This window comes from Melozone crissalis, unplaced genomic scaffold (assembly GCF_028551555.1).
Source record: "Melozone crissalis strain CALT ecotype California unplaced genomic scaffold, PUWL_Pcris_2 ptg000106l_1, whole genome shotgun sequence".
Classification (NCBI taxonomy): domain Eukaryota; kingdom Metazoa; phylum Chordata; class Aves; order Passeriformes; family Passerellidae; genus Melozone; species Melozone crissalis.
The window spans coordinates 1,513,006-1,583,977 of NW_026535883.1; the positions used below are offsets into that span (position 1 = coordinate 1,513,006).

General features: G+C 48.2%; 1 protein-coding gene across 1 annotated transcript; it reads left to right on the top strand.

The window, feature by feature from the left end:
* The first annotated feature begins 31,947 nt into the window (after positions 1-31,947).
* Positions 31,948-57,843, top strand: BLK (BLK proto-oncogene, Src family tyrosine kinase). Its single transcript, XM_054291720.1, has 12 exons — positions 31,948-32,049; positions 34,336-34,384; positions 40,504-40,597; positions 41,564-41,662; positions 42,690-42,793; positions 47,831-47,980; positions 48,593-48,745; positions 49,676-49,855; positions 50,392-50,468; positions 53,647-53,797; positions 56,517-56,648; positions 57,635-57,843. The coding sequence occupies exons 1-12, from the start codon at positions 31,948-31,950 to the stop codon at positions 57,841-57,843; spliced, it is 1,500 nt and encodes a 499-aa protein (XP_054147695.1).
* Positions 57,844-70,972: the final 13,129 nt, after the last annotated feature.

Genomic DNA, 70,972 nt, shown 5'->3' on the forward strand with positions numbered 1-70,972 from the left:
TTTGGAGGAGATTTGGTTTTTCTGCCCTAAAAGCAGCATTGATTCAGCCCATCCTTCTCTTTCTCCCTGGTGTAACATGAAAAGTCTCATTCCCTCTGCAGGGACATCCCCTAAATTGGCAGCATTCTCCAGCCTGTCCAAACTCCAAAGTGGCAGAAGGGAGCCACCTCTAATTTCCTATCAATATCTTGGACTTGGATCAAAGACCTGCAGTGGAGAGAGAGATCTGAAAGTTGTAAGTGTGAGAAAAATGCCCTTGTGCTGTAACACTAACCCTGTGAGCTCCCAAACTCCCAGGAACAAACCTGCCCCTGGCTCAAATCCACATCCTCCCAGTCTCCCTGCCCAAGGCTTGGCTCCCCCTGGGCTGGCCTGTGAAAGGGGATTTAAGTGATTAATCCTTGATTTGTCTCATTATCACACCTGCCACAGGGAGTTCGTGCCACTCCTAATTAGGGGTAACGAGTTCAGCCCCAAAACAGGGGGAGGGCTTCCTCACACCTCACTCAGATGAATCCCCCCTTCCCTTAGATGAATCCTGAAAGCACAGAACGCAACAGGTCACTGAGACAACAAAAACCCCCTTTAATTTCTTTCTGGTGTTAGATTTCCACTGGAGAAGTCAACTGACCTACCCCAAGGGATCAGCAGAAGCACCAGCCTGGGATGGAGAAATAACAGGGATGTTAAACTGGGAATTCAACAATTAGCCAAGGAGGAGCTGTGGGGAGCAAATTATTCTTCTTCCTTCACTGTTCCTGGTGGACTGTGGATTCTTGTAACACCATTTCTTATTGCAGAGGAGCAGCAGTGGCTGCAGGAGTGTGTGTTAGAGGAATTCTGCTCCTCTGGAGGCAGGGAAGGCCAAAAATCCTCGATAGGAGAGAAAAGCTCAGCTGACAGAAGCTCTTTTGCCACACACACACACCATGGATGACACTTCTGGCATGGAGCAAACAGGGCAGAGGCAATGCTTCAGCCTGTGGATGACCTTCAAAAAGCACCTCAGCCCCTCTGTGCCTCAGTTTCCCTCTCCCTGAGAAGTCAGTCTGTGCAGCTGGCCTGCAGGGAAAAAGCTCTGAGGTTTTCAGAGATATTCAGAATTCACTTTTGGTGTCTCCAGGTCTCATCTGGGTGTTCATGCTCCCACTCCAGTGGGTGCAGGGACACTCCCTGTGATCCATGGAGTATGGGATGTGCTTCCCTTGATCATTTGCTCTGGAGGTTTGCACAGGGATCACACAGACACCCGCTGGTCCTGCAGAGGAAACCCCTGGAGTAAATCCAAGCTGCCAGCATCCCCATCCAGCTCTGCAGCTCCCAGCAGCAGAGGAGGACCCTGAGCCCGGACAGGTGGGATGAAGGAACACCGAGGTGGAGTGAGAGGTGGGGGACAGTGCCTGGTGTGCAGGGAGAGCTGTGTTTGCCTCCCTCCATGCACAGTGTTGAAGACTGCAGTGCAAGTTGTTTTCCATTACCATTGTATGGCAGATTACCTTTGTCAAGTGGGCAGTTTGCTTTATCTCTCTCTTTGAGTGACCACAATCACTCCTCCCTCTGGAGAGACATCTGCTGATAACAGCTATTGAATGTCACTGCATGGCTGATAAGAACTACAGCATCCCATTGTGAGATGCTCCACCCAGAGGGAGGAGCCAAGCATTCCTACCCAGATATAATCCAGAGGTTTTTGAGACACCAGCACAGCTTTCTCCACTGGATTCCCCAGAGGAACAGCAGCTGCCTCTTCTTCCACTGGATCTTCAGAGGAAGAATACATCCTTCTCTCCTTCTCTACAGGATCCCCCTCACTCCAGAAGAACCACCCCTGACACTTCAGGAGGGCTGCAGCCACATTTCCAATTGGACTGCCACCAGCACCCTGACCCACAGAGTGTCAGGTTGGGTTCTGACTCTGTCAGTGTTGTTCTAGTGTACTGCATTGTTTATTTTATCCTTTTTTTTTTTTTCTTTTCCCTATTAAAGAACTGTTATTTCCTGCTCCCATATTTTTGCCTGAGAGCCCCTTAATTTAAAATTTATAGTAATTCGGAGGGGTGGGGAGGGTTTGCATTCTCCATTTCAGGGGAGGCTCCTGCCTTCATTAGCAAACACCTGTCTTTCCAAACCAAGACACACAGCAATGACACAGGGATGGGGTGGGGGTAACTGACCCCCCCTGGGTGTCTGCTGCAGGTTGGGAGAGGGGCAGAGAGGAGAAGGAGATGCCTGTGAGAAGGGGTTGCCATAGCAATGGAGTAAGGCTGAGGTTGGATGGATGTTCCAGAGCATCCTCAGGGCAGCAGAGACTCAGAGGCCTCAGGAATGGGCTGAGGGAAGGAGAGACCCATCAGGATCAACACTGCAGCTCCCTGGAGCTGGTGGATCCCTTTCAGGGTGGTTGCACATCACTCATTCCCTTCTCCATGCCAGAATGAGCTCTGTCAGGAGAGGAGCTGCTATGTTGTGTGGATTTCGTGAGCTGGGGGTTCCTCACCCTGCCAGAGTCCCCCCCATCCTGCTGGCAGAGGTGGAGAACAAATCTCCAGGCATCCCACTGACCCTGAGGAGAGCTGTTTTCCCTGGATTTTATTATTCAGTGTTTACCCACCCAATCCTTTCTGTAGCAGCTGAAATCCTCCCCTGCAGAAAAGCAGCCTGGTCCCTGGTGACCTTCAGCTTCCTTCCCTTCAAAAGGACAAAATCCCAGCACCAGGAAGAGCTGTCTGATCCCGAGGAGCCAGGACATGCTCCAAGGGCTGGAATTGGTGCTGTGAGGATCAGATGCTCTCTGCCTGCTCAGGATGGTTGGGACAGGATGGAAAGGGCTCTGCCCATGCTGGAAGAGCCATGGCAGAGCCCTCAGTGGCACTGAGCACATGGAGACCTGCTGGCCACACTCCTGTCTGTGAGCTTGTTCCCTTCTCCATGGAAAAATGACAGCACTGATGGGACCAAAATGGACATTACAAGCATAATGTGGACATGGAATTCACAGAAAAACAAGGAGAAGGGGAGAAGAGGGGCTTTCCATTAACATATGACCTGGAGCAAGATGAGGGTTTGCTCCAGCACATCCTCCTTCCCCCAAATGGCCTCCAGAAAGAGCCCTGAACATTGCAAGGGAGGAGGGGAGGGCAGTGGGGGCTGCAGAAAATCCATCAGAGGAGTGCAGGGATGCAGAGATGGCTGCCCCAGCCCTGGCAGTGCCCAAGGCCAGGCTGGACAGGGCTTGGATCAGCCTGGGACAGTGGAAGGTGTCCCTGTCCATGGCAGGGGGTGGATGAGCTTTATGGAAGGACCTCCCTTCCAGCCCAAACCATTTTGTGAGATTAGAGGGGACCAGTTTGCACTCCCTGACCCGAGGCACTTCTCCCTGGCTGATTTCCAGCATCACAGGCAGAGTCAGAACCTGTTTCAATAAACACATCTGCACCTTCCTGCCCGACTACACCTCATCCCTCCTGCGTCCCCCACACAGGCTCCTGGTGAGGCAGCAGGGCTGGGGCTGCTGCCTGCTTCGCAGGGACCCTTGCAACTCCATTTTCAGACCAGTCAGGCTCCCCTGGATCAGCAGATTTCCAGGCTTTGTGTGGAAATCCTTGGCATTCCAGCAAACCAGTCTTCCAGTCAGCTGGAAGTGGCTGCAAACTGGGGAGCTGAATGGGGTCAGTGCTTACAACCCACCAGCCCAAACCAGGTGAGATTCCTGTCAGGAGGAAAAGGAATAAGGAGCGGGAGCAAAGGCAAGTTTTCAGACTCTTGGTGAAGTCACCATGTCCACCTTGGTGTGTTCTGAGCTGTGTGGAGCCATGGATCATGGGCAAGGGTTTCTTCTCCGTGCACTGCCTGATGCTCCCAGCAGGTTTTGGAGCTAAATTTGGAGGTGGCACATCCAAGCTGTTCCCAGAGATGCCCCCGAAGCACCTGTGGCTTGGCACAGCTGGTTGTTCCCCCTTTTTCCCCACTGCCACCCCAGGCACGGCCACGTTTCATTATCCTGCCCATGTGCCCAGGGTAATGGAAAGGACTGGGATTCCTTGGGAACGAGCCAGGGCAGGCTGAGAAATGCTCCCTTCCCAGGAGACTAGCACGGGGAGCTATTTTTTCCCCCAGATGCAGCATGCAAGGGTGTGTTTACAGAAAGAAAAAATAAACCACAACCCAACCTTTTTGTTTTGTTTTGTTTTGCTTTGTTTTGTTGAGCTCCAATCTGCCCAGCACCCAGCTCAGCCCCTGCAGGGACAATGCCAGGGGCACTGGAGACCCCCAGGCTCCAAGTTAACACGATCAGGGGAGTGGGGTCAGCCCCTTGGTGACCCCCTAATCCCCTTTACATGCCCCCTGTCCCATCCAATTATCCAAGCCATGATCACCCAACCCCTGTCCCCAGACCTGTCTTCTCCCAGTGCTGAGCTGCACTGTGGCGTTTAAAACCATTTCAGATCAGCTGGTTGCAAACAGACCCTCCTCTCCCCTCTCCCTCCCCCCAGAAGGGCTACACTGCTCTGAGGCTGATTATTTTTATTTTTTTTTATTTTTCCCTGCAGTGTCTCTGCTACATTTTGCAAACACCTAATGGCTGCGGGGCTGTTGCAAGCCGGATTCCTCCCGTTCTGGTGGATTTTTGTGGTGTACAGACCCCCCCATGAAGGATGGGGAGGGGAATTTAATGGGAATTTGAAAGCAGAGAAGAGCTGGGATGCAAAAAACCAGCAGCAGCTCCCGTGTGCTGAAATGATGGCTGGCACAGAGCAAAAGCACGGCAGCCAAAACAGGCTCGTTCCCGCTGGAAAAGTGGGGAATTCCTGGGATGCAGGGGACGAGCAGACAAAGCCAGAGGAATCAGCTCCTCGCTGGAAGCCAGGAACTTGCTTTTCATCCATTCCCACCTCCCCCCTGCTTCCTCTGTTGAGGTCTCCGATGTAGGAAAGCTCCGGATTGTGGAATAACAGGGGGAGCGTCGCAGGGATGCAGGGAGGGATGTCCTTAAATAGGTGCCAGCCCTGTGGCTGTGGGATGGGGATGCTGCACACCCCGGGCTGCTCGGGCACAAACACTCGTGCTGCAAGCTGGCGCTATTATTTTAACAATTAGCCCCAAGCTGTTATAAAGGGATCTGAAGAAGTTCTGTTATTTTATATTTTTTTTTCCCCTTCTCGGTGTAAACGTGAGCTGCGAGGGCCAGACCCGAGCAGGTGGAAACCTGTTCTGCCCAGCACAGAGGTTTTTTTTTTTTCATTCAAAAACCAGAGGTAGCAGGTTTATTTTTTTTTGATCCAAAACCCAGAGGTAGCTACGCCCTGCGAGGCTCATCCCACCATGTCTGCACTGCACAACCCCACCAACCTTTCCAGGTTCGGGAAAGGTTTCCGGGGCTCCAGCACATCCCAGGCTGGGGGCAGAGGGAGCAACAGGTGATGGTCCCGAAACCCGGGCATCCTCTCCCCTGTCACACCTCACCCAGAGAGGAAAAAACCAGAAAAATCCTCCTGGAGAGGGTGAGGAGCCCCACGCTGCTCCCAAAACCCACAAACATCACGGGAAAGGAGATTCGGACATTCCCAGTCAATGGGGAGCCATCTCCAGGGAATGTCGCTTGCAGGGGGGGACACTTTGCAAACCCCATCACAGCAGAACCGGCTCACCAGCCCTCGGTGCGGTGCCCACCACCCTTTGATCCCCCACAGCTCCGCGCTAGGTGTCCCCAGGGTGGCTCTGTCCCCCCAAGCCACCACCAGCACCCAAACTTACCGGGGCTGGAGTCAGATCGGGGATTATGGCAGGGACATCTCGGCTCCCTCCTTGCACCTCGGCTCCCCAAGTTGGTGTTCGCAGAGCGGTGTCACCAGTGCCTCCTCCCGGAGCCTGTCTCATCCTCCTCTGTGTCTCGCTCCAGCAATCTGTGCGTGTGGTGGTTGGTTTGTTGTTTTTTCCTTTTTTTTTTTTTTTTTCATTTACGGGACTTTTTTTTTTTTTTTTTTTTTTTCTTTCCCCAGCGGTTGCGTCAGGGCTGTTGCCTGGAGACAGGCGAGCTATTCCAGTTTGAGCTTTTCAGCGCCGATTTCCTCTCTCTCTCTCTCTCTCTCTCTCTCTCTCTCTTTCATTCATACCACCGAGCCCTGAACCTACCTCCCACCAAGCAATAACCCTGGAGAGACCTGGAAGGGAGGAGGAGCTGCTCAGCCCGGGTCCTAAACACATCCTCCGGCACCCAGGAGAGGGAGGGAGGAACATCCGCGACGCTTTCGAGCAGGGATGCAGCGGTCCAGAGGAGGGCAGGTACCCTCGAGGCTTGCAGGAGATGCCCGAAGGAATCTGTGGCTCTTCCCGACACCAACCTGACGCTGATCGTGTTTCTTTCCATGGATATCAGCCCCACAAAGAGTTTGGGGTCTTCTGGCATTCGGGAGAGCTTTGGGATGACGTTTTCTGGGTGCCGAGGGGGATTTTGCAAGGATGCATCAGCATCTCTAGGAAGCCCCAGGGTGGTGCTTCCCTGGCTGGTACCATCCATCCCCGGGCAGGAACAAGCTTAGGAACCAGCCTGTGCCTGAATTTTGTGCTGGGAAAGCTCCTGTTGCTTCCACAGCTGCCCCAGAGAGGCTGGAAACCATTTTAGCTGCTTCTGCGGAGGGATGGAGAGAGGCAATGCCCCAGCTGAGTGGGGTCCAGAATCAAAAGCGGGGGACAGAGGGGGTTTCTTTCCTTCCTTCCTTCCTTCCTTCCTTCCTTCCTTCCTTCCTTCCTTCCTTCCTTCCTTCCTTCCTTCCTTCCTTCCTTCCGCCACTTCCTTCCTTCCGCCACTTCCTTCCTTCCGCCACTTCCTTCCTTCCGCCACTTCCTTCCTTCCTTCCGCCACTTCCTTCCACCACTTCCTTCCTTCCTTCCTTCCTTCCTTCCTTCCTTCCTTCCTTCCTTCCTTCCTTCCTTCCTTCCTTCCTTCCTTCCGCCACTTCCTTCCTTCCTTCCGCCACTTCCTTCTGCCACTTCCTTCCACCACTTCCTTCCTTCCTTCCTTCCTTCCTTCCTTCCTTCCTTCCTTCCTTCCTTCCGCCACTTCCTTCCGCCACTTCCTTCCGCCACTTCCTTCCGCCACTTCCTTCCGCCTCTTCCTTCCTTCCTTCCTTCCTTCCTTCCTTCCTTCCTTCCTTCCTTCCTTCCTTCCGCCACTTCCTTCCTTCCTTCCTTCCTTCCTTCCTTCCTTCCGCCACTTCCTTCCTTCCGCCACTTCCTTCCTTCCTTCCGCCACTTCTGCCACTTCCGCCACTTCCTTCCACCACTTCCTTCCTTCCTTCCTTCCTTCCTTCCTTCCTTCCTTCCTTCCGCCACTTCCTTCCGCCACTTCCTTCCTTCCGCCACTTCCTTCCTTCCGCCACTTCCTTCCTTCCGCCACTTCCTTCCGCCACTTCCTTCCGCCACTTCCTTCCGCCACTTCCTTCCTTCCTTCCTTCCTTCCGCCACTTCCTTCCGCCACTTCCTTCCGCCACTTCCGCCACTTCCGCCACTTCCGCCACTTCCTTCCTTCCTTCCGCCACTTCCGCCACTTCCGCCACTTCTGCCACTTCCGCCACTTCCTTCCTCCCTCCCTCCCTCCCTCCCTCCCTCCCTCCCTCGTTTTCTCCCTCATTTCCTCCCTCGTTTCCTCCCTCGTTTCCTTGTTTCCTTGTTTCCTTCCTTCCACGACCTCCGCCACTTCCTTCTGCCACTTCCTCCCTCCCTTGCCATTGACCCCCAACCATGCAGGCCCCTTCCCACATTCAGCTTTTGTGAGAGAAACCCCTTCCCAGCCTTTTTATTCCCTTTTTTTCACCCTTCCCCCTCCTGCCTGAACGACCCTCGAGGGCACCAGGGAGATTTACAGCCCCTTCCTGAGCTCCAGCATGGGAGTGCTGGGATTTCCCTCCTCCTTTCCAATGCCAGGGGTACCCCAGACCCCCACAGGAATTTAGAGGCTCTGCCTGCTCAGGGTTTGGAAATCTGGAGTGCAGAGAATGGGGGTGTCCTGGATGCAGCAATGCAGATTCAGAATGAACAGCAGCACTTCCACATTTCTGATGAAAATGCAACTTTTTTTTCAATTTTTTTTTTTTTTTTTTTGCTTTGCCAGCATCCTTTTTTTTTTGTCAGATTTCAGATCTGCATATGCAAACTCAGCCTGGTGATCAGCTCTCACTATGCTGCAGGGAGGCACCTGAAGGCTGCTGATGATGGAGAGGCACCAAGGGAGATGGAAGAGCTCTTGGCTGCGTGTTAAAACTGTCTGATAAAGACTTGCAGGAGCTTTTAGCAGCAAAAGGAATCCCAGAATCCCAAGAGGGGTTGGAAGGGATCACAGTGGGTCAGCTGGTCCAGCTTCCCCATCCCAGGGCACAGGGTTGTGTCCAGATCATTCTGGAATATCCCCATTGAGGAGACTCCACTCCATCTCTGGGCAATCTGTTCAGTCCTCAGCCACTGCACAGGAAAGTTCTTCCTCATGTCCAGGTGGAACTTCCTGGGCATCAATTCCTGCCCACTCCTGTTTTCCTTTTTCTGGGTCCCACAGAGCAGAGCCTGATCCATCAAGCTCGTGGAGGTTCAACATTTTCAGCATCATCTCATCCAAATCAAAACTGAGTCTGTGCCCGTGAACCGAGCAGCACCAGGGATCAGACAGGCACAGGCTGAAACAGCCCCTGGCCTGGTTTTGGTGTGGGATGAGCAATCCCAGGACATAGCTTGGGAATGACCACGACTGGGGCCCCTTCCTGACAAACAAATTGGATTCAGCCACCCAGATTTGATGGCCAGGAACTTTGAATCTCAGGGATGTGGCCAGACAGGGTCAGATGGCCTCAGGGCCAGAGCCCAGGTCTAGCAGGGTGAGTTTACAGCAGAGGTGTTGCTCTCAGGGCTGGATGTCTGTCTGTCTGTCTGTCTCCTCACAGGAACAGACCACACACTGTCACCCGCTCCCTCTTCTGTAAATGTTTATTTTTAATTCGGTTGCGTAATGGATTTCAAATGAGCTGCCATGAGATAGCAGTGAAAGGCTGCAGCCACATCCCTCTGAAGCCAGTCCATGGGTTTGAATGTTTTTTGGCCTGGATTTATCTTGGATAAATTGTGTTCATCCAAAAAACACTGGTGGAGAGCTGCTGAAGGAGAGTGGTGCTCCCACTGGTGATGCTCTAACACCAACCACCTGCAATAGACCCCTGAAATTAGGTGTGATCAGTCAAAATAAAACTGTGCAACACCATCACTGTCCACACCTGTGGCTCAGTATTTTTTCCTTTTCCTCAGACACAAAGAATCCTTTCTGCTGCCCACAGACCTCCAGAGACTGCCAGTTCCCACATCATCCCTGGGCACAGAAGCTTTTCCAGAGGACTGCTGAATCCTTGGGAACACACAGATCCAAGCCTGAGTTTTTGCTGGGATGAGGTTTTTCAAAGCCCAGGCTGGAGATTCCTTGCTGTAGTGGTAATTTGTAGAATCCTGGAAGGGTTTGGGTTGGAAGGGACCTTAAAGATCCTCTTATTCCACCCCCTGCCATGGACAGGGACACCTTCCATTGTCCCAGGTTGTTCCAAGCCCTGTCCAGCCTGGCCTGGGACACTTCCAGGGATGGAGCATCCAGACTTCTCTGCTGATTTGAACACCACAAACTCTGTAAGGTGCCTTGGAGCCCCCTAAATCTTACCTGGACTTTCTGAGCTGCCTCTTACCACCCAAAATGAGCAGAAATGGCCATTCCTTTATCACAACAGCAGCAGCTCAGCTCAGTTTGGATTTGAACCTTCTGCTTCTTTCTGCTGGATTTGGGTGGTTTGTCCCTTCAGGTATCCTGCTAACAGAGCATGGAGGAGCTGGATCTCCTGGCAGGGTTATGTGGCCGTTCTGTGGGACCAGTGCTGGAATCTTGGAGAAGCATCAATGGCTTCTCCTCAGATGGTCCTCAAATAAATGCTTTTCCCCTCAAGCAAAGTCCTTGTAGAGAAAAGTTCCTGAAGTACCCAAAGGGAACAAATAGGGAAACTGGGACAAGAACATGGAGTGACAGGATAAAAAGGAAAGGGCTCAAACTGGAGGAGAGTGTCTTTAGATAAGATATTGGGAAGATATTGAGATATTGAGGGTGGTGAGGCCCTGGCACAGGGTGCCCAGAGAAGCTGTGGCTGCCCCTGGATCCCTGGAAGCGTCCAAGGCCAGGCTGCACAGCGCTTGTAGCAATCTGGGATAGTGGAAGGTGTCCCTGCCTATGGCAGGAGGTGGAACAGGATGGTCTTTAAGGTCCTTTCCAACCCAAACTATTCTGTGATCCTACAGTTCCCTGGAGCTCAGCCTTCCAAGCATGGGAAGAGGACGCTGCCGGGCTCCCAACCATCATCATCCCATCCTGGGCAGGAGCAGCCTCCACGTTCTCCACAGGGACTGGCACCAGGAAAGTCCTCTGGCATGGCTGGAGGATCACCTGGGAGCAAATCAACCTGGGAACATGGCAGAGGCACCTCCAGAGGGCAGCAGGGCCCCAGGTGATGCTGACACCCCGATGGTGTCCCCAGGGGCTGCAGGGGTCAGCTGTGGCCACCTGGCTGCTCATCTCCATGGATCTCTGAGGAACCTGGCACTGGCCTGGGTCAGTCTTCACTGAATCATTGAATGGTTTGGGTTGGAAGGACCTTAAAAATCACCTAGTCCCCTTGTCATGTGCAGGGACAGCTTCCACTAGATCAGGGTCCTTCCTTGGGGTATCTACTTTATTTTCTCTATGGGTTTCTCCCAGGTGAGTAAAACATCAAAGAACTAACAAAGGACAATTGTGCCTGAAATCCTATCAAAATCATGGTGGGAATTTTCAGCCCATTTTTTTTTTCAAAGGTAAAAGTAAAACCATGTGGCGATTCCACAACTAACTTTGTACGTGTGTGTATTGAGTTAGTGAATTATTCTTCCCTCAACTCAAAAACTTCCCTAAGATCTGAAGAGCTAGAAATAATTTCCAAATAAAATCAAGACTCTTTCCAAAGATTTTTGACTGATTTGTAGTGGCTTTCCACTGATAAACCGACTAACACAATTAATTACATCAATCCATAAAAATAAAAATAATTTTTAAAATATCAAGACTAATATATGTTTTTCCCACCTCTCTTCTTTGCTGGAAAAAAGAGATTTCAGTTCTACTTTCACTCAAAATATTTCTTGTAAATTAACTCCAGAAGTGCTAATGAATAAAAATTCCTCTTTCAGTCTCTGTCAACCTCTGTCAACCCAATAAGGCTTCATCACCAGAACCCACAGGACTGGAGGGACCTTTAAAAATGCTGTGATTGCCCTGAACTTGTATCCTAGGCTTTGGGAGGAAGGAAAGGTAAGAAAAGTGCATCTCAGGCTCTTGCTTTAAGTTGGGGTGAATGAAGGGTGGAGTCCAAGCTGCAGCTTCCCTCCCTTGTCACCCCAGGATCACTTTCTGCAGCAAGAGCTGGGTGGAATTCCCTGGATTTGGAACTGATGGTCAGGGGACACAGTTCTACTTCAGCAACTGGTGGCTTGACAAACAGAATCTGGACAATCTCCTCAACCCAGGACAAATTAAATGAAAGACCAATAATTGGATGTTTATGGGGTTTTTTTTCCTCTCACTCCAACTGTTGGGGGATTTTTTCTGTTTCTAAATCAAACTGAGTATTTTGGAACCTCAAAATGAGAACAGCCCTTGAAATGTGTTTGCTTGTTAGATTCCTCTGCTTTGCTGTTTGTTCAGACTGATGAATGAGCCATAAAATCAAATGTTTGCAACACTCCCAATGTCCAATATTTCAGAGAGATCCATACTTTGGAATTTGCCTCCAGACAACCTCCCGTGCAGAAATCCATCAGAAGAAGGGTGTTATCTCAGCCAGTGGTGATCCTTGAAACTGCAGGACCAAGCGTGAAGATCCAACCTCTTAAATAATATTTTCATCCCTCATCTCAAAAAAACAAGCTGATAAACTTTGCTCAGACAATCTCAGACAGGATCCCTGTTGTCCTGTTTCACGAGGCTCTGGTTGGTTTTCCTTTCTCCTTGTCTCAACAGGCAGGGGTGTCACAGACACATTTTATGAAAAATCCTTTCCTTAGGATTTTTTTCTCCTCAGAAGCTGAGAGGCCTCAGGAACAAAATGTAAACATTGATTATCTGCTGCTGTGGAATGCAACAGGTGCATCTGTGATTGGTCTCATGTGGTTGTTTCTAATTAATGGCCAATCACAATCCAGCTGTTTGGACTGTCTTGTCAGTCACAAGCCTTTGTTATCATTCTTTTTCTATTCTTAGCCAGCCTTCTGATGAAATCCTTTCTTCTACTCTTTTAGTATACTTTTAATATAATGTATATATTATAAAATAATAAATGAAGCCTTCTGAAACATGGAGTCAGATCCTCATCTCTTCCCTCATCCTGGGACCCCTGTGAACACAGTCACACAGGGGCTTTATCCAGAATCCAGCAGGATCAGGAGGTGACACTCAACATCTTTCTGGCTTTCAGATGAGTTGGTGGGTCTGGGGATGAGGGTGGAAATGGGGATGATGGAGCTTCACAGCATTGCATGGTAAAAACAGGAATGACCTGGAGCTTCTGGAGCGATTCCAGAGGAGGCCACAGAGATACTCCAAGGGCTGGAGCCCCTCTGCTCTGGAGCCAGGCTGGGAGAGCTGGGAGTGCTCACCTGGAGGAGAGAAGCATCCAGGGAGAGCTCAGAGCCCCTTCCAGAGCCTAAAGGGGCTCCAGGAGAGCTGGAGAGGGACTGGGGACAAGGCATGGAGGGACAGGACACAGGGAATGGCTTCCCACTGTCAGAAAGCAGGGTTAGATGGGATATTGGAAAGGAATTCTTGGCTGTGAGGATGGTGAGGGGCTGGCACAGAGTGCCCAGAGAAGCTGTGGCTGCCCCTGGATCCCTGGAGGTGCCCAAGGCCAGGTTGGACAGGACTTGGAGCACCCTGGGGTAGTGGAAGGTGTCCCTGCCCATGGCATGGTGGAACATGATGATCTTTATTTTCCCTTCCCACCCAAACCATTCTGTGATTCTCTGTGGTGCTCTGCTTGGGAATGGAAGGCAGTGAAATGTCCCAGAGCAGTGAGGTTTGAGCTGAGCCTCACCCATGGCAGCTCCAGATGTGCTCTGGGCACTCAGCACAGGCAGAGCTTTGTGCAGTACCACAAAGAGTCATTGGCACAAAAGAGGGGGAAGGCAGATGTCACCAAATCTCTCACACAAGCAAAAGAGAGATACCAGGATGTGCTGTCAGCTGTCTCCTGTGCTCTTCCCCCTGTGCCCTAAATGGCATCAGCTGTCTTGTACTCGTTGAAGAAAGGAGGAAGAACATGGCCTGTCTCTTTAGGTGAGACCTGAAGCAGAAACAGAACCTCAAATGGAAAGTGAGTGAGGTTACAGCCCTGTAACCCAGCTGATTACAAAAAAAGAAACTTCTCAGACTCGAACCTGACTGGTGATAAGCTCTCTGAAAGTCAAGTGCAATAAATAACCCCACCCCTTCCATTGGCTCAGGCTGCTCTGAGCTGTGAATGGGCCAATTTACACAACCCCAGGCCCATATTTCTCCTCCCATTTTCACACCAGCTTTATACCCTGAGGCTCCAGGGCTTGACTTTCACATCACCCCAGCCTGAATGAGGGCAGCTCAGGGCCCTGTTTGCAGCAGGACTGCTCGTCTTTCAGCCTGAGGAGCCTTTGTGGGTTCCTCTAAGGTAGACCCCGTTCTAATATTAGTAGGGTGTGAGAAGTGTGGTCACACTGCCAGCCCTCCAGTGCTCTAAGTGTAGCAAACCAGCTCCATTTGTCATTCAGCTGTTGGCAACAGGAAACCACCAACAGCGACTCAACACACGACAACAAGAAGAATTAGGGTTTTCTCTTTCTGCGTGCTCCAAGGATTGGAATTCATCAGGAGGAGCTGATGGTCCCAAGCTGATGATCTGGAAGAGGGTTTTTCAACTCTGGTGGACAGCTAAGATTGAGTGGGATATGATTTAATCTGAACACAGGACTTTCAAGGTAAGTGCAAATGATTTTTCCCAGCAGTTTTCCTTCCCTCCTGCTGCCTGTTTGCTGCCTGGTACTCCACTGGGCATATTCCTCCAACATATTTAAAGATTTGGCCCAGTGATTATTAAAACCTTTAGGGTGGGATGTCCAATGAGCCAAACTGCTGCTGTGGACCAGGATAGGGGGTGTGTCTGTCTTGCCTTCTGACAGCTTCCCAGCTGGAATTGGGAATGCTCTGAGGTGGGACTAATGCTCCAAGTCAGACGTTCACCCAGTGGGTTCTCTCTCAGGCACAGGTCAACCTTCTTCCTCTTAAAAATAGTGAAAGTAGATGATAGCCAGGAGTCAGTGAGTTTCATCCAACTGAATTTCTTGGAAATGAGAGTGGCAGGAGAAGGTGAAATCAGGGACCCAGTTGTGAAGTTGAGGGGAGGTAGAAATTTGGGTACTCAACTTCCAACACAGCAACTTTGGGTGCTGCAGACAGTGTGAGGAAGCGTTGAATCTTTAATTCCCCATTTGTGGAGATGCACATTTGGGATTTTTGAGAGTTTTTGCTTTCTTCCGCCCCACAAATGGTTTAGATGGTCTCACTGGATGCAATATTTTGTTTTTACTAGCTCCTCCACTGAAGCTGGTAAAACCATTGCAAAGTTAACACTGGTTGTAGACAAATCTTCTGGCAAAGCTGGAAATCTCCAGCAGAGCTGTAAGAAGAGTGGACTTGCTGCTTTTACCCTGGTCACTTCCCAGAACCTGCACTAAGGCTATAACTTTCATTCCTGATTAAAATTTAGGTCAGGCTCAAAATTGCAGAGCTCTAAGTTGGAGCACGGATATTTCAGGATATCTGTGCTTGCTGTGGCACTTTTGGGAGGGAACAGCACTTGCTGTGCTGTGGGGTATTTGCATCTCAGACCTCCTCAGGTGCTTCCTCAGGGCTTTGTGGCCAATGATGCCCCACTGAACGCTCTTCAAAGTGTTTTAATTACCCCATTCATAATCTAGGGCTATTTCTTGCCTCTCGTGACGGGCTGCTCTGATATTTAATTGATTATGAATCTTTAAGAGTGCAAAACCAGGGCACTGCCAGCAGTGAGGGTTTTCCTGCTGCATGCAGAGCACACGCACATGGTCCCGGCTCGGGGACGTGCTGGAGATGGAGAAGGCAGATGGAAATGAGGAATAAGAAAAGGAAAGCTGCAGGGCAGCCCAGGCACCCTCATTAATATGCTCAGTCAGTCATTCTGTCAAGGTTTAAGTCATTTTTATCTGAAGATTTGGGGGCTGCAGAGCTTCTGGTTTCTCGTTCGTATTCTGCTTTCTTCTCCCAGACCTCCTGCAGCCTTTTCATTGTATTGGTACCCAAAAGTCAGTGAAAAAACCCTTCTGGCCCATTCTTGTTTTGTTCTGCCAATACAGGGCTATTGTGAGGATTGCAAAGTCAAACCCTGAATTTTCTGGTGGAGGAGGAAACACCCAAGGCATATTTAAATGAAAATTTTGCAAAAGTGCAGCTGATTATTCTTCATCTTCTCTTTCAATGAATTCCCATGTTCAATTTAATCAGTATGGAGTGTTCTGGGATGCTGTTTTCAGATTAGATGGTGTGCTTCCAGCTCCTCATAACTAAACCCACAGTATCCCAGGATGGATATCCCATTCCCTCATAATTTGGGCTGTGTGTCCCTTTCAAACACAGCTATCAGCTCCTTTATTTCTGCTTTGTGGCTTTCTTCCTGACCCATATTTCAACCTTTAATTCTCTGTGGCACCTTGATGGGCATATCAGCATCCAAAAATGACCTTGAGGATATTTTCAGAAACAGCCCAGGCTTTTTGTCATCTAAGGCAGTTGTAGAAAGGGGGGATTCACATGGATGGATTTCACAGGGATCACAGGGATGTGCTGAGCAGAGTTAGGACCTCCTGGGCACGCTGTTACTTCATCATTATTTGCCATCCTTCCTTCCTTCCCCTCATTCTTTCCATTCCATCTGTGTTAAAAAAGGAGTTTCCTCACTGCTCCTCCACGGTTCACGAGCCTCTGGAGGCACCCAAGCGTTGCCTCCATGTGGGTGAGGTCTCTTGTAGCCAATCATTTCCTGCAGGGGTTCTATCACAGGCAGAAAAATCTTTCAGGGCACCTGGGGCTAAATCCTGGTGGAATCGTCGCCAGCCCCAAAATTTCCATCCATGTCTTAATTCCATGGGGTGCAAGTCAGATTTTTTCATTAGGCTGACTCCACATTGCAAGATTAGAAGTAGCTGTGGGGGTAAAAAAGGATGAAATTCCCCCTTGCAGAGGTCTTGGCAACAAATTACAGCCCCAGGGTCCTGATGCTGCTTATGGAAGGAGCAGTTGCACCAATGGACATCACAAAACAGGCTGTGCAGGGTTATGGTTCCAGCTTAAACATAAATAGGAATGTAAACCAGAATTCCAATATTTCATGCTGGACAAGACATTTGCTTCTCACAGGTCAGCCTGTTTTCCATACCAGGTTTGAATCCATCACAATATCCAACCAAAAATATCTCCCCCACCACCAAAAACCCAGCTCAAACCACAGCAGTTCCTTGTGTTGAAGTAAAAAAATGGGTTTCAATTATAATTTTTTCCAAGAAAAAGCTGCAGCTGAGCAGGAGAACAATGTTTCTGTGGTTTTACAGAGCAATTTTGTCTTTGTTAATGCTGGTCAATTTTAATTTCAAAAATGTTGTGGCCTTGCCTATTCAAACGTCCAAACCCAGTGATAAATGCCTGAAGGAGAGGGACACGGCTGAGCAAAGGTGTGGAAAGTGTGAACTGTGTGGAATTACTGCTAGAAATGATGCTGCTTCATTTGCTGGAGACACAGCAAAGAGGGAGGGAATAAACTTGCAGCCCACCATGGAATCATGGAATGGTTTGTGTTGGAAAGGAACCTTGAGGGTCAGCTCATTCCAACTCCCTGCCACGGGCAGGGACACCTTCCACCATCCCAGGTTTTTCCAAGCCATGTCCTACCTGGCCTTGGACACTTGTGACATCCACCATGGGCAGGACAGGCAGTGGTGAGTCTTTCAGTGAAGGAAATTAGTGGCAGTTGTTAGGAAGTCATTTTAAAGCTTTGGGAATTGGAGGGCTGGGACAGACTGATAGGAAGCAGTGGGAATTTCCATCACTGAAAACTTTGAAGTACAAGTTAGGGGGTCTCTGAAATTAATGGCCTTCATGGTGCCACTCCTACATTTCTGCCACCCTGTGGAACACACGTGGCTTCTGAACTGAAATGTGCTTTTCAAAATCATCCCCCTGCATTTCCCCCTCTTTATTTATTTATTTATTTACTTATAAAATAATTTTCCAAATTGGACCCAACCTCACTGATGATTTCTGCTCCTCTGGAAATCATGGAATGTGTTGCTGATCGAAAAGCAGCGAGCAGCTCCCCTGGGGTCCCGTGTGTCAGGCACGTAGGAGACACAGCAGAAATAATAAACACATGGCTCACAAATGAATTCTTTGCTACTTAATGAGCAGAGAAGAATGAAAAATTACTCAGTGTCCTCCAGGATGTCTGGTCTGCCTCGGTGATGGCAGAATCAGGAATGGTTTTGGTGGATGAAGTTTGGGTGAAAAACTCTTTGTCTCTTGATAAAGGGACCTTACAGCCAAGAGGCAAGAGAGGTGCTTGGCCCCACACCCAGGTCCCCATGGTCCCAATTTACTACAAGATGGTGTTTCCTCATTTATGGAAAGTCTCTCTTCTCCACGAAACCTGGGGTAGGAAAGGAAAACCATAACAAAATTCCTGGTGCAGAGGATCTGCTGGACTTCTTTCAGCCCATACAGGTCCTTGCCCAACACCTGAGCCTTGGTGGCATCCAGGGTTATGTGAACAACTTGGGACCATGAAATCTGGGGCAGAACCTCTCAAAATGTGTCTGTGGGAGGATGATGATTGAGAAGTGGGCTTTGAATAGAGGTTAAATTCAACCTGTGGAAAAATCAAGGCGTCACCTGTAATGCATGATGGAAAGAGGAGAAGTGATGCCAATCTAAGCAGGCAGAGAAATTGAGAGAAAAGCTTTAAACTGACTTTTATCTTGACTTTTTTTCCTGGCTGTCTCTTGCATATTTGGCCTTGACCATTTTAGAAGCAGAGGAAGAAGAGCACAGCTGCTTGAGACATTAATGCAGCAGACTTGCACAATTAATATTCTTTTTTTCCAGTGAAAGGTGCCAATATTCGTGGGGTTTGTGTGACAGAACCTTTTGAGAGGTGGTGATTTCCCATGGAATGCTTTTTTCCCCCTGAAAATTGTGGTGAAAAAGTTGGAAAAAGCATTCTAAAAGTCACTGAGTGGTCTGCCAAGGAATAATAACTGTGAGTGGAAGGGAATTGTGAATGTGGGACTCTGTACAAGCCTGGTCCTAACCAGGTGAGAAGAAATCCTGGTTCTTTTAGTGTAGAGCTGCTGGTGCCAGGCAAAGGATGGGCACTGGCAAAGCAAGAAACTTTAGAAAATAAGTTTTCTTTCATCTCTGAGGCAATAAATTCAGGCCAGATAAAATGTGAGGTAACCTGAGAGTGGATCAACCCCATCAATTCAGTGCCATAAATAATGACTTTCTGTAACAAATCTGGTTGGGAGGTTTGGCTTTGTTCTGTCACATTTCTGTCTCCTTTGAGCACCATAAGGATGTTTCGATATTATTTTAATTCTGAAAATCAAGTTAATCTTCTAATTTTGGGTAAAGGATTAAAAAGTAATGGGTTTCTTCTTTCTTTACGAGCATGAGAAAGGAAATAATATTGAGACAAGGTCTTGGCTGCTGCAAGTAGTCAAGAATAGTCATGTTGTGGGTGTAGGACAAGCTTGGCAGGGAGGACTGGCCTGGGCAGGAGTCACTTTCTCTGTCCAAAAAGGCTTTTCCTCACGGGATCCAGACCAAATCTCTTTGTGGCAATTACTAGCAGAATATCTCCCAATTGCCACCAAGCAAAACCTGCATTTTCATCCCAGTCCCTGGAGATATCCCTGCAAAATCAATGGGATTTAATAATAAATAATTGTAGTGAAGCAAGAGGGAGCCATCTTCACCCTGCACTTGGCGTGGTGAAGAGTTCCTGGTGCCTGTGTCTGAGTGTTATCCCAAACACAAGGCTGGGATCAGGGAAAATCCTCTGTTTTTCTTCAAATCAGTGAAAAAGAGATAGCCTGTCTCTTGCAAAGAAAAGATCCAACAGGAGGGCCAGTGAAATCAGGATAGATTTTAAATAAACATACATGGATAAATACAATCCAGGAGCCACCACAGCTCCTGTAGAATAGGGATCACCAGGGGTTTGGATGCAGCCACCAAATTTTTAAGAGGGGGAGGAACCCCAATATTGCCAGTTTTAGTAGTTGAGATGCTGCCTTAGAGTTCAAAAAGCCCTCGGAGAGCTCCGAAAATGAACTCTCAAAATGGAGTCTGGTGGGTTGGTTGTAACACCAGCATCTTCCAAGAGCAGCAGGACACTGTAAATAAGCTTTTCATCTGCTAGAGGAGTGGGAACAGGGAGGTTCTGATGGTAAAGGAGACTACTCATTCCTAAAAGGGAAGAGAAAAACGTGGCCAGCCCATGAAAACAAAGTCTAGAGGAAATGAGCTGCCCATGTGCAGCAGCAGCATGGGGAAGCAGTTCTGGGAACCAGCTGGGAAAGCAGAGGTACCTTCATCCTCTCAGTGGACCCAGTTCAAAGCTGGAGGTGTTTCTGCAGCAGAAATCCCAACAGGAATGCCTTTGGTTCAGTGTGAAATGGATAAAATGCCAGGGGATGGGCATTGCTGCACAAGGAGAATGTGCAGGGGCCACCATTGCATAAGTCTGGCTGTGGGGTCATCCTGATGGGCTGTGGGGTCATCCAGGTGGGCTGTGGGGTCATCTGCAGGGAGGCTTTCCCAGGGATGGCTTCAAACTGACAGAGAGCAAGTTTAGACTGAATATTACGGGGAAATTCTTCCCTGTCAGGGTGGTGAGGCCCTGGCACAGGGTGCCCAGAGAAGCTGTGGCTGCCCCTGGATCCCTGGAAGTGTTCAAGACCAGGTTGGACAGGGCTTGGAGTAACCTGGGATAGTGGAAGGTGTCCCTGCCCATGGCAGGGGATGGCACTGGATGATCTTTAAGGTCCCTTCCAACCCAAACCATTCTGTGGTTCTACAATTCCATGAATTCACACTCGTGTCAGGGCCTGCAAAGACACTGGAGAACATCTGGGGGCTGACGTATGAGAACAGGGTGGAAGCCACCACCAGAAGGACCCTGCTTGGCTGGGTGAGATCCCAGCCTGTGCTTTCAGGTCGGGGGAACAGGGACAGATGGAGCCCATCTGGAGTGACTGGGAGCTGCAAATGAGAGACTTTTTCCCTTTTTAGTGCCCTTTTTCACAAGCTTTCTCAGGGTTCCCCCTCCAGCTGCTTTCAGAGGACATTCCTGGTCTGAGAATGCAAATTTTCTGGGCTTCGGTACTCCAGAAGCTCCATCTTGTGTCTATGGAAGACTGGAAGAAACAGAGGAGGCCCAAGGATGAAGGGATAGGCTCCAGGTGACACACAGGACACCTTAGATACCAGAAAATACCTTAGATACCAGAACCAGAGAAAAGGTTTGTGAAAAAGGTTGCCCTTTTTCACAAACCCTTTCTCAGGGCTCTCCTTCCAGCTGCTTTCAGAGGACATCCCTGGGCTGAGGAAGCAAATTTTCTGGGCTTATGGACTCCAGAAATACCATCTCATGGCTATGAGATCCCAGACTGGAGGAAACAGAGGAGGCCCAATGATGAAGGGATGTACTCCAGGTGACACACAGGACACCTTAGATACCAGAAAAACCTCCCTGGGATGCAGCAAACCACACCACATCCAATCCTTTTTATTTTGAATTCCTGCTTTAGAGCTGCGGCCATCCCTGGGAGAGCCTGTGCAGCAGGCGGCTGCAGCTGCTGGGTTTCCCTGCTGTCAGCAGTGGGAATGTGTGTCAGAGCAGAGGCAGGTTTCTGTCTGGAGCTGCCACGCTGTCCCCCTGCTCCCAGGATAACTTGACAGACACTGCAGCAGTGCTCAGCCCTTGCTGCACCTCATGGTAGCTCCTCCTTCCCACCTCAGCGGTGGACGACAGCAGCTTTCTAAAAGAGCAACTTCCCTTTTCACAGGGATAGGAAGTAAAGCTCATTTAGCAAAGAGATGTTGCCCACCAAATGCTGAGGCCCTGTCCTAAAGCTCAGAGCACTCTCCCTAACCTGACACTGCTTTTTTCTTCCCCAGCCCCAAACCTGAGGAGCTCCACCTCCATCCCCTGCCCTTAGAGCTGGAGGAGAATTGGGAAGGGAAAATGGGAATTGGCGAGGGGGAAGTTTGGCAAATCTGCAAGGGCTTCCTCATTTCTGTGTCTCTAAGAGCAGGCACACCTGGCTGAGGCCTGCTGGGCTGGGTGTCTGTCCTTGTTGTCTTCAGTGCCACCCAGGCTTGGAGCCTGTCAGAGGATGGTGCCAGGCTCTTTTGAGTGGTGCCCAGCCAGAGGATGAGCAGAAATGGACATAAAATAAACCACAAGAAGCTCCACCTCAACCATGATGAAGCAATTCTTTATGTGGAGGGTGTTAGAGCACTGAAACAGCTGCCTAGTGAGGGCATGGAATTTCTTCTTTGGACAAATTCCAAACCCACCTGGTCGTGTTCCTGTGTCACCTGTTACAGGTGATCCTGCCTTGGCAAGAGGGTTGGACTGGATAATCTCCAGAGGCCTCTTCCAACCCCAAACTATTCTGTGATTCTGTGACTCTGGGATTCTGAGATTCTGGGATTCTGGGATTCCAGGAATCCGGGATTTAGAGATTCTGAGATTCTGTGCTGACCCTCCAGGGTGATGGTCTCAGTGTAACCCCCCACAAGGACCTGCAGGCCCCTGTGTATGGCCCAGACAGCCTTGCAGCCCTCCATGGGGTTGTCTTCCTTTGTCAGGAGCACAGCTGCAGAGCCAAGGCTGATTCCCATCCCATATTTCCAGAGGGGTCAGCAGCCACGTGCACCCTGGAGCAGTTCCCCCCCCTCACACATCATCGTGTCCTCAGCCACCCTCTTGTTTTCCTTGTGTCCTGTGGCTGGTAAAGGTCCTCTGCCATGACCTCAGCTCAGATCTGCCCTGTGGAGCTTTTCCTTCTGTAAACACCATCACCAGCGTGGGGTGACCTTTAGCTTGTGCCTCACTCCCGGCAGATGTTGGCTCGTGTTTGTCCTGCTCAGTGGGGGCAGCTGAAGTGTAAACGATGTGAGGTCATCCCAGCCTCGAGCTGGCTGCGACCAAGTGTAATTTCCCCCCCTGCTGCCTCTTACAACACAAAGATGACACCATGCAATTACCCACAGAGGTGTACATGGTGGTTTTTGGGGGCTTTGTGTTTGTAACAGCTTAAAAAAATACACCGAAAACACCGCAGAGGAGCCAACATTACACATCCACCATGGGAAGTCTCTGTAGAAACAAATCCTGCTTCTTATACAACATTTATCTCCCAGGACAGAGTTTCAGCCTCTCAATTGAACCTGCTGAGGCAAAGTGAGAAAGTCACTTCCTCAGAGCCACCCACAAGTCCCTGACCGTGTTCTTAATTCGTTAGACCACGCTGCTATGGTCGAGTAGGTTCATAGAGGGATGGAGCTGGCTGGAACAAGATGTGCTTCACCAGTAAAAGGTCCTATTTTAGTGACAGAAAGGAAAGATCCTTGCAAAGCCAGTTTGTTGGGTTGTTTCCTGGTGGTTTGCATAGTGGAAGTACAATCCATTCACAGTCATTTTCACTGCTTTTAACGACAGCTGTTAATAGCCTGTGGCATTTGCTGGGGTTTGTGTCTGAATTTGCTTTGTGTTTCTCGCCTTCCTCATTGTTATTTTCATTGGCCAGGTTGCGTGGGAAGTGCAACTCCCATCCCCTCCCAGGTGATCATTTTTATAAGCAAAATAGAGCAAAGAATCCTTAGGGGGGGAGAAAAGAGTCAGTTCTGACACAAAGACCTGATTAAAAAAAGAAATCCCATTAAAAGCATTTGCAAAAACCAGGCTGCTCCTGCAGTCCGGGGGGTGTAAAGCTGTTGGTCTCATGGATGGTGTGGATGTGGTGGAAGCCAGAGGCCTCTGAAAGAAAGATTTGGGAAGGGCCCTCAGCCCCATGGAGCATCTGTCATGGGTCCGGCCGGCGGCTCGCGCGTCCTCGGAGCGCGTCCCCAGGAGCAGCAGCGTGGGAAGCAGGCAAGTCAGGAGCATCCCACCTCCATCCACCTTCCCCTGAGGGTTTTTCTCTGTCTTCATCCACCCTCCCATCCCTCCTTGTCCTGTTTTCTCTCCCCACAATCTGTGGGTTAAAGAGATGATGGAGGCACTTCCCAGCTCCTGCTGGATCCGGCACTGAGGGATGGTTTGCAGGGATGTTGTTCCCTCTGTTTGCTGCAAAAGAGAGGAAGACAAAGAAGTGCCAGGTGTGCATATCCTGGCACTCCCATCCCCCCCATTCTCCCAGGGCCTGGAGGGGAAGAGAGGATTTATGTGTGGGGATGGCTGACAGGAGCTGGATATGGCTGTGATGAGTAGGGAAGTGCTCTGGCATCCCATTGGTATTCCTGACACTCAGCTGGAGGTGTTCAGGTGGGGAATTGGAGATGCTCATCTCATGATGGAGATGTACATCCTTCCCTATAGCCCTTTGCCTCAGCTGACTGTGGTGGGAGGGAGCATCATTCCCTCTGAGACCTGATCCAAGGGGTTTAATTCCTGAGCACCAGACTGCTACCACATTCATTTCTTCTCCTGGTCCTATAAAATGTTTTCCTCTTCCTAGGAAAAGTCATCCTCTGGGATGTAGGGCCTCCAGGAAGGGCCTTTCCCTGGGCAGAGGTTTGGGTGTCCACACACAGAGGTGTGGAGCCCATCCATCTCCTCATGTTCTCTGGGCTGGGAGGGCCAGGACCTCCCCACATCCCTACAGATCCCTGTGATTGTCCTCTAAGTGCTGTGGAATGGAGCATCAGGGATTCTGGCCAAGGGACCATGGCCTGTGCCCACTTCCATAGGGTTTGGATGTCAGACAGGGGTGGCCTGCAGAGGGGATTTCTCCCTGCTGCATCCCTGCTCACCCAGGACCCATCCACAATTTGGCCCACACCAACACTGGGCAGAGAGAGGTTTGAGTTGAAATTTGGGTTGAAATTCCAGGCTCTGCAGGAAGTGCTGTTGGGCAGTGCAGTTTTGTCATCAAACCTGTCCCACCTGAAGAGCCCCAGAGTGGCTGCAGGTACCCAGAGGGATGTGCCTCGTCCTCCAGGACCCATCCTCCTTTTTGCCCACTCCCACTGACCCTGAGTCCTGCAGAGACATCCCCAGCAGCCATCCCACCTTGCTGCCTGGGCTGAGCTCATGAGAGAAGCACGAAGGGAGGTGGGGTAAGCAGTCTGCCCTCCTGCTTTTCCCCTCTCCAAGACCCTGATCCCTGGCTCTGTTTCCTGGCCCGCAGCCTCCTGCAGCACAGCCGAGCATCCGTCGGCTTCCAGCAGGATGCAAAGCTCAATGTAAGCAGCCATTTTTTCTCCAGACAGATGTTTTGATTAGGGAATGACCACTCTGGCAACAGGAGGCTGTTTTTTTCTTCTTCTGGAATGAGCAAGAAGCTTTTATTATCTTCTTCTCTTTATTTTTTTAAATTCCCTGTCAAAAGACTTTCTGTGTCTGCTTAAGCTCAAAGTTCTGGAAATCTGTGCTCTCCCACAGCCCCCCAGCCTCACACAGTCTTCTCCCAGAGACTGTCCCAGCTCTTCAGAAAGGCCTGGAACAGATGGATTTTCTGCTTGTTTCGCTTGCCTGGTCCAGGTTCACCTGCAAATCATGGCCTAAGAAAAATGGTAGATTTTGTGCAGATATAAATTGTAATAGAAATGGAAAGCTGGCTCGGATTGTAGACCCTAAAATAAGCCAGTGGGCTCCAGTCTCTTTCCTGAAATGTGTACCCCTCACTTAGGGATAAATCACAGGGCCACAGAGCTCCTGGATTTGTTCATCTGCTCTGGGTTGCCAGGGAACACATATTTCCAAGGCAATTTGGCCACACTGGCTGTGCTCAAGTCTGAGGCCTGGACAGAATTCAGGCCAGGGAGATGGGATGCACTGGAGTGGGGAAGGAGGAGGGTGGGGCCAAGAGAAGGAGGCAGCTGCAGCTGCTTTGGGGTTCTTTGGGTGTGTGAGATTTTATGATGGATCAGCACCAACATCAGCACCTCACCTCAGCGGGAGAGCCCGGCTGCTCCTGGGGGTTCCTTACCTTACCTCCAAGGACCTTTGAGATGGACCAGAGTGTTTGACAGAGTCCTCATTGCACAAATAAAACCTGGTATCCACCAAAGATCAGGACTGGAATGGGGTCTGAGCACTGTAAATAGGACATTCCCAGTTCTCCAGTGAGAATGCAACATGGAAACCCCACATCTGCTCCTCTCCCCAGCAAGAACCACGATGCTCTGGGCTCTCCAGCTCTTCACGGGGGCTTCCTGCCATGCTGGAATCATGGAATCACAGGATGGTTTTGTTTGAATTGGGAAGGACCATAAAGCCAGGGGAAGGGACACCTTCCACTACCCCAGGCTGCTCCAAGACCCATCCACCCTGGTCTTGAACACTTCCAGGGATGGGGCAGGCAGATTTTGGCCATCACATCACAGAGGATGGCTGCACCCTCCACCTTCTGCCTCTGAGAAACACCTTGCTCATGGTTTCAGTGCTCATCATAGCACAGCACGTTGGTTCAGAGCTGCCTTCTTACCTCCTCTTAGCAACGAAGCTGCAAATTGTTTCAAAATATGAGCTAAAAAGGACTTGACCGAAACCCAGCAGAAGTAGAAAATGATCATGGCAAAAACTGCTTCAGTAGCAAATCTTCCTTCTTATTTAAGGAGCTGATCCATCAAGATCTTCAGTAATTCTTCAATTTTGTGTCTTGCAAAGCAATCCAAGGGTGCCAGGTCAGGAAATGTTCTGAAGAGCTATTTCATTGAAGGGAAAGAGAACTGAATGCATCTGTTATGCTCTGAGAACTGGAGGAAATTTTTTTTACTGAACTTTTTCACTCCTTGCTGATGCAAAAATGCAAATCTGGAATACTTAAATTATTGCATCTGAAGTGAATTGATTTCAGCAATTCTTTCAGGAGAGGGGAGGATTTGCAGAGAAATCCAGCATTTAAAACCCTTCATAATAGGCTAGATCTGCAATTTCAAAGTAATTTTTTTAGGGTTTTTGAACCCATTTCCTTTTTAAAATGCGTTCTTTAAAAAATAGACTTCGTAAGTTTTAAAATGAATTAAAATATCTGATCTTGCTGAACTGTTAAAACACTTTGTTGCACCCACCACAGAATCTGGATGGAAAGGGGGCTCATTTTGTGATTTCAGTAGGCTTAGGGGGTTTTTTGGAGCTGCCCTCAGAGTGAAACTCTATTGGCTTACTTGGGTATTAACCTCTTTTTCCATGGCAGTTTCATGGGGTTGAGGCAAATGGTGAGCCAAGACTTCTGCTTTTCTGCTCAATTTGGTCTTGTTTCCTTTCCTATACCCGCCCATGCAATCCCAAGGCTACCTGTCAGTGTCCTCCACATCCCTCTTGCAGAAGGTGTTGGATTCTCATCAGAAATTGCTTTAGATCTTTTCTGCCCTGGTAGAGGAAAGCAGCAAATGGCAGTAGGTGGTGCAGGGCGGCTCACTGTAAAAATGAGATGGGCAAAGATTTGAAGTGACAGAACCCGAGGCAATGGTGTGAAGGTGAGTCCAGGGAGGTTTAGGTTGGATATGAAGGAAAGTTCTTCCCCCAGAGGGTGGTCAGGCACTGGAACAGCTCCCCAGGGAATGTTCATAGCCCTAAGGCTGCAGAGCTCCAGGAGTGTTTGGAAAATGCTCTCAGGGATGCACAGGGTGGGATTGTTGGGATGTCTTGGGTAGGGCCAGGAGCTGGGTCGATGATCCTTGTGGGTTCCTTCCAACCTTATGTAATTCTATGATCTTCAAAGAGCTCCCTTTAACTCATTCCTGCAGAAACACCTGAACCTGCACCCACCTCATTCTGTAGCCAAAATGCCACCTCAGCTACCCCTGTGAAAGCTACTAGAATTGGATTCTATCATTCCCCAACGTGGGCACCCAGCTTGAACCGAAGTTTTAAAGATTCTTCTCATTCACCCAGTGTTCCTGTGACCTGCTCGTCTGTCCCACAAATTCAGGGCTGGCTGCACCACAGAGCCCATTGTCCTGGTGTCTCTTGGCTTTTTCAGCTTGGCTCTTAAAGGAGCATCTAATATTCTTTACTCATGACCTAGCAGCAGCAAAGCTGGACCCATAAAACTGTAGAATATCTTGAGTTGTAAGGGGCCCATAAAGATCATTGAGTCCAGCTCCTGGACCTGCACAGGCCCACCCCAAGAATTCCATAGTTCTTTTTCTGAAGCTGTTTTCTGCTAAATGATTTTTATGCATATAGAATAATAAAATCCTGGAATGGTTTGGGTGGGAAGGGACCTTAAAGACCATCCCATTCCACTCTCTGCCATGGGCAGGGACACCTTCCACTATCCCAGGCTGCTCCAAACCCCATCCAGCCTGGCCTTGGACACTTCCAGGGATCCAGGGGCAGCCACAGCTTCTCTGGGCAACCTGTGCCAGGGGCTCACCACTCTCACAGGGAACAATTTCTTCCATATATCAGACCTAAATTTCCCCTCTTTCAGTTTAAACCTGTTACTCCTTGTCTTATCACTTCATTCCCTGATGAAGAGCGATATGGAAAAAGCTTTGTGTTGCCTTAAAACTTTTTTTGTTCCACTTGTTCTGCTTTGATTTTTGGACTTTAATAAGAACTTAATAAGACAGTTTGTTTTGGAGGCCTGAAGAAAAAAAATCCCCCCGCTTAGTTATTAAATAAAACCAACATTTTTAGATGAGAAATACTATAAATTCACAAAAGGAAATTTCTATGATTTTCTGAGTTATTGTGCTCTCCCCAGCACTCCTTTCCACTGGAAAAAAAAGCAAAAACAGGGTGGGAGAACTACTCCAAGTGGCTTTTCTCATTTGTTTTTCCTTGTGAAGACAATTTCTAAAAGCATTAATCAGAAGCGAAACGCGTTGTCATGATGCTCACTCAACTCAGCCGCCTTTATTTTTGAAAATAAAATTACTTTTCACCAATCCAAGGTTCCACCAGCTGTGAAATGCGAACCAGTAGCTTGCTGTACCCAGCAATATTTGCCTGCTATTTTGGGTTTTGTAAAACACATTTTGGGACTATTTCGGGTTTTGTAAAACACATTTTGGGACTGTTTCGAGTTTTGTAAAACACTGCTGGCCCAAAAGCGTTGGCTGCCTAAGGTGTTGCTGGCAACTGGGAGAGTGGGACTGGTGGATTTTGTAGGGACTGTGAATCCCCAGAGCTGTTCAAACCCCTTCTGTGCGTGGGTGGGAGCGAAGGACCTTTGTGGGAGGCTTGACTCGAGGTGGGCTGTGTTGTTCCCCTCTCTGAGCTGCTTTTGCACTTTGGCTGTGTCTCCGACACGTGCGTGGGGACAGAGCTGAGCCTGTGCAAGGCGGCAGAGAGGTGTTTCCAGTCTCAGCAGGGTGCAGAAAGGGCTGCAATATCCCCATGGGGGTGCACAGGTGGTCCCCACTCCTCTCAAACCCTGCCAGAGGAGCTGGGATGGCCCCAAGCCCCCGGTTGGACTTGCTGAGGTTGATGTTCCTCCAGGCCTTTCCCATTCTGCCCCACCAGTGACACCACTGGGTACCAGAGTAGTTAAGATTCTTGGCCCAGTGGGTGAAGTAGGACACAGTGATGGTGTGGATCATTATGATTAGATTTATAGATAATACAATAAATATTGCCAATGAATATCTAAATAATAGCTCCATCACCTATTGCAGTGGTTATAGTGTCACTAGGTCATAGTTTTTCCTTTGAGCCATGAGACCTCCTCACTTTCTAAACTGCTCAAAGAAATCTAACTGTGGCTCACTTCACTTAGTCTCAGATTTGGCCAACGGTCTATGACTAAAACATTACAATCTAAGCAAGTTCAGCTGTAAATGTACAGATTTTCAGTTTTGACCCTGAAGAATTCACAACTGCAAAGCACATATGGAGCTACTTTAGGATTTATCTCTGTATTTGACCAGAACTGAGAGTTTTTACTCACCCACCCAAAAGTTCCCCATCTTTGGGCTGGATGTGCTGCAGGTGTCCCTTGCAGGGTGAGGACCCAACCAGAAGCTGCCTTCCCTCTTGAAAGATCAGTTGGTCCAGAGGGTCCAACCTCCAACAGTATTTTAAATCCTTTTGCAGGCCCCCAAACCACCACAAACTAATAATAATAATAATAATAATAATAATAATAATAATAATAATAATAATAATAATAATAAATTTTGTGAGCACTTGGTGTTCCTGTGATTGGACAAATCACATTGCCCGACACAGAGCGGAAGGGGAGAGGGAGGATGTGTGTGGGAGGATATATTTGATGGCCAAAATATCTTTCGTTGCCATCTCACATTGAGAGCAACTGAAAACCCCAAAAACAGCATCCATGATCCTGTAGATGATCTGTCAACCCTCCCATAAGATCATCCTTGTGACACAACTTGCACTCAAAGCGAATTTCTGACTCGTGCTGCATCTCACATTCCCTAAATCTGCCAAAATTATGGCAGTTGCATGAATTATCCCTCATTTGGGAGCAGAGTATATCAGAGACCCCAGGATTTTCCAGTGAGACTGTAACAAGGACAACAAATCAATGCCAAACATGTAGGTGGGTTTTCTGTCTTTCACAGCTGGTAATGAGCGATAGCTGAAATTTACCCATCGTCCAAACTTGACTTTAAATGATACTTCGCTCTTTCCTGCTGCTGGAAGAAAAAAAAAAAAAGACAAAAAAAGAAAATTCAAGCCACTGTCATGGCAAAAACCCCATGATCCAGAATCTGAAATCCTGGCACAAAGTTGTGAGTGGAAAAGCAGGAAAAGTTCCCCTAATAAATCATGTGCCATTGCACCACCAGACCTGCTAAGCAGAGCAAGCTCTGGGTACAACCTGGAGGCTGCCAAATGAAAATGAAATTGCTGCAGGAACTGCTCTGGTTGATTTTTAATAGGTGAAACTCCCCCTCCAGCTGTGCTGTCAGTGCCTGAAGCGGAGCTGAGGCCTGGGGACAGATGGATGGGCCATCTGTAAACCCAGGTCAAAGGAAATCTCAGAGATGAAAAAGTTTTGGATGGAGGGGGGGAAGTGTGTATCAGGCTATCCTGAAATATTTCACCAATTCCTTCTATTCTGCACACCTTATCAGTAATAATAAAAACAAAGCAGAAGGGAGAAGACATTTAAAAATTAAAATATTGTGGTGGCTCTATTAGAAACCTCATTTTCGAATTGCAGATTTTGAAATATTAGATCTGTGCTAGAAAGCAAAAGAAAAAGTTGCTTTTACTGGAATATTTTTCCCTGTGAGTCTGCCTGGCTGGGAGCTTTTCTGAACACACTGGTTGGAATCTGACTACCAAGAGACAGTGCCGGACTGACATTTGGGGATGTCCCTGGACCTGAGGTCCCTGATCCTCCATGATCACTGCAGATCTTGAGGTATTTTGGCAGGAATAGGAGTCACTGTGTCTCTGCACAGCTTAGAGTATTCAGGGTCTAATTTTTGGGGGGTTTTGGACATGTAGCCCACGCTTTCCAAAGCGTTTGGTTCAAGGCAGGAGTGGGGCAGACTTTGGCACTGGATGTTGCGCTTCAGCAATGCTGGCTTCATCTACTCCTTCATTTTTGAGGCTCCAAGAAGAGTTTGGCCATTTTGGCTACCCAGACCCATTATTATCCTTGAATTCCAGACTGGGGCTGAAATTACATTTCTAGGATGAAAGTCTAACAGTCCTCAAGCCCATGTTTGGAAACCTTAATGCAGACCAGATGATGATCCATGGAAAGGGTTTGATTCATTTGTGTCTAGTGATCCTTGGGTTGTCCAGGAGGTCTGAGACATCCATAGGGTATAGGAAAACCTAATCCATGATTTCTGGGAGAGCCACACCTGGGGAGGACACAGAGCACATCAAAAATTGCCAGAGTGCTGCAGATGGATGAGGCAAACCCTCAGCTTGTCTTTACAGGCAGGATGGATGCAGGCTGCACCACATTCCTTGAACTTCTTACAGTATTCCAAAGGGCCAGAGAGGTCCTGTGGCTTCCTGGACAAACCCAAGTGTGAGCCTGAGCTGCTGAAACGTGAGGAGCAGTGGGGCTGGTTCCGTGCACGGCGCGGCCACATCCGCATGCTGACCCTGCCGCGTGGGAGGGACAGGAGCTGCAGAAAACCCTGAGCTGCCTGAGGTGACTCCTTCTCGGCCCAGGGACTGTGTGACCCTCCTGATGCAGCTGAACAGCCCAGCTCAGGGCTGTTGATAAATCCATCTTCATCCGTCCGGCATCACCCAGCTCTGTTGGATATCATATGGAAATCTCTGAGTTGGAGAGGGGACATGTCCAAAGCAGTCACTTGAGCCTCTTTTTATTGTGTTTCTGGTGGCTTGTAGTGTCTGTTTGAACCTCATTTGCAAAGTGTGAAACACCAGAGTCATGTGGGAACAGAAACCATGGGGTTCACAAGGTCCAAGGCAGCAGAGGACTGTAGACAGGATGGGTTTCAGCTCCTCTCTTCGCTGTCCCATCGTCCTGCATTCTGATCTTGTCCAGCTTGTTCTTAATGAATGGAAAGACTTTGTCCCTCAGTGCCTGCACCTTTCCACAAAAGCAGTCCCATTAAAACCAATTTCTGCTCTTCCTTTCAGGATGGGGTTGTTTGGCAGCAAAAATCAGCTGATGCCCAATGAGAAACACACTTCTGGAGGCAACCCAAAAAACAAGGGCAAACCTCCTCCTGCCCCACCCAAGGTAAGCCTGCAGTTTTGTGTCCTTCTGGGATCCCACCACAGCTCAGTTGGTATCTGATGAGGTGATGCAGGCAATATTTAGAATCACAGAATCACAAAATTATTTGGGTTGGAAAGAACCTGAAAGCCCATCCAGTTCCACCCCCTGCCATGGGCAGAGACAACTTACTTTATCCCAGGTTGCTCCAACCTGGCCTTGGACACTTCCAAGGATGGGGCAGCCACAGCTTCTCTGGGAAACCTGGTCCTCCCTTTTGGACAGGGGTGGGAAGGGCTCTGAGGAACCCTTATATGTTTCAAAATAAAATCCTATGTATTGAAATATCTTCTCATCAGCACTTTGAAACCCAAGCTGATGTTGCTGACTTGCAAGATGGGTCAGATTCAGGCTAAGATTCAGAGTTGCAAACCACAATGGAAACTTCACCACTGTGAGTCCTCAGCGGGCTCAGAGAGGAGGGTCTGCAGGCAGTCTGTGCTGAGAATCAGAAATGCTGAGCATCTGCTGCTCCCTTTGCATTCCCTCAGCCTCTGCTGGCATGGACACAGAGCAAGAGGGAACTGGGGAAGGATCTAGGAGACCTCAAATGACAAACTTGCTTAAACTTTGTAAGTCACTTTGCCTCTGTTGCTGTCCAAAGGACATGAAGCTGTTTTGTCTTTCCTTGCCCCTGCCAGCCCTGCAGCCATCACAAGAGAAACTCGAGATGCAGCTCTCATGTGAAGACCATCTTGAGCCCTGGGAGAGGGGAGGAATTGCAAATCAATGCTTTTTATGACAGCTGGAGATGTTTTTCACTCCTTTACTTTCATTTCTGAGTTCTCCCACGGCTATTCAGTCTGGTTTTCATGACAGCAGATGTCAGATTGACCAAGAAGATGCTATTTTCCTAAATTTCATTCTCTCCAGCTCACTGGAGAGGAGCCACTATCAGTATAAATACAGTATCACTGGCCACCTTCTGCCATTCGTTATTTTTTGCCACAGGCACTCAGCTCTCACATGTCAGGGGAAATCCAAATTTCTTCCACTTAAATGAGAAATGGCAGCAGATGAGCAGCTCTTCCACCCCACACTGCTGCTGAGGTGGGGTGAAAGGATGGTACGGGCAGAAAACACGAGGTCTTTTTAGTTCTGTTGTCTGTATTTCACCACTTTTGCATGTGTATAAAAATTTCCAGTGTGGTCAAACACCCACCATGGGCACTGTGAGATGGGTGAAGGCCAATTTCAAGCAGTTATCCCCCAAAACAGGGTGGTTCCATCCCAGCTCACTTGGAATTATCTATGATCTACAATTTGCCAGTTCCAGCAGCAGGGCCAAACCAAACCAGGAGCAAAGTAAGCATTTTAAAATTGTGCCCAGATGAGCTGCAGCAACTTGTTGCTATTTAATTTCACAGTCTGCAATTTGCTCCTGAGGGACAGTGGAGGGGCAGCTGCAATCTCTGCTCTCTGTGACCAGTGACAGGGCCCAAGGGAACAGCTGGAGCTGTGTCAGAGATTTAGTCCCAGTTGGGATTTGGGACTAATTCCCAAATTGGGAAATTTTCCCAATTGGATACTGGGAAAAGGTTCTTCCCCAGAGGGTGCTGGGCACTGAGCAGGGTCCCCAGGGAATCTCCAAGGCTGCCAGAGCTCCAGGAGCATTTGGACAATGTTCCAAGGCACAGGATGGGATGGTTGGGGTGCTGGATCAATGATCCTTGTGGGCCCCTCCCATCTCAGGAATCATAGAATTATTGGATCATAGAATATCCTGAGTGAATATCCACAAGGACCATCGAATATTCCATGATTTCTACAGTTCTCTGATTAATTAGCTGTTGCAGTCACTGCCTCTGTTTTTTTAATGTAATCTTGAGCAAAGGATATCACACACCCATGATCCTTGGGACAATTATGGCAGACAGCATCTCTGGTTTTCTGCTTCAAACAACTCTGCAATTGCCATTTCTCAATTGCACCATTCATCTCTCACCCCTCACTGATCCTAAATCTGGCATCAGCGGACAGGGGCTGGATGGAGCAGGCTCCAAGTGAGGGGGCAGCACATTTCTGCTTTAACTCCGAGGGAAGCCAAGGCTTATTGCAGCTTTTCTGTGAGGACAGCTGCGAACACCTCATGGCAAAATGTGCTGAAGCCATCACAGCTGTGGAGCCAGGCACAGGGGCTGCAGTGGTCTCTGGACCAGACTCCCACTCGTCTGTGAAGCTGAAATCAGTTCTTCCTGAAACACAGCAAAGTGATAAATATCTCCTTTTTCCTTTCTATTTCTATTACAGGGGAGACAAGTTATCAACAGCCCTCATCTAAACCAAGCCTCTGCACAAGGTAAGGCTCTGTTTTCTTTGCCTCCCCTTGGGGTTTTGCAGGGTGGTGGTCCCCAAATGTCAGGGTTTGAGGACGAGCCATCACATCACAGGCATGTGGTTTCTGTATTTGCAGCCGTGCCAGGCAGGGAGTTTATCAGAGTGGCTCAGAAAACTCAGTTTACATCACCAAGTCCTTGCAGCTGCCAATTTTCCCTTTGCTGATCAAAGAAATCCAGGGGGAAGAGCACTCCCTCTCCTTTGGAAGCCAGGTGATTTTTAAGGTCTCCTCCAATCCTGTGATTCCATGATGGCTGGAGAAAAGGCAGATCTGAGCCTGGAGCTGTGTGAGATTCCTCTGCCCTGTCTGCAGTGTGACAAGTCATGGATGCTTTATCCAGCCAGCTGAACATTTCAGAGGAAATAGCAGGCATCAGAGAGCCCAGAGAGGCTACAAAGAGAAGGAGAAGAAAGGGAAGAGGATAAAAAAAGGATGCACAGAGCCCCTGCCTGGAGATGGGCTGTTGGCTTCATCCACCTCTGCAATTATCTGTGGGTCACAGATGGTGTTTGGAGATTATTGCCTTTTAGCAGGGAGCCCTCAGCCCCCTCTGCCCGGCCTCCAGCAGCAGCTCGTGTGTGTTTTTGTCAAAGAAATTCTGCAGATTCAGGACAGAGGGAGAGATAATTAGAAGAGGGGGAGAAATAGAGGAAGCTTGGAAGGGGCAGTTAGCAAAACATGAAAGTTCTACATGTGGATGAAAGGGTAGGATTAGGGGAGATGGTGTGAGGGAAGAGAAAAGGGGGATGGTGAATAAATGGGATGGATGGAATGACAGTGTTAGGTCTTCTTAGGTCTTAAGGATGGTGATGGAGGGTCCAAACCATGGGCCAAGCACAGGAACTCCTGCAACATCAAAATATCCTTCAAATTTGGCCTTTTTTATGGATATCAAATCTGTGGGAGGTGAATATCTTCAACCACGTGATCTGGGGTGTGTTTTCATGGAAATGCCATTTTTCCAGAAACTGTTTTCTTTTGCAGAATTTTTTTCATGGCACGTTTCCAAGTGGCCGTGCTCTCCCACCTCCCCAGCTGAGCAGAGACCGACAGTTTGTCACAGAATTTTTATCACAGAATTTTTTTCACAGGGTTTTTATCACAGGATTTTTATCACAAGGTTTTTTCCACTCTGGTCAGAGTCAGAGCAGAAATTGTGATCAAGGAGGCGGATTTTACTTCTCCTTCATGCCCAAAGGCAGAAGTTGAAAGATGCTAAAAAATGGATTAAGTACAATATTAGCCATTTTCAGCTCTCAAAACTAATTTTGTTCATTAGATTCAGTTCCAGTTCTGGAAGAATATTCACACTGACAGTCTGGAAAACTTCCTATTTTCTCTGCCAGTGTTTGAGTTTCCTGAAATGATGCTACATCTGACTGTGCCCTGTGTGGCAAAACAGGCTGATACGAACCAAGCAAGATATTTAAGATACCGGAGATCTTCTCCTAAGTGTCAGCAATTCAAGTGAATCAAAAGAGAAAGTTCAAAATCCAGGCAATCACATCGTATAAAAAAAATAAATTCAGAGACATGAATTAAATCCTGTGGGAGCACTTTAAATTCAATCAGGGAAAATTATTGCCTATGGAAGTGGGGCACATGATGTAAAATCAACCCTTTCTTTTCCTGTTTTTTTTTTAATTTTTGTGGGTTTTTTTTTTCCTCTCCTTGCGTTTTGAATTATTTTTCTTTGGGTTTTTTTCTGATCTGGAGTTGTTGAAATTGTCTCACACTTTTCAGCTTTCACACCTCTGTCTCTGAAATCATTAATTTGTTTATTTAAAAAAAACCCCTAATTCCTCCTGATATTATTTGTCTTCATGGAAATAAAACAAAGGCAGGCAAGGGGTGAAGAACTCTGGATTCAATGTGGTGCATGTGGCAGCACCACTCCTTTTTTCATTTCAGGTGTTTCTCCCATGGTGTGAGTCTCCCATTCATTTTAACACCATTCCCTGAGCAACCACAAAGTTTTAAAGGCTGATTTTAAGTCTCTGTAGAGTCAAAATTTTAATTCTGAGCCCCCAAAGCCCCCAGCATTGCAAGGTCCTGGCTCACAGTGGGCCCCAAATCCAAGAGTCCCATGGTAGGGCTGCTGTTTGCTTGCATTGGATGGGCATGACACAAAAAATAGGTAGAATAACCCCTGCCCTTGCCCTGCCAGCTGCTCACAGCTGGATTTAAATCCCACTAATGAAAAGGGCTGGTGGGTTTGGGTGTTTGTCCTCAGGCATTTTAATAACCTGCAACAGTGCAAAGAGTCGAAGTCTCTGCAAGGTCATTTCTTCTGGTGAGGAACCACCACTTCTTCCACCTCTTCAGTTGCTTCTTGCTGACCAAAGTATGAGCAGGACTGAGTTTCAGGGTGTGGAAGGTTAGCATGCTCTGGAACTTGAGGTCTTCTGTGGCATCTCAAAGTTAATGCCGAAATTCTTGGGTTTTGTTGTTGTTACTTGAATGTGGTTTTGAGTTTGAAATGAATGCTGTCAGAAATGGGAGTTTGAACTGAAGTGGGAGAAGGAAGGGTTTTTTCTACTGAAAAAAGGGCTGAGTTTTCAGTGGGAAATTAAAAAACTTCTAATCAAAATGTTTGCCTTGATCCATTTGAGGAGAAAAGGATGAGGGAACTGGGGGGCTCAGCCTGGAGAAAAGGAGGCTCATGGGGACCTTCTGGCTCTGCACAACTCCCTGAAAACAAATTGTAGCCAGGTAGGGGTTGGGCTCTTCTCTCTGGTAAAAAATGAAAGGACAAGAGGAGGTGGCTTTGAGTTGTAAAAAGGGAGGGTTAAATTGGATATTAGGAAAAAAAAATTTACAAAAAGTGTTACCAATCTTCAGATCAGGCTGCCTAGGCAATGGAATCACCATCCCTGGAGGGATTTAGAAGCCACAAGAATGTGGCACTTGGGGACATGGTTTAGGGGTTGCCTTGGCAGTGCTGCATTAAATGGTTGGACTGGATGACTTTAGAGATCTTTTCCAAGCTTAGGATTCAGTGATTCCATCCAGCCCACACCAGGCTGAAACAGAAAGCTGAGCTCATTCCCAGCAGCTTTAAGCCATAGCTCGGTGCACCCAGCTGGCCAACCTGTCCTGCAAGTTGTCACTCACACCATGACCATCCCAAAATGGCCCTAAACCAATGGATGATCCTCTGGGACACCCTGGCACAGTCTCAGCCCTGCTTTGTGACCATGAGGTGGTTGCAAAGACCTTCCATTGAGGACAAGCCAGCAGTGGGTGGACTGGTTGAATCATTCCTCTTGAGCCACCAAACTGGCACTGAGCCTCTGCAAACCCTGCTGGTATCAGACTTTGCTGACAGCAGCTCTGAGCCAGGATGTGTTTGGCTCCCAGTCAAAGTCCTGGGGCTGGCAGCCTTATCTGAGAGCTCCTCACAGCCCCAGCGAGCCTCTCATGGCCTGAGTTGATCAAACTGGTCCAAGGCAGTGTAATCCATGTGTTTCTCATGGGGTGATGGACTCAGGGACCGGAAGAGCCCCTTTCATCATGAGATGGCAGCTCCTGCTAGCTCGGGCAGAGAGAGCTTTTCTTCTGGCTCATTTCAGTGTGCCTGTTGTGGGATAAGAGGTGATAAAGTATTTTTTCAGCATACAAACCCTTTTTGTCTTTGTTACATTCTCTCTTTTAAATTTCATTTATTTTCACTTATGTCAGTTGCTTCGAGATCAAAACTCCATTTTCATTTTCTGGAGTGCACAGCCACCCTGGGCTTGAATATATTTACCCATTTGCTCCTATTTTTCTGAGCACGAGTGTGATCACTGCATTATTTCCCTTTCAAGAGGACCAGGAGGGTGTGTGTGTGTGGATGGCAGGCTGGCTGTGGACACCTCATGCCCCAAACCATTTCATGTCTGAGCAGATGTGTGATAACAACTTTCTCAAGGAGGCAGACAGAGTTTGGGTGCATTGCTAATTCGAGCTGCCTCAAGGGGAAGCCCCCAACCGTGCCAGCTATTTTCAGACTTCAAAGCATTCTCCCTCGTGACTGATCATCCTTTTCCCATCCTGGGAGAGAGCCTCTGCTGGAACCTCTCATGGATCTCCAATTTCCTTCTCAAAAGCCTGAAGGGAGCTGCTCAGGGCTCTGCTTTCCAAAGCTGCCTTTCCTCCCACGCTGACCCTTTCTCCTCCCTAACAAATTGCCATCGGAGCAGCAGCCAGCCTCGCACAGACACAAACCCCAAGTCACCCCAGAGACACGGTTATCTCGCAGTGACAAAGGGCCAGTCTGGCTCTCTTGCTGGTGGCATTATTTGAAAAGGTCACCCAAAGACAGTGGCTTGACAGGCTGTTTTGAAAAATGCTAATAATAGGCTGTCCATCGGTCTCACTGCATTAATTAGGCTGAGCACAAGCTAAAGCCTTCCTGCAGTACAGTTAAATTTTTTTTCTTTTTCTTTTTCTTTTTCTTTTTCTTTTTCTTTTTCTTTTTCTTTTTCTTTTTCTATTTCTTTTTCTTTTTCTTTTTTTTTCTTTTTCTTTTTCTTTTTTCTTTTTCTTTTTCTTTTTCTTTTTCTTTTTCTTTTTCTCTTTCTTTAAATTTTTCTTTTTCTTTAAATTTAAATTTATCTTTAAATTTTTCTTTAAATTTTTCTTTAAATTTTTCTTTTTCCTTTTCTTTCTTTAAATTTTTCCTTTTCTTTTTGTCCTTTTCTTTTTCTTTTAAATTTTCTTTTGATTTTTCTTAAAGTTTTTCTTTCTCTGTAAATTTTTTCTTTTTCTTTAAATTTTCATTTTTCTTTATTTTTTCTTTTATTTTCTTTTTTGTTTAATTTTTTTATTTAATTTTTTTAATTCTGTTTTTCTCCTCCTTGTCCTTCTCCTTGTCCTTGTCCTTGTCCTTGTCCTTCTCCTTCTCCTTCTCCTTCTCCTTCTCCTTCTCCTTCTCCTTCTCTTATTCTCCTTCTTTCCCTCCTTCTCCTTTCTTTTCCTTTTCCACCACAGTGTTTTGGTTTGATTTCTGTTATCCTGCGCATGTGCTGAATCTTTTTATAAACTTTGATTTGCCCCAGAATAGCTGCTCTTTTCTGCTTCAGCAGCTGCGAGCGTGCAGAGCACAGGGGAAAGGTTGCAGCGCTTCCCCGAGAGCAGCCCCGGCACCTCCAGGGTTTGCAAACCAAGAGATTCAGCTCCAGCCTACAGGGATCAGCCTGGGCTGGGCCAGAGCAGCCTGGGGACTCATAAAAATGAGAGAGGGATTTTTTATATGGGCAGAAGGTGACAGGACAAGGGGTAGCTTCTAAAAACTGTTTTAAACTGGCACAGCTCAGGTTTGGGTTAGATGTGAGGAAGGAATTGCTCCCTGTGAGGGTGGTGAGGCCCTGGCACAGGGTGCCCAGAGAAGCTGTGGCTGCCACTGGATCCCTGGAAATGTCCAAGACCAGGCTGGACAGGGCTTGGAGTAATCTGGGACAGTGGAAGGCATCCCTGCCCATGGCAGGGAATGGAACTGGATGAGCTTTAAGGTCCTTTTCAACCCAAACCATTCTGCGATTCATTCACTGCAAGAAAAAGTGTTCAAAAGGGAGGGATGACAAGATACCAAAGCACAGGCCACAGACCATGAGCCCAAGGAGAGCTAAACTCTAGAAACAGCCTCAAATAACAGAAACTGCAATGACTTTGTACTTTTTTAAATCAAAAAACCCCCACATAATTTTGAGTCAAATTCCACAGCCACCATGGGAAATGTTGCAGTTTTCATTTAGCACTGTGTAAAACTCAGGCTGAACTCTGACAGGTTATTTATGACCCTTCCAATTCCACACAAACCCCTTTTTTTTGTTGACACTCTGGGTTTTGTGGACTGGGGGGTGGTTCTGCAGTGTTTTAAAAATACATACACAGGAAATGCTTTGTTGAATCAGTGTTAATCCCTGAGCAGAGCTTGTGGTGACCAGGAAAGCTGGGTTGGTGGAAAGGTTGGATTTGGGGGTGGGAGGATGACAGAGCCCTATGTTTAGGGGCTGAAATGCCCCACAATGCACCCAGATGTGCATCGAAACCCTCAAGAAACAGTCTGGATGCAAAGGAGTTAATTCTTCTTTCAGATCACTTGCTTGTGGTTGCACTGTATGATTTTCCTGCCTCAAGTGACCGTGACCTGGAGCTGGTCAAAGGGGAGAAACTCCAGGTCCTCTCCAAGTAAGTGACCCAGGAGGAAGTTCAAAGATGAGCACGGGGAGGCTGGGAAAGGGGAGACCTTGGGGTCAGCCACCCCTTTGCAGCTGACCAGAGCTGATCCTGTGCCTTGGCTGTTCTCCAGAGCGTGGCTGTGGGTACCCTCTTCTCTCTGCAGGGCGACATTTCCATGGGTCACAGATACTCTGGGGCTGGGGACTGTCCCTGCCTGGGTGGTACTGGGACCCTCTTTGCTGTCACTGCCCGGGGGTGCAGAAGTAGCATAAATAACAACAACAAAAAAAAACAACAACAAGAAGAAAAAACAGGTCCTGTCCTGTGTTTGTGCTGATTCTGCTTCTGCAAAGGATGTGGGTTGGGTGTAGTCAGAGGAAAGGACAGAACTGAGCCAGACACTTGTGAGGTTTCATTTCAACTTCTCAAACTCACCACAGAAGAGGCCCAGTCCATAACAGGGCAGAGGTGAGCTTGGGGCCCCCAGGCCTTGGAGGGCTGCTCCAGCCTTGACTGCTGGAGGTTTGAGGTGGCCTCCAGAGGTGACATTTCACATCCACGTGCCATGGGCTGGGATCTGTGGGACAAGGAGATGGAGAATCCCCTGCATGGAGATGGCTTGGGGTCATCACTAGTGGCTCAGTCAGCAGTGGGACAGCAAGGTGGGGTGTCTGGAACACAGAGGAAGGAGCAGAAAGAACCCCAATGCCCTGTTCAGGAGACAAAATAAACCCCATGACCACTCGAGGTGTGTGGCAAAGGTTTGGGTCTGTGGTTGCTCCACATTCATGGAAAGAGATTGTCACCTCCACAAGTCCCTGAAACACCAAGAGCCTCCAACCTTGTATTGGTGCTTGGGAACCCAGAAGGAACTGCAGAGTGGATTATGGAGTCCTAGTCCCACATCCCCACAACCTCAGCTTGTCACGAAACCTCCTGTGGGCACTCACACCTTCTCCTCTGCTCCCTTTGCAGAGAGGGGGACTGGTGGCTGGCAAAGTCCCTCAGCACTGGGAGGAAAGGATACATCCCCAGCAACTTCGTGGCACAAGTGGACAGTTTGGAAGAAGAAAAGTAAGTGGGAAAGCTTTTGAGAGGCCGACACAGATCTCAATGAGCTCCAAGAGGAGCTTTACTGATGGCAGGAAGATGTCACTGCTGGGCTGGATGGCAGGAGGTGCCATCCATTGTTTGGGATGCCATTCATCCCAAACAATGCTGCCCAAAAGCTCAGAACAAGCTTTTAATCATCATGTTGGTGTGGAAAGGGAGGGTGAGGTTGTTTTGGGGGAAGTGGGCAAAGGTTCTTATCCCATTGATTGCACCCACTGTGGAAAAAAAGGATTTGGGTGGGGACAACAGAAAGGTTATGGTGGCAGTGCCAGGGACCAACCTCTTGTCCCACTGGGCCAGTCCACCCACAAAAATGGCTTTAAATCTCTCACCTTCCAAAAAAGTACCCATATATATAAACTGGGAATCTCTGGATGGGGTGCACTGATCCAGGTCTTGGATCTGCCAGGGGCCAGAACAACAATTGAACAAGAAAACTGAGTGCCAGCACCCAGACCCACAGTGCTGTTTTTTACATGAGCCCAGATGCAGCCTCTCTGCAAGGAAAATCAAATGAAACACTGGAGTCCAAAGAGTTTATTTTGCCTGTAATACAAACAGAAGGAAATTTTTTTCCATGAGTTCTCCTCCTCTAAGGCATTCAGCTCTAAATGATCAGTCCTGCCTGCAATCTCTTCTTGGAGGGACCCAACCATCACTGAGTTCAGCAAATATTCAGCAGGGCACAGAAATGTGGCTGAGACATAACAGTTCTTTGTATGGAATACTGCACATCCCATCTACTCCCCGCACTGTCTGAATTTCCAGGCTGTGAAACAAGTCCAAAGTGATCCAAATCTGGTGTTAATCTACCCAAAACAGTCGATTACTGCCACTTTCCAGCAGATAAAATCTACTTGCTAATAAAAACAGCCCTCAGTTTCACAGTGTAATGATTAATTTAAAAAAAAAAAAACTAACTGGAAAGAATTCTATTTTTAAGAGTTTTTCCTTTACAAGCCATGCTTTTGCCTTTTCTGTCTCCCAGGTGGTATTTTAGAACTCTGAGCAGAAAAGATGCTGAACGGCTGCTGTTGTCTTCTGGGAACAAAGTTGGCTCTTTCCTCGTCAGGGAGAGTGAAACCACCAAAGGTGAGATCTGTGGAGCAAAGGTAATTCCCCATTGTTGCCCAGGCTTGGAATACCTTCAGCAGGGCTCTAGGAGTGAGCTGGGGGTTTGGAGGGCAAAGATTTTCTCATGATCTACTCATTTGTGCAGTTCTGGCTGTGGTAAGAGTGGCTCTTCCACCAGAGTTCATGGCAGAGACACAGGAACACAAATAAGCAGATTTTCCGAAATAGTTTAGGGGTTTTCTTTTCCTGTTCTTCCCAAGGAAATGTCTCTCTCTCTCTTTTTTTTTCCTTTTTTTTTTTAAGATATTTCTACACACTCTAGAAGGAATATTTCTCCTGTTTGCAATAGAAAGTTGCACAGTTTGGACAAAAGTAATTTTCCTAGAGAAAACATGTTTTTCCTGATTGTCTGCAGCAAGGAGAATTCATACAAAACAGAACTTTTGGAAGGAGAGTGACTGGAGCAGGATAGATGGATTTCATCCACTTTACTTCCATATAAACGTCTGATTTTTGAAGAAATTATTCAGTGAGGATGGAAAAGCCAGAGAATGCTCCAACTCCACTTGGACAGTGGATATAGTTATTAACCATAATAGAAAACCATGTAATTTCAATTTATTTGTTCCATGGTATTAATTCATAGACTCTGGAAGTTAGTTTAGGTTTTCGCATGGGAATTCCTTATTGTTTCTTTCCTACTTTTTTCTCCTTGGTTCCTCTGGGCCATCATGTGTGTTTACAGCATGGAGATGCTCATGATGGTCCCATGGTTCTGCTCTGAACCAGATCCATGGATTAGTTCAGAAAAGTGTTTCAGTCTTGCTGTCATTTGGTTCCTTTCCTTCCAAATGGATGCAGGAGACTTTCCTTAACACATGGGAAAAGGTGCTTTGTGTCTTCCCAATAAAATCACAGAATTGTTTAGGTTGGAAAACCTCTAAGATCCACTCCATGAAAGCCCCATGTGAGTCCCAAATACTCAGATGTGTCTCTGCCCTGTGCCTTTTCTGATATTTAGTATAAAATATGGGCATTATTCCTTCAAACTCCTCATCCTCTGAATCATCCAGGTGCTGCCTGAGCACCTTGTGCTTTGGGCTGCCTGAATGACCACATTTGATCCATCTCAGCCACAGCTTCCCCCTCCCTAAAGAGAAAGGGAAAAGACAAAGCCAGGCATCTCCAAATGTGCCATGAAGCTGAATTCCCGGATGTGAAGCACCCTGTGCCCCACCAAGAGATGTGCAGAGCAATGCCACAGACTTAACCCTGCCCTTACAGCCCCACTGTTTGTTCCTGGTTTTCCATCCCCATGACGTGTGTTTTCATTCACTTGGCACATCACCAGCAAAATTTGACCATCAGGGACAAATTTTAGCCACTGGGCTGAGCTAAATTCCACTAATGACTTAAACTGGGAGGTGGTTGCCTCATACTGGGATGTGTCAGGCACAGTGGGATGGGTTCTGCACCCTGACGAGCAGCAGCACCTATTCCCAGCCCATCCTGAGCAGAGTCTCATTTTCCTCATGCTTTGAGATGCAGAAACTCTGCAAATCTTCAGAGCCAACATTCCTCAGAGTCCCCAAAAGGCAAATTCAGCATCCTGGGAAGATGGGGACAGTGTGGGAAGCAGTGAAATCATCGGCAGAGCACTGTCCTTGCCGAAGTTACTGCAAATAAACAAAGTCCCCCTGAAGTACCAATCATTCCAAAAGCTGCAGGAGCACATTCCCCCAGCTGTGCTGAGCCACGTGCTCCTGGCTCCCAGCAGCATTCCTGCATCTCTGCTCCCAGCAGGAGGGACCTCACTGAGCTCAGCCTCTGCATGCAGCTCAGCTCCTGCCCTTCCCTTGGGAAGGATTTGAGGGGCAGCTGAGAGCTGTAGGAGCAGGAAAAGGGCTAAACACATGTCCCCAAGTGCCATATCTACGTGGCTTTTAAACTCTTACAGTGATGGGGGCTCCATCTCTGCCCTGGGCAGATGTGCCAGGGCTGGCCAACTTTTTGATGAAGAAATCGTTCCATAAATTTTGTACTCTGGACTCTTTACCAGCCCAGGTCTGTGCCAGGATGCAGAACAGGTGAATGTCCCTTGAGGCTGAAGAGCAAGAGCTCCTTTTGGCTATCCTGGATATCATCAGAGGGAATTAGGAGTCAATTTTCTGCTGTCACTGGGAGCAGGGACCAGGTTGGATGGGGCTTGGAGCAACCTGGTTTAGTGGAAGGTGTCTCTGTCCATGGCAGGAGGTGGAACAAGATGAGTTTTAAGGACCCTTCCAACCCAAACCATTCTATGATTCTTTGATTCTGATGCTCTGGACTCTTTTGGCCATCCTGGACATCATCAGAGGGAATTAGGAGTCAATGATTTCCATTTTCTGCTGTCGCCGGGAGCAGGGACTAGGTTGGATGGGGCTTGGAGCAACCTGGTGTAGTGGAAGGTGTCTCTGTGCATGGAACAAGATGAGTTTTGAGGACCCTTCCAACCGAAACCATTCTGTGATTCTGTGAAGGAAGAATTGAATCTTTCCCTTCAGTGTCTTCCTCTGCACAGCAGCTCCCAAGGGAACAGTATCTGGCCATGGAGAAGGAAAGGGAAGCTCCACCACGTTCCCTGCAGCAAATTAAACTGTGGCTGGGGCTGAGATGCAGTCATTAGCTTAATGACAGGGTAAGAATTTACTCTGGCAGCTGAGAGATTGGCCCTGACTGTTTGAAAAATGTAGGAGAGTTTAAAGGGTTGGTGGGGCCTGGAAAGGAGATCCTGTGGGAGAAGAGAATTTTGGGTGCAACCACTGGCAAGCAGCGCAGGTCTCCTTTCCCTGCTGACTCTCAGCCCCCAGACACCCCCTTCCAGAGATGTTTTTGTCATCAATTCCTGGATTTCCTTCTGCAGAATCATTTGGCCTCAGTGCAGTTGCCTTCACACCACGTTTGGCTCCTTCCTTGAGCAGACCTCACCCTGTAAAAATCCCACACAAACCCTAAGCTGTGTCCCAGGCACACCAAGCACCCTCCTGGTCTAGTGCCACATGAGCCCAACTCTCTTGTGCTGCAGTCTGGCCTGGGCAGTATTTCAGTCTGTTTGAAATTAAAACAATGTCATCACCCTCAACAGCAATAATGGAAGTTAATAGTAATAATAATAATAGTAATAATAGAAATAATAGCAATATTAATAATTATAATAATAGAAATAATAATAGAAATAATAATAATAATAATAATATTAATAATAATAATAATAGTAATAATAATAATAGTAATGTTGTGTTGTCATCAATATCATATTATTCTTCACAGAATCACAGAATCATTTAGGTTAAAAATGATCTCTTAATATTATCAAGTCCAGCCTTGGGCCTTGATGTTTATTATCATTATTTTGGAACTTAGGGCCACAGAGGAGCCAGCAGAGCCATTTCTTTCCCTTGAGGTTTTATTGCCCCACTGAAGATGTTTCAGGGCTGTTTCTCAGCTGTTCAGCTGCAGGACTGATCAAATCAAAAAGGCTTCTTAATTTGTCTTCTGCCTGACGTTCATGGTGAAGGAAAGGGAATCAGAAGAGTTTTCTCTGCTGAGGAGACCACCACATCAAATTTCAGGTTCTCTGGCTCTGCATTTAAACCACCAGGTTTTTCCATTGATTTTGCACCACCAGATCTGGTCTCTGCAGGAAGGGAGTCCCCTCAAAATGATTGCTGGCACTTGGGAAAATTTTAGACTCTTCCAAACTCTGCTTGTAAAGATTTATGATCACTCCAACAGAGCAAATATCCACAGAGGTGGGGTTTTTTTGCTGCTTTTTATAAATGTGAATGGTTTTCAGGCACAGTGTAGGGAAAACAGCTGGGATGGAGAAACAGCAGCCAGAGAGGATTTTATGTTAATAAACTTTCCCCTCACGTGCAGGATTAGGGTTTCAGACTTGCTGTTGCTTCTTTTTATGATCCTGCATGAACAGATCCCTTTTAAACATGTATAGCCTTGCCTTTTCATTAAAAAAAGCATAAAAAATGGGCAGTTTATCCGCCCAGGTGACATATTAGACTTAGAACAGCCCAGCAGGCTTGTAACAACTCACTCCAGAAATACAATCCAGACAAAGGGGGAAAAAAACGCCACTGCTAAGCTGCATTGAACCACACTGACACAGGCTGGGAGTTCTGCTCTGCAGCAACATCTAGTGATGCTTTTGTGCACTGAAAACCATCCCTGGTTTAGATTCTCATGGAGGGAATAGCAGGTTGGAGTGGTGGGTGGCTGAGAAGCTCCCTTGAAACCCAAAAGGGACAAGATTCCAGATGGGAATCCCTGGATCAGGTCACAAGTTTGTGGCTGAACAAGACAATTCCCCTGAACCCACCTCCTGTTCTCCTTCTTAGCTGAACCACCGACCTTGGCACAAGGTTTAATAATGTTTAATCCAGAGGAAAATGGCTTTAAATGGCTTTAAATTGAAAGAGGGCAGGTTTAGATCGGATGTTAGGAAGAAATTCTTCACTGTGAGGGTGAAACCCTGGCACAGGGTGCCCAGAGAAGCTGTGGCTGCTCCACCACCCCTGGAAGTGTCCAAGGCCAGGCTGAACAGGGCTTGTAGCAACCTGGGATGGTGGGAGGTGTCCCTGCCCATGGCAGAGGGTGGAAATGGATGAGATGGATGAAATTTAAGTTCCTTTCCAACCCAAACCATTCTGATTTCATGATGCTGAGGCTGGCAGAGCTCAGATGGGAACATGGAGCTGTGGAAAGGCCATCCTGACCTGGGGAACATCAGCCTGCAGAGATGCTGCTGGTCCCCACAGGGCTTCCAGGGGGCTGTTGGACACAGCACAGGCAGGTGTTACTCCAGGAAGCCTGGACTGGATCAGTTCAGCTTTGATGAGCTTTTATCCTGTCCCCTTGCCTTGGAGAGAGAAAAGCTGTAAATTCTGGGGGACTTGCCCTGGAAAGGCACCAGCCAGGGCTGGTTTGGATGGAGCTGTTGGTGGAAAGAGGAGGCAACTGGACTGCAGTTTGTCCTCACAGCTCCTTCTGCTCCTTCTGCAGATGCCTATTCCCTGTCTGTGAGGGACAACAACTCTGCCCACGGGGACATCATCAAACACTACAGGATCCGCTCCCTGGATGGAGGGGGGTACTACATCTCCCCCAGGATGACTTTCTCCAGCCTGCCCGAGCTCATCCATCATTACAGCCGTGAGTTCTCTGCCTTCCCTCATGGATTTGTGTCCTGGAAGAGGGGACAGAGGGAGGAAAGGTTTGGGAGACACCACAGCTGCTCACGGGGCAGCTGTGATCCTACAACCAGAACCCATGTCCTGGTTTCCATCTTAGGGAATTGCAAGGGTGAGCTCTGCCCCCAGCCCTAAAGTCAGGGAGTGTCCCCCATCAGGAAAGGAAAGAGGTGAATGTTGCCAGGATATGCAGGTGGATGCATGGGAAGCAGGGTTTGGGATAACTGGGCAGGATAATTTGCTCTTTTTTGGCTCCCTTTGAGCTTTCCTCTTTGATTGGGGCCATTCTGGGTGCCTTGATCCCTGTGGCTGAAGCTTTTCATGAAATCATAGAATTATAAACATTGGAAAAACCCTCTAAACCCACTGAATTCCCCCGGAACTGCCAAGGCCACCCCTAACCCACATCCCCAAGTGTCACATCCACACAACCTTTAAACCCCTCCAGGGCTGGGGGCTCACCACTTCCCTGTGTGGTTGTGGAGGTTTCCATGGGTTGATTCCTCCTGGATGGAGGAGGAGGAGGTTTTCTCTGCCATCCCACTGAACTCTCCTGTGCTTTGTCCTCCTGCAGAGAAAGGGGATGGGCTGTGCCAGCGCCTCACAGCTCCCTGCACATCCCTGGTTCCCCAGAGACCCTGGGCCCAGGACGAGTGGGAGATCCCTCGGGAGGCCCTGAAGCTGGTCAAGAAGCTGGGCAGTGGGCAGTTTGGGGAAGTGTGGATGGGTAAGTGGAGTCCCTTCCATTCCAGGGGAAAAAAAAAGACATAAAGAGAGGAGATGGAAAACCCTTTTATTTCCCTAAGGCAAGACTATTCCAGGGATCCTGAAGGACAAACAAATATTTATGGACACACACACAGGATCCCTGGGAAGGACTGGACAGCTCATGTTTGTAGAGAGCAGGGGTTGAGCAAGGCTTACACAGGGGATGGGTGTTGAAATCTCTATTTACTCATCTCTTGGGATATGCCCTCATTCTTCCTGGGAATCCTGGGCACAGCTGTAATGATGCCAGTGATCCTAAGTCACTACACCCAGTAGGGTACCTGGGTGACATTTTCCCACTTTTTCTGCCTCCCTGTTCCACTTTTTAGCCCAGATCTCCATCCCTGAGGCCCTCCTGCCTACTGCTAATCAGGAGGAGGGGAAGTTGGGGGAGCTCAGCTTCCTTTGCCGCCCTCTTTGTGGTTGCTGGTTGCCTTGGAAATGGAGATTGTGGACAGGACCAGGCTGAGCTCATGTGCTGACTGCTCAGTCCTGCCTTTTTGGCTGCATTTGGATGATTTGAGAGCCCAGCTGGTGAGAGGATTTCACTCAGAAAGGGTCTGGGAGGGCTGTGTGAGAATGGGCTCACTGCAGGGACCATCCCTGATGCAGTCTCATGGGTGACAGCTGTGACAAGTGTGTCCCTTCTCCCCTCACACCTGCTGGCACTGGGATTTACCACGTGTTACTTCATGAGGGATTCAAGCTGTTCCTGTGGTCTTCTGCTCCATGAGCTCTCCTTATCACACAACCCCACATGAGCCTGCAGAGAGCCCAAAATTCCTCAAAACACCACAATCTCCCTGCAGGGAGCCCAGAATTCCTCAAAACATCACAATCTACCTGCAGATAGCCCAAAATTCCTCAAAACACCACAACCTCCCTGCAGGCTACTACAAGAACAACATCAAGGTGGCTGTGAAGACCATGAAGGAGGGCAGCATGGACCCTGATGCCTTCCTGGCAGAGGCAAACCTGATGAAGAAGCTGCAGCACAACAAGCTGGTCCGGCTCTACGCCGTGGTCACCAAGCAGCCCATCTACATCGTGACAGAGTACATGGCCAATGGTAAAAACCCTCCTGGAGCTCTGTGCTGGGCTTCTCCAGAACCACTTTGGTGATCTAGCCAGTGCTCCCGCGCAGAATGAGGGTGGGCAGGAGGGGTTGTACCAAATCTGCAAGAAAGTGACCCAAAAGTTTGATTCTAGTACAGAAAAAGACTTTCTGGGTGATGAAAAAACTTTGGTGATGCTCCATTTGAAGAGTGTTTAAAGTTCTCCTCCCCACTTTTCTCACCGGAAGTTTGTTTCAGGTTTTTACTCCCTCCATGGTGAAATTATCCTTTCTTTTGCTCCTCTTGTTTGGAACAGTTCAAACTATGAATGCCCAGAAGTTTGCAGCAGATCTGTGCAAAACAGATGAGAATTTGGGCTGTTTGAGAGCTTTCCTAATGGAAGATACTCCAGTGGACACCCACTCTGGCTGCTCAGATTTCCCTTAGCATGGAAGCAGATTTGATGCATGTATTCAGAGAAGCACCAGGGAAAACAAATTTATAGATTATTCAGAAGAGTGACAGCAGTCTCTCCTCTCCTGTGCTGCAGGGTGTTTGCTGGATTTCCTGAAGACAGAAGAAGGAAGCCAACTGAATCTCCCCAAACTCATTGATATCTCTGCTCAGGTCAGTGAACATTCAATGGGAAAAGGATCCAAGATTTGTTATAACTCAGTGAAATTCTCGCAAGCCTGCAGTCAGTCAGAGCAAAGGTTTCCTGGAGAAGAACAGCTCCTCCTGGTGTGCTCCCTTAAGGATTCTCCTCATCCTTCTCTGTCCATGTGCATATCAGTTCTGTCCTTAGGGCAACACTCTGATGGCTTAGTGCAGGGCTAGAGATCTGGAGTTTGGGGTTTTTTGGAGGGTGGTTGAAATTTTTTCGGTCTGATTTTATTTATTTTGCTTTTCTTCCTTGCTGAGTAGGAAAAAAAGTTTATTTTTCTTTTTATCAAAAAAGGAGAAAAAGCTCAACAAAGAGACTTCCAATGCAGGACCACCAATCCTGCCCTTCTGAGGATGAGGCATAAAGGATGTTCTAATCCTCAGATATGGGAATATTGCTCTTCAGGAAAACAAACTTTTTGCCTTTAAGCATCCCCAGGCTGCAAATCCTCATAGCTGTAGCAGCAGCTTGAAATTTTAGTCCAGAAGTGCCTCTAAACACAAATAGGGCAAAATTAGGGAAACCACATGAAGAATGAGAATGGCTAAATCACTGCACTTTGGTCACAGACAGCTGTTGACAGAATCTGGCTCATCCAGAGCAGAGTCAGGCTAATTAGGAAATATTGGCCAAAAAAAATAATACCCTGAAGCATCAGACTGAATATGGGATTTATCCATTAAATCACTCATCTTCTCTTGTCAAAGGAAACAATGTGCAAAGTTTACTGGTTCCAGCCCTTATATAGAGTTGCTTTTTAATAAATTAACAACTGGAAAATCTTAATATTTGAGGGGATGGCTTATTATAGTGAAATATTTTAATTCTTGCTTTAACCAGAATGAAAAGATTTAAATGCTTTAAAGCAGTGCCACCTTCTGTCATTTTTATTTTGAATTTTCCATAAGGGTGCAGAGAAACCTCTTTCTGTTCCTTCCCTCTTCACTACTGATAAATTTTCCATCTCTGCAGCTTCATCACTGTTGTCTGTGAGATGCTATGGAGACAAATGCACACTCCCTGTTTAGGTTGTCTGACTTAATTACTTCTCTCCTTCCCTCCTCTCCTGAAATCTCCACTTCCCTCCCTCCACCTTTCATTGTTTCATTCCCTCTCTTGAAAAATACAGCCTGTGGTTTGTGTTAAATTCCTGAGGAAAAGGAATTAATTATTTTAATTAATTAATTAATTAATTCCTTATTCCATATTACAGAGCTCTTGGGGTTAGTGGGAGAATTCCCCAGAAATTGGCAAGGTGCATTTCTGTGCAGGACCAGAGCAATCTCTGGGTGACTCAGAGCAAAGATTTTGGTCAATGTTACAGAATTATGGAATCATGGAATGGGTTGGGTTGGAAGGACTGAGAAATCATCTCATTCCGATGCCTTGTCATGGGCAGGGACATCTCCCACCATCCCAGGTTGCTCCAAGCCCTGTCCAGCCTGGCCTTGGGCATTTCCAGGGCTGGTGGGGCAGCCACAGCTTCTCTGGGCAAACTTCATCACCCACAGGACCAGGATAATTGAACATAAACCAAACCCCCACACCCCAATCATGCAAAACCCACAGAAGTCACCCTCAGCATGGGGCAGGAAGGATTTTACCCATCCCTGAGGCATTGGCATCAACTGGAAGAACAACTTTCAATCCTTCCCTCTCCCAGCCCAGCACCACCTCCCCAGAGCAGGGGCTCTGACATCCCCTGGGTGTCTCTGGGAGGAGGAGCAGCAGGAGGAAAGGGCAGTCTGCTGAGCTGTTTTGCAATCTGCTTATCTGTGGTGTTGGGGTGACATCACAGCCCAGCAGGCGCCCAACCCTCTCGAGCGCAATTTTTGATCCAATGACATCCGTGTGAGTTAAAATTAGAACACTCTGGGCTGATACACTCAATCCTGTGGTCAGTCTTGAGGGTAAATGCTTGAAAACATTCTGGGCTGGAACGGGCTGAGCACCAGGTCCTATCTCATTAACATCAGGACAGGAAATTACATCAATTCTTCCATTTTCCACTGCAGAAATCAGCCCTTGCACTAGAGGGGTGTTGACACAGGTTAGAAATGCAGCATTGGAAAGTATGTGTGAGTATCCTGTTTGAAACCACATGTGAGTGCAGAGGCTCATGTGAATCTGCATGGAGTGGAAAATTGCACTGCCCTCACCCACAGACACTTTAAAGCTTTAATGGTTGCTACCCCTTGCTGGCAGGGGCTGCACACGTCCACTCACCTTCCCAATAAATGCCCAGTCCAAATCTGAGACTCAACCTGGCAACCTCTGTCTTCCATCCATCTCCCTTTTCAACCCCCAGCACTCATTAATGAAATGTTGCTGCTGTCATTGATAGAGGCTCATCACACAACAGGTCCCTCAATTAGATTTTAGGAATAAATTCTTCTCCATGAGGGTGGGGAGGCCCTGGCACAGGGTGCCCTGAGAAGCTGTGGCTGCCCCTGGATCCCTGGAAGTGTCCAAGGCCAGGCTGGACGGGGCTTGGAGCAACCTGGGATAGTGGAAGGCGTCCCTGCCCATAGCAGGAGGTTGGAATGAGATCTTTAAGGTCCTAAGGTCCCTTCCAACATTTTCTAATTCTGTGATTTACTAGTTTGATTTTTTTGTAGTTTTTTTCCCCTTTTTTTAATTCACATATTTAATGGAATGGTTATGACTAAAATGCCCACTGGAGAGGAGAGACTTGTGGCAGAAACTGGGAATCTAGTGATGTGGTTTCAGCTCTCGCTGCAGACACAACTCAGGTCAAAACAGAGAGTGGTGCTTCTGTTCTGCTTCACTTGGCTGCTCAGGATGGTAAAGCTGAATATCTGCACCTGTATGAGTGCAATATCTATTTATTTACCTGTCTGCTGATCCACCTGTCCATCCATCCATCCATCCGTCCATCCATCCATCCATCATCCATCCATCCATCATCCATCCATCATCATCATCCATCCATCATCATCATCCATCCATCCATCCATCCATCCATCCATCCATCCATCCATCAGCAACATAGGCACATCCATGCTCACAAAGAGACAACAGCAACCCCATAAAAATGCTGTGCTTTGCAAATGTGTGTGAAAACCACCCAAGATGCTATGGGGAGGTGATGATGAAGGTGTGCTCTTCCTCCCCTCCCAGGTGGCAGAGGGCATGGCCTACATCGAGCGCATGAATTTCATCCACCGGGACCTGAGGGCCGCCAACATCCTCGTGTCAGAGACGCTCTGCTGCAAAATCGCCGACTTCGGCCTGGCCAGGCTCATCGAGAACGAGTACCTGGCACAGGAAGGTGGGTGTGGGTGTCCTTCCCAGCACTGCCCTCATCTCCCACCCTCCTACTGAAGGGGTCTCTGGTGTTGAGATGACCCCGAGGTGTTGGAAAGTCTCTTTTTCCCAGCCCAGAGACCGAAGAAGAAGGCAGAATTCTTTGGCTCTGGTTCTCAAGGTTGTTTATTTGCTCTTATCTATTGCATTGTTTCTCTGACCTGCTGAGATCTGTCCAGCACGTCGGTTCATGGCACACTGACCACCTTGGGGCAGTGTTATCTTTTTATACTAAAAAGTACGTGTACTTTATTTACCATAACTTCCCAATACCTATAATCTATGTTAGACAGTGAGCTTCTACTCTAAATCAATCTAAAAGTGCCACCATCACAGCAGAAGATGGATTCCAAGAAGAAGAAGGAGAAAGGCTGGACACGCCCAGATTCCTCCATCTTGCCTCCTGAACCCCCCATTCTAAAAACCCCAAAAATCTACTTTTCACCCCGTGACAAACTATTATTCTATTTAAACTCTGTTGACTTGTAATTCTTCATATAAAGGTGGTAATTGTTTTTTCCATGGGTCAAGATCAAAGGCACAGGGGTCCAAGGTCTCTAAGCCCCTTGGCAGGGTCTCGAGTCCCCCAGGGCAGCCAGAGGAATTTCCTGGGTTCTGACAAATACCTATCACCTCTGTTAGACAGTCTGTCTCTACTCTAAACTAATCCAAAAGTGCCACCAACACAGCAGAAGATGGAGGTTAGGAAGAAGAAGGAGAAAGACTGGACACATCCAGATTCCTCCATCTTGGCCCCTGAACCTCCATTCTAAAAAAACCCAAAATTCTATATTTTCACCCTGTGATAAATTCGCTATCATTCTACTCAATCCCTTGTGGCTTGTAACTCCTTGCACAAAGTTGATAATTGTTTCCATGGGTTAAAATCAAAGGCACAGGTGTCTTTGACTCCATGCCAAGGTCTCTGAGCCTCCTGCCTGGGTCTTGAGTCCTCCAGGGCAGCCAGAGGAGTGTCCTGGATTCTGGCATCCTATCCCCAGGAATGCCAGGATACCAGGCTGGCATCAGGCAGAGGGCAGGAGAAACAGAAACACCCAAACCTCCAGTTCTGGGAGAGGCAGCAAGGCTTGGGGGCTATAAAACCAACTGAAAACTGCAGGGGGAAATGGAAAACAACTCTTTTGGTTCTGTTTGGGGGATTCCTGCTGCCCTTCCAGAGGAAATTTCACCTCTGCTAATGAAGGCTGCTGCCCGTGGCCAGGTTTTTGCAGGGATTCAGTCCAGAGGGAAGGAAATAACAGAGCTGGAGCCACAAATCTGGATCCAGCAGCAGCTTCCAGGTGTGCCAGGCAAACCAAGCCCTGACCACATCAGGGCCCTTCCACAGCAGAGGGACCACACAGAAAACAATAAATTACAGAATCTTTTGGTTTGGAAAAGTCTTCTGAGATCATCCCTGTACTGAGCTCTGAGTCCGAGGTCAGGCATGAGATCAAATCATTCAGATTGCAAAGGGACTCCACAGAGCATCAGGGAAAGCAGCAGAAGGGACTGAAATAAAACAATTCAGTCACTGATAAGTGACACTTAGCAGAAGATTTTCAAATTTTGGAAATCTGTCCACTTCTAGAGTTGGGATGAGATAAAACTCCCCTTAAAATATACCCTGAGGAAAGGAAATTTAATAGTTTTTGTGGGCTTTTTAATAAGATAAGAAACATTTCTTTCAATTTCCTGTCCCCAAGATACTTTTTGATACAAATCATATCCATTTCAACTTGCAAAACTATTTCAGAGCAGTAAAAGATCCCAAATGTAATTTGGAAACTGTCATGAAGGGGAATTTTGACTTTGCTACAAATTTTTAAGGCAGTCTTATCCTTAAGAGAAGCTTTGATGAAATCAATATAATTCTGTTAATAACCAAAGGATTCTGTTAATAACCATCAGCATTTTTCCAGCTAGCTTTGCTCTGGAATAACACCTCTCCTCTACCTGCTTTGAACAATTCTCACTTCATATATTGCATTTCCCAGCCTTGCCCCTCAGAGTGTGATGTGCAACAACTGAGGTGCTTATTTCACACCCTGCAGTTGGATTTCCAGTCCTGGGAGGATGTGTATAAATAAAAATGTGGTTTCCTCTGCAGTGTAACATGATCAGTTCCCACTTATCAAGGTGGTTTTGCTGTTGGTTGTTGTTTTTTTGGGGTTTATTTTTAGCTAAACTGAAATTGCAACCTTTTGGTCATTGCTGTCCACAGTGCATTAAGCAAGAACTCGGTGGACAAAATAAAAAGGTGTTTTTTTTGGTTTTAATAACACTATGCAGCTTTAAGGACGGAGGAATTTATATTTGCTGCTATATTTATGCACTTTTGATAAAACAACCCCTTCTAATAAGTGATTTCACAGAATCACAGTGTAGCAGGTTGGAAAGAGACCTCAAGGATCATCTGATACAATTTTTCTTGGCAAAAGCTAAAGAAATTTTATACAGAATAAAATCCTACTGTTGTTGTCCCATAATAAATCTGCCAAATTAGTTTTGAATATTCCATCCAGCTCTGGGATGGAGCAGATCCCAAGGAAGATGTGCAGATAAGATAATCAAGAATCCAAAAAAAGAACCAGGGATCAGTTTGGGGGAATTCTTGTGCCTGTGAGAGGTGAGGGAATTGTTTTAACTCCAGGACTTATTTCTCTTTGTTTTCTTTGGGACAGGTGCCAAATTTCCCATCAAATGGACAGCTCCAGAGGCCATTAACTATGGGGTTTTCACCATCAAATCTGACGTGTGGTCATTCGGGATCCTCCTGACAGAGATCATCACCTTCGGCAGGATCCCCTATCCAGGTACAGGATCCCTTATCCAAGCATGGGAACCCTTATCTAGGCACAGGATCCTTTTTCTGGGATCAGGATCCCTTATCTAGGTACAGGATTATTAATCCAGGTACAGGATCCTTTATCTGGCTACAGTATCACTTTTCTGGGTACAGGATCCCTTATCCAGGTACAGGATTATTTATCTGGGTACAGGATTCCCTATCAGGATACAGGATCCCTTATCAGGCATAGGGTTCCTTATCCAGGTACAGGGTGCTGGGAATGCAGAATGAGTGTCCAGGCACTTCCACACCCAGCTGTCTCTGAATCACAGAATTAAGTTGCCAAAGGTCTCTAAATTGAATTAACCCAGCCAAGGTGCCAAGGCCACCACTGCCCCATGTCCCCAGGTGCCACATTTACACATCTGATAAATCCCTGCAGGGATGGGGACTCCACCACTGCTCTGGGCAGCTTTGCCATTTCTTCTTTTCCATGAAGAAATTGTTTTCAATACCCAGTCAAAAAGTCCCTTGGTGCAACCTGAGGCCATTTCCTCTTGTTATCTGAGAGAAGAGCCCGACCCCCCTGGCTGTCCCCTCCTGTCAGGAGTTGTGCAGAGCCACAAGGTCCCCCCTGAGCCTCCTTTTCTCCAGGCTGAGCCCCTTTCCCAGCTCCTCCTGGTGCTCCAGCCCCTTCCCCAGCTCCATTCACTTCCCTGGACATCTCCAGCCCCTCAATGTCCCCCTTGTCACAAGAGCTCCTTCAAGCTGGCTTTCCTTCCCTCAGTTATCCCTGTGCAAAGCCAAACTCAGAGAGGGGAATCAGGGAGGGGACAGAGTCATGGAGAGGAAGCAAACCCTGAAGAGAGATTTCCAGAATTCAGGAATTCCAGATTCAGGGACCACCTCAGCCCCTCCATCCGTACCTGGGTGTGAACTTCGGGCAGCACAGACCTTCCCCCCTATCCCGGGTGCTGAATAACTCCTGCTGGGCTGTGTTTCCCCCCATAGGAATGACCAACCCCGAGGTGATCCGCAACCTGGAGCGGGGTTACCGCATGCCCTGCCCGGAGTCGTGTCCCGGCGAGCTCTACAGCATCATCCTCAAGTGCTGGCGCAGCAACCCCGAGGAGCGCCCCACCTTCGAGTACCTGCAGTCGGTACTCGAGGATTTCTACACCTCCACGGAGAAGCAGTACGAGCCCGAGCCGCAGCAATGAGCAGCCACAGCCCCGCCAGCCCCTGGGGACAGCGCTGCACGACAGCCACCACCCGCTGGTGGCTCGGTGGCTCGGCTTTCCCTTCCTCCCATCCGCGCATGGAGATGGGGAATGAGGAGAGACTCGAGGGAGGAGGATGCTGCCAGCTCTGTGGCTGTCGCAAAGACTGAAGAGGTGGCTCTGAGAGGTGGCACAGCTGTGCGCACCTGGCAGGCATCACCTCTGGCAGGAAGGACAGAAAACTCCTTCGTGACCCACCTGGATAGAGAAAAACCCCTCAGCCCCGCAGCTGCAGCTCTGGGAAGAGGGGTCCGTGGCCAGGGTGGTGGTTTGGGGGTGAAGAATCACTGCTGGCGATGCTGCACCCCCTCCATGCCACGGGCAGGGCTGAGAGTGTTTCCTGTCCGCACCTCCTTGGGCCGGGTGATGCCCCTCTCTGCCTCAAATCAGTAATAAAAAACTGGATATGAGGGTTTCCCATTTCTTTATTGAGGTGTCAGGATGGTGTTTTTTGGGGGTGAAGAATCCCTGTCCTACTCTGCTGGTGATGCTGCACCCCCTCCATGCCACGGGCAGGGCTGAGAGTGTTTCCTGTCCGCACCTCCTTGGGCCAGGTGATGCCCCCTCTCTGCCTCAAATCGGTAATAAAAAACTGGATACGAGGATTTTCCACTTCTTTATTGATGTGTCAGGGTGGTGGTTTGGGGGTGAAGAATCACTGCCCCGCTCTGCTGACGATGCTGCACTCCCTCCGTGCCGCGGGCAGGGCTGCGAGTGTGTCCTGTCCGCACCTCTTTGGGCCAAGTGATGCCGCCTCTCTGCCTCGAATCAGCAATAAAATACTGGATACGAGGAGTTCCCGCTTCCTTATTGAGGTGTCAGGGTGTGAGTGAGCCCCTGGAGGAGGAGGGAGAGGCCGGGGGGCTCCCCGGGCAAAGTGCGGTGATGCTGGGGTGGTACCCAGGAAGGGAATGCGAGGATGACCGAGGAGAGATGTTCGTGGTGTGGCCACGAGATGTCCCTCCTTCCCAGCGAATCTGGGCGGCCCTTGGGAAATAAAAACTCATGTTAAAAAAAAAAAAATCAGAAATAAAATCCTTCCTCACTTGGGCGAGCCTTCGCTGCACAAGCTCCCGGTGCAAGGGCACGGCAGGTGCCGCTCCACACCCAGCACCAGAGGGTTCAAATGCAATTTGCCTGGTTTTTGGTGAATCTCCAACCCGGGGGATGCCCAAAAGAGGCTCCAGGCTCCAGTCAGGAGTTTCACTGTGCTGAGGAGGGGAAGGCAAAGAAGAGGGCACAGGTGGCACATGGGAGGGGTGTGAGGAGCACAGGAGTGAGCTCCAGGCTGGAGCACGGGGGAACGCTCCAGAACCATCTCCCCAGGGAGTTTCATCTGCTGTTCTCTCCTCCATGAAGTAGATTTTGAGTCCAGCTGTAGAGGGTGCATTTCACAATGGAAAAGAGAAGATATGGGAAAGAAACAGCAGAGATGGAAAGAGAAATCTCCGGTAGAACTTAAAATATTCAAATGGGGTTTGTAAGAAAGATAAGGACAGACTTTTTACCAGGATCTGTTGTGATAGAACAAGAGGTGATGTTTTTTAAACTAAAATAGGGTAGATTTAGACCAGATATAAGGACGACTTTAGAATGAGGGTGGGCAGACCCCGGCACAGGGTGCCCAGAGAAGCTGTGGCTGCCCCTGGATCCCTGGAAGTGTCCCAGGCCAGGTTGGATGGGGCTTGGAGCAACCTGGGATAGTGAAAACTGCCCCTGTCCATGTCAGGGGGCTTAGAATGAGATGATCCTTAAGATCCCTTCCAACCTAAACCATTCCATGATTCTATGTCATGTGTGTCAGAAGAAGCAGCCAACCAAGCCATGACACAGAATTATTGTTCATGCCACTGCTGCACAAGAGCCTGGGAGAAAAAGGAGCTGTCCCCCTGAGGGGGAAAGGAGGATTTAATAACAATAAATGATCTCCCAGACTGAGAAAGAAGGGAACAGGCTGAAATGACCCAGTCTCAGAAATGTTGGGTGTAGTGCAGAAACCCTAAGGTGTCTGGGATTTTTCCATAGGGATGATGGATGGAGGTCTATGGGAGACCTGCATCCTTCTAGGACCACACTGGAGCTGGGTGGAAAACCTTGGGCTGTGGAAAAGATCTCCATCCTCCCAGCCTGAACCCTGTGAACTCAAGGCTAGTAAGTCCTAAAAACTATTTAAGATTAATCAGGGTCGGTCCAGTTCCTTTGTGGTTCCCAAGGGACAAGTCACATGTGCTATAATTACACAAATCCCTTTTTAAACCACAGGGGACAAAAAGCCATTTATTCAATAACTTCATTGGAGTTGAAGGAGAAGTCTTTCCCCTTGTTTGAACTCAAGCTTGGTCTCTACCAGATACCAGGAACTCCATGCAGAACCAGCAGATTCCTGTTAATGAGATGATAGTCAGGAAATAAATACAGATGAAAGCTGTTTGACTCCTTGGCTGTTAATATTTTATTGAAGCGAATGCGGTGCATGATTTGTGCTGGAGCAAAGCAGGAAGAAGGGCTGCAGGGTGTCTGCTGAGCACTTGTACATTGCATTATCGCCCAAGGCCAAAGTGTCAAGTGTTGTGGCTCAAATTAGAAAGGAAATGGATATTTTTATGGCCAGTTGCAGCACGTGGCCAAGCCCAGGGTGAACATAACAAGAGGCTGTGGGCTGAGCTTCCTCTGCACTGGACACCACGGTCCTTTTTGTTCCTGCTGAACAATCACGTTGAATTTGTTCCCTGGGGCAGACCTGGCTCCATGAAGCCACTGGAAACTCTTCCCTTGCTGTGGGGAGCAGGCTGGGGCTGTGCCACCAAGCTGAGCCTCTCCAGGGGATGGAGGGAGAGTGTGAGCTCTGCGAGCAGCCACGGTTTTACAAAACACCCGTAATTCTACAAAACACCCACCAAAACCTCTGGGAAATTGGTCCTGCAGCTCCTCCACCACTGCTGGGCAGAAAAGGACCTGCTCTCCTGAGCATGGACATCAGGGGCTGCAGCCACAATCCCAGGTGAGGAGCGGGGTGCTGCATCCAGCCCAGGATGTCCCCAATGCCATCAGAAAGCTCTGGAAAAACCCTTTTGTCCCCATACCAACCTGGTGTCTCTTCACATGGGTGAGCTCCAGCCAGAGGCTCACAGGGGAGTCTTGGAGCAGGAGAAAGGTGATAAAAGTGATCCAGGCTCTCAAATTCAACCGGCCCAAAAATAAATTGTTGGGCTGTGCAAAGGTATTTCACAATATACCTGTGAAATATATTGTGAAATACCTTTCCACAGACAGAGCATGAACCCCTGAATGGCCCAGACAAGGATTAAAAATGTTATCAAGTGATGTGTATCCTGCATAATATCCAAGATCATCCTTGTGTTTCTTCCCTGGGTGCCACTGGAATGGTATCTCCAATTCTCACATTGAAAGATTCAGGCCTTCACTGTTGGTCTTTGCTTTCCTATGCAGCCTTGGTCCTGTCACTGCATCCCCATCTTCTGTCTGAAATTTCATCTCTGTGGGTAATGTCTGGCCTTGTGCTGAGTTCCTTGTCATTAACACCCTGTTTACAAGTGGTTTGAGGCTTTGGAGAAAAGGTTTTTGTGGTATTTCTCAGTTCTTCACCTTGCAGATGTAGAAATAGCTCTGGCTGCAATGCAAAACCTTCCCTGAGCAATGGCTGTGCCCTGTGACACCTTGGCAAAGTGGGGAGAGCATCTGGAAACCCGGAGCCAGGGCCAGCAGGGGAGATTGGCGTGGAAAAATCAGCAGGTGCTGAGGGGAGAGAGGAGGGAGAGCAAAGGGAAACCAGTGAGAGGGCAGGGCTGTGGGGAGCTGCAGCACTGAGTGGTTTTGCTGCTGTCTGTCTGTCTGGTAAGGTGTGAGCTCCAGCTTTTCTCAGAACCTGAGCACTCCCAGCAGTGTGGATTTTCTCATGTCTAATGAAAGATTGAGCGCAGCAAACACTCCATCTGCAGCTGGACCCTGGAGCTGTGAGATGGGCTTGGTCAGCTGGGGTAAAACAAGAGCAAAGCAGCACCAAAGTCATGTCACAGAGCGATGGAATCACAGAATGCTTTGGCATAGAGGGAAACTTAGAGGTAACCTTGATCCAACCCCCTGCCATGGGCAGGGACACCTTCCACCATCCCAGGTTGCTCCAAGCCCTGTCCAACCTGGCCTTGGACAATTCCAGGGATCCAGGGGCAGCCACAGCTTCTTCACAGACCAGAATTTCTTCCTGATACCTAATTGAAATCTATCCTCCTTCTGCTTAAAGCCATTGTCCCACCTCCTGGGAAATGGGATTTTATTTCAATGCCTTCCCATGCTGGGCTCTTGTTCGGAGCAGGACAAGACTGGCTGCTCACCCACAGCTCACTGCCACATTCCAGGGGCTCAGGATCTCTCCCAAGGGGATAAAGGGAGGATCCAAGTGTCTCCACTTGCTCTGTGCAGGGCAGGCTGCCTGGAGCTTGCCTTGCTGGCCCTGCAAATGGAGGCTGCCAGGGAAGGGAGGTGGTGAGGAGCCCTCACCTTGCTCTGTTTTACCTCCACCCACACACAGCGGGGTAAATATTCCCTGGCAAACACTGCAGAGCAAACAAGGGCATCAGTGCCCTGCCAGGCTGGGCTCTGGGCTCTGGGCTCTGGGCTGCTCCACCAAAGGGAACAAGGATCACTTTTTCCACAAGGGCCCCCTCCCTGGCCAGGCTGCTCAGTAGCCAAGGGAGAATTCACCCAGCTTGCTTCTCTGAGGAGCTGTGGTTCAGAGCATCCCCGAGGGTGGTGACACTCCAGGCTGGCTCTGAAAAGCACTTGTGGCCATCCCTGAGGACCCCTAACCAAGGAGAAGCTGGGTCTGTGAGGGTGTGAAGGTGGCAGAGAGCACAGATGTGTTCCTGGTGGGAATCAGAGACAGAATCTGCGAAAAATCAGCCCAAGGAATTCCTCCCCACTGGCTGCTCAGGGCAGCATTCCACCTCTACCAGCAGCCAGGGAAACCCTCCAGGGATAACAGGGCTCAAGGGAAGCATTTTCCTTGGTCACTCAGCTGCCCCAAAGAGGTTTGTGTCGGGTTGCTGAGGCTGTTTCTGGAGGATTGCTCATCCTTCAGGGGGCTGAGCCAGGTGTTACAGCAGCATCCCTGTCTTGGAGAGTCATTAATCACTGATTTCCTTGTTCTGCTCTCCCAGGGCTCATGCTGCACCCTTCCCCATGACGTTTTGGATTGCCCACCACTGCAGACAGGCTGTGACCTGCCATGGGTTCTCCTTTCCTAGGCTGCTTCCAAACCTCCTTTCTCCAGGGTTTCCTCCTCCCTTAATCTGTCCAAGGTCACTCCCAGCTAAAATTAGCAGTTTATCCAGCATTGGAGAGAAGGGAAGGCCAGCTGCTCTGGCCTGCTCACCGTCCTGGAGCTGGCAACAGGAGATCCAGCTCTGACTCCCCTTGGAGAGGATGGAGAGATCCAGCTCGGACTCCCCTTGGAGAGGATGGAGAGATCCAGCTCGGACTCCCCTTGGAGATGAGGATGGTCTTGCCATCCTCATGGTCACCAAAAAAACATTTGTAGCCAGCTTGTCCTCTTGCCTTAAACCTGAGCTACAGGTCTCTGCCAGCAAAGCAGGAGGAAGGAACATCTCCCTGGAGCCACCATCCTCTAAGTGCCAGATGTCGTCCTGATTGTGACAGCCAGACATCATTGCCTCTGTGAGAGACTCCCCAGGAATCTCTGCAGGACATTCCCCTCAGCCTTTCAAGTGCATATTTAACTCATCCTCACCTGAACCTTCTTTCTGACCTTATCTTTCTTCTTTTCTCTCAAGGGCAGGCTGAAGCCACAGGATGGAGACAGTGGAAAGGCAGCTGTGGCAGGATGGGAGTTTTCAGTGGTCAGCCCACTGCCCTGGGCCGGGGGTGCTCAGGATCATGATCAGAAATGGGAATTTAAAGCATATTGATGTCTGGGAATGAGGGCACTGCTGGAAATGAGGTAACAGCCTGCCCAGGAGTGGCTGAATCACCATCTCTGGAGGGATGAAAAGCCCTGTGGATGTGGCACTTGGGGACATGGGTGAATGGTGGCCCTGGTAGTGTTGAGGGATGGATGATCCCTCAACACTGGATGTTGGACTTGATGATCCCAGAGGGCTTTTCCAGCCTAAATGATTCCATAACCACGGGGACCCTCCAAGCCTTGACTGGGGATTGTGCTCTGGCAAGCAGGGGCATCTTCAGCTGCTCTGAACAGGTAAATGTGAGAGGCTTTAGCCCTGGTTTCTTATCCAGATCAAACCTCCAGAACCACTGGTCCGCCCTATCCAGGAGATCAGAAATTAGTATCACACCTTGCCTCTCCCATCTGCATCTGACCAACTTCCATAAAATCACAGAATCACTGAATGGTTTGGAAGACATCCTAAAGATCATCCAGTTCCAGCCTCCCTGGACAGGGACACCTTCACTAAACTCTGTCATCTTCAAACAAGGACCTCAGGGGCCTTCCTTTGGCAGGACAAACACTGCCAGGGCTGCTCTGGCTGGTGTTGACCCTTCAGTACCTTAAACTTTGACACCTACTCAGTTCAGCTGTGATTGTAAATAAAAAATCACCAGTTCTTTCCCCTGGTCCTGAGGCCTTATCTGGCCATGTCCATGCTATTACACTCTCTCAATCTCCAAAACAGTGTGGACAGATCCAAAATATATTTTGGGCGTTGTTTTTGATGCATGCTGTCTCCAGTCTGATGCCCAGGGATTGTTTGGGTTTTTAATATTTTCTGTGAGGAACAGGTTAAGAATTTAGCAGTGCAGATGTTCAGATTCCTGGCTCGGTTGAATTTAATACCCCAGACACAACCAATAAACACAAATTTGCCTGAAATCACCAGCCCTGATGGACAGAGCCACCTCTTTCCATGGGCCAACACCACAGAGGACGTTAATCAACTCAACTGGTCCGACTAGAAAAAGCCACATCTGCCATCCATGGGCTGGCAAATGTATATCCCAGGTGTTTAGATGCTCCTGTAGGCTCCCAGCCCTGTCTCTACACGGGCCAGGAGCCCTCTGTATCTGCAGATCTCCTGCCCTTGGGCTGTGCAGCATCTCCCCACAGCTCCCCTGGCACCGTAGGTGGTCCCCCAGCCCCACCGCACTCGCTTCCCCCTGATAACTCCAGGGTCTCCAGGGTCACCCCAAGGGCACTGAGGGGACATGTATCAACCAGCCCCGACACGCTGCACTCCAGGAGTAGCTGTGTTTAGAGCCAGGGACTCTCTGATCTTCAATAACCTGGCAGCAGCTTGTAAACAGAGCATTTGACGTGATAGCATCCTCCGCGAGCAATTTGCACCCTTCCCCCTCAGCCCCTGCCCTCTCCTCACTGGCACTTTGGCTCCCAAATTGCTGGGAGAGGCTCAGCCTGTGGCTGAGTGTCAGATGCAGTGGGCTGGGGAGTTGGGGAAGGCTGCAGGGGTGGGAGCACTGGTTTGTGTGTGTGCTCTGCATGCACAGTTTGGGTGTGTGGTGCTACAGAAGCACCAATGCTATTTCTGAATTATTGCCTTGCTTTGTCTCCTATGGATTTGAGCTAAAAAGAGTGGGACAGTGGAACACTGCAAAGCCTTTGGTATGGACCAACAACATCCCAGCCCCAAGTGTGGCATGACAATGTAAAGCCATTTGTTGAGAGCTAAGCAGCACCCAGCAGGCTGGTGATCTAAATTCACCTCCTGTTTCATAGAATACTTGAATGGTTTGGGCTGGAAGGGACCTAAAAGATCAACCTGTTCCACTATTCCCAGGGTGCTCCAAGCAACCAACCTGGCCTTGGACATTTCCAGGGATCCAGAGGCAGCCACAGCTTCTCTGGGCACCCTGTGCCAGGGCCTCACCACCCTCACAGGGAACAATTCCTTCCCAATATCCCATCCATCCCTGCCCTCTGGCAATGGGAAGCCATTCCCTGTGTCCTGTCCCTCCATGTCTTGCCCTAAGCCCCTCTCCAGCTTCCCACCCTCAGCTCCTTGTACACAAGTAAGGAATGCCTGAGCCCTGGGGATGGACTGTGTTTTACTCAGAGGGGCTCTCTTGGCCTTGTCCCACTTGGAAGCAAAAGGAAGGAACATTGGGATAATTCATTGCAGGGGAAATACCCAACCAATGTTCACTTTGAAGCAGGAGGAGCCCAAAAAAATGGATGAAGGGAAAGGGGATGACCGCATTTCTCTGTCTCTCCTAGGAACATGGAAAAACCCCTTTGAAACTCCATCTCCAAACTCTCCATCCTGCTTGGTCTGGCACAGGTCTGCCTTGGCCTGGGTATTGCTGATCAAGGTGAGTCTCAGGCACAGTTTTGGGGTTTTTATGAGCTAGACCCCATTCCCAAATTCCCAATAATCATTGTGAGCATTCCCAATAATCATTGTGAGCCTGGCCATCCTTTTCTGAAGATGAAGAGAGCTTAACAGGATGGACCCAACCCACGCTGCAGGACCAGAGGGCCCTTCCACCTGGGGATAAAACAAAATATGAAAGCGGGAGAAAAAACCAAAGAGCTCTACAGCCACATCTCTCCTCTTCCACGGGTAAAGCAGCAGGTGAAGGCCACGGGACAGAGCCCAGCTGTGCTGGCTACTTCCAACACAATCTCCCATGAAATCCCTGCCGCCAGCCCCACTCCTCCTCCTCCTCTTGCTTGGAGCAGGACGGCAAAACAACCCTGCCGCATCCCTGCTGGCCGTGGAGCCGCTCAAGGTGACATCCCTGCACATCTGTGCCTGTCCCCCCTGGCCTCCCTGGGGAATGTTCTGTCCCCAGCAGCAGCGGAGGCGTCACGGGGGAGCAACTGCGTCAGGCTCTGCTGCCACCGAGGCCTTGACTCCTGCTGGGAACGGGAAGGGCTGTGCTGGCAGAGCAGTGGGGAATAACGGGGTTTGGTGGGGGAGATGAAACAGGGAAGCTTTATATGATTTATATTATTTATATTATTTGTATTATTTCTATTATTTCTATTATTTCTATTATTTCTGTTATTTCTATAATTTCTATAATTCATATTATTTATATTATTTATATTATCCATATTATTTATATAATTTATATAATTTATATTATTTATATTATTTATATTATTTGTTATTTATATTATTTATATTATTTATATTTGTTGGGGAAGATGAAATAGGAAAGCTTAAATATGATCACCTGGCAAAAGGTTTTGAGAATATAGAAACTATAAGTGAGATTGAAATGAAAGCTTTGAGATACCTCAGCTACCGAACAACTGGAAAACAATGGTGTGAAGTTAATCCCCTTTTGATGGAACAATACCCTCTGCTTGCAGACAGGTCCAAGGGGCACAGCAGACTCTTCTAGCTTGGCAGAAGGGGCCCAAAGAGGAGTTTTTAGGGTTTCAAATGTAACACAGTGTGGTAATGTAATGATTCTTATAGGCTGTATGTAAATGCCATAGGATTTGTGTCTTTTACTAGACTGGGTAGTGAAAATTAGAATATTCAGCACAGAAGAAGATTTATTGTATTGTTACGGGAACTTTGCTCTCTTTACTCTTCCTTACTCTCTTATCCTCTTTTACTCTCGCTCTCTCATCTCATCTTACCACGCTCTTGCCTTCCCTCTCTTTACCTCTCTCTTTATTTCTCTCGGGCCTGCTCTGAGCTGTGTCTGGCAGCTCCCAGCAGGCCCTGCACCCAGGCCCTTTGCAATAAACCACAAGTTCCACCACCTGGCTTCAGAGATCTCTCATCTCCATCCTTCCCGACTGTCCTACCCCCTTCATTCCTACAGGGGTTGGGGCACAGGATGCTCCAGTCCATGTTCCTGAGCTGGTGGCTCCAGGGTGTAGCAGCACCTTGGTGGCAGGACCTTGTAGGTGGCAGGACTTGGTGGTCACCAAGAGCCTCCCAAAATCCCTCCCTGCCCTGTACATCCAGCAGAGAAAAGCTCCAAATCCACCTACAAACTCCCCACATCTGACAGTCAGCCCTCTAAGGCTCTTCACACAACACCCGGCCCACACTCAGCAAGAAAACAACAGAATTTGGGTGAAATGCACAGTCCAGTCTGCTCAGAAATGTTTCTTCCTGCTTCAACAGAAAGTTCTGGATACCCCCAGCAGCAGGATGAGAAGTTCCCATGGGATATTTTTTAGATCCCATTCCCTACGTTCCTGAGAAGAAAACTCAGCACCAGGAAGTGCCACAAGATCTCAAAGACAAAGTAATGCCGTTTTTGGTATTTACCTTTTTTTCTTTTATATATTCTCTGTATTCTTTACACATCTATTTTTTATGTGACAGGACCTTGGTGGTCACCAAGAGAAATCTGAACCTCCCAAAACCCTCCCTGCCCTGTGCATCCATCCAGAAAGGAAAGGTCCAAACCCTCTAAGGCTCTTCACACAACACCCAGCCCACACTCAGCAAGAAAACAACAGAATTTGGGTGAAATGCAAAGTCCAGTCTGCCCAGAAATGTTTCTTCCTTCTCCTTCACCTCCTCCTGTTATTTCAGGAGACATCTCCATATCTGTCTGGTTTTTAGCTGCCTTTTCTCAGCACAAGCCAAGAGCAAGAGAGGTTGGCTGCCACTCATGTGCTGCTGCTGAGGGGATTTGGGTAGGCAAGAAACTGCTTGGCACCAGGGTTGACATGAACAGCTCAGGCTATTTAAAAAGGGTGATTTAATCAGCAGAGGCATTTCTGCCCAGCTCCCTGCACAGTACATTTGGCATTTTGCTGGAATCAGACCAAGGTGTTTTATCAGGAGCAGCGAGGAAGGGAAGGAAAGGGCAAAGCAGATGTGGGTACAGATGAAGGAAAAAAGAGGCTTTTCCATAAAGAAAAGCAAGAAAGAGAAAACAGAGTTAAAAATAATGTCATGGCATGTTCTGGGCAGAGATACCAGCATCCTAGGAAAAATATACGCCTTTATTTTTTGCCAAGAGGGAAATAAAAGGGAGGATGAGGGAGGATGCTGAGGCTGTTCTTTGATTTGAAAACGAAGCAAGGCCAAGGAGTAGAGGCAGTCACTGGCATTTGTCAACAGAAACTGCATTTTACTGCTAAATCTAAAGCAAACTGGGCTTGAAACATGCCAAGTGCAGGAATTTGCTCAGAGGAAGAAGGGTCAGACCCAATCCTGTACCACTACATATTGCCTTCACAGTCCTGTAGGAAATCTGTGCAAATCCTTGGATGGGGTGCATGGAATTAGTGTGAATTCTGCTTTTTTGCTTTCAGTGGTTGTTGGTTCAGTCCCTCCTGCTGTCAGGAGCAGCCATCATCATCTAAGCATGAAGGGCCAAAGTCATCCAAGAATTAAGTAGTGGCTCTCCATCATTTGAGAGGGAGTTAGGTACATGCATTCCTTTAAGGAGCTAACCATAAAGGCTTGTCTGGAAAGACTTTTGCACCATTTTAACTTTATCTCTTCAAGACAGCTCTGGGTTTTGTCTCAGCTGGCTGAAATTTTTCATGACCATCATTAATTCACTCAAAAATGCAGGTTTTGGCAGATCAAGTCTCTTTGCAAGTTCAGGCCAAATTTGGCAAGTTCAGCCAAAAAAAAAAAAAAAAAAAAAAAAAAACACCAAAAACCAAACAAAACCAAAAACGGAGAAAACTTTGATGCATTTTGCCCTGAGTTTCAAAATTACTGAACCATGCCAATTATCCCAGCTATTTTTTCTAATGATTTTCATGGATTCCCATTTCTTTCCCACTGCAGTCATAGGAGGAAGCATTGCAGCCAGGAAGCAGAAACTTTAGCTCTGTATCCCATCGCCATGTAGACAACAGGGAACACCCTGGCTGGCAGCTTTTCCCCAAGCAGCTCTTTGGAAGAGGAGTCCCAGTTTCTGGTGCCCTTCCCAGACTGAACTTGCTCATTATGGCTTTGTAAATGAGGAACAAGTGCAGGCATGGACTGAACAGCACAGCTTGGAAAAGCTGAAGGTCTCTGAAAATCTGGGAGAAATGAGCAGAACAGGCATGCAAGGTAATTTCTGGTTTGGCCCAGAATGAGAAATAAAGGATGTGGCTGCACTAAAACTAAAGACAACCTTTGAAAATCTCTTCAGGAGAAGTTGTAACAAATATTTCTTACCCTGGTGAATAGAATCACTCAGCTCAGTTCACTGATACAACATTGGCTCCCACTGTAAACTCCCAAGGTGGAAATTGCTGAGCCATTGGGGTCTGCACAAACTGCTGGTTGTCTTTCAAGAAAACCTGAACACCTTGAGGTCCTAAATAGCTGCAGAAATTAAGAAAAAGCCATTAAAGTTGGTGCCATACTGATTCTTCATTAATCCATCCACACAATAGCTGTGTGGATGGATCCGCATCTGCTTTTTGGTCCAGAAATGTTGATTCTGGTCCATTCTCAAGCATCCTTTGCTGCAGAGACACAAAATCTGCCAGACCAACTCATGGATCTACATGAATTTTCAGAGTGCTCATCCAAAGGATGATCAGAAGACAGGCTGGGTCACATGAATGGGCTTTGCTGGACAGCACAAGTATCACTCCCAGATAAATGGGACCACAGCACTCAGCACGCAGCAACAGAGCCAAAGGATCCCAAGAAATTATCAAAGATGTTTTTAGGCATCTGAATTCATCCTAGTCTCCTGGCTCCACACTCAGTGGAGCTTGGAGAGCTGAGTGGAGGTGTCTAACATGAGCTGAATCCTTCCAGGGTCTGCTGAGGCTCTGGGTGACACCTCCAGTGCCCATCACAGGACATACTCAACAGCCAAAAAGAGGCTGGAAAATCACTTTGCTGAGATATTTTCCATGCAAAAGCAAGAAATGATTAAATCTTATCCTTTGCCTGGAGTCTGATCTGGAGGAGGTGTTGAGATGTGTAGGAGCCTTGAGATTTGAGAGAATCTTTGCAGCACTGGGTCTCACTTGGAGGAAATGGGAAATCCTGGTGGAAGTTTCTGTGCTCATTACATGGTAGTGGCATAGAACAACTTGTGACAACACAGTGACAAAAATCCCTGCTGAAATCTTCACCTCTTATTCCCTCCACCCTGCAAACTACATTTCTAACTC

Coding starts and splice junctions, on each gene's coding strand:
- BLK (XM_054291720.1), top strand. CDS start 31,948: ATGGGGTTGTTTGGCAGCAAAAATCAGCTGATGCCCAATGAGAAACAC. Junction 50,469..53,646: donor TCATTGATATCTCTGCTCAG/GTCAGTGAACAT, acceptor CTCCCCTCCCAG/GTGGCAGAGGGCATGGCCTA. Junction 53,798..56,516: donor CGAGTACCTGGCACAGGAAG/GTGGGTGTGGGT, acceptor TCTTTGGGACAG/GTGCCAAATTTCCCATCAAA.